The sequence below is a fragment of the Cebus imitator genome, unplaced genomic scaffold (genome assembly GCF_001604975.1).
Source record: "Cebus imitator isolate Cc_AM_T3 unplaced genomic scaffold, Cebus_imitator-1.0 Scaffold326, whole genome shotgun sequence".
In the NCBI taxonomy this organism is placed as follows: domain Eukaryota; kingdom Metazoa; phylum Chordata; class Mammalia; order Primates; family Cebidae; genus Cebus; species Cebus imitator.
This window is the reverse complement of record NW_016107641.1, coordinates 1,804,191-1,867,984: the sequence shown is the minus strand read 5'-3', so window position 1 is coordinate 1,867,984 and position 63,794 is coordinate 1,804,191. Positions and strand designations below refer to the sequence as shown.

General features: G+C 49.6%; 1 protein-coding gene across 5 annotated transcripts; it reads right to left on the bottom strand.

Moving 5' to 3' along the window:
* Positions 1–3,385: 3,385 nt before the first annotated feature.
* On the bottom strand, positions 3,386–32,992 carry CUNH10orf71 (chromosome unknown C10orf71 homolog). 5 transcript variants are annotated; one of them, XM_017504682.2, is made up of 4 exons: positions 32,642–32,991; positions 32,418–32,519; positions 17,104–17,206; positions 3,386–11,145 (listed from the first exon to the last, which is right to left on the bottom strand). In XM_017504682.2, the coding sequence occupies exon 4, from the start codon at positions 11,000–11,002 to the stop codon at positions 6,701–6,703; it is 4,302 nt and encodes a 1,433-aa protein (XP_017360171.1). In that variant the 5' UTR covers positions 11,003–11,145; positions 17,104–17,206; positions 32,418–32,519; positions 32,642–32,991; the 3' UTR covers positions 3,386–6,700. The 5 variants fall into 5 exon arrangements, 4 of the variants coding, with proteins under 4 accessions (XP_017360171.1, XP_017360173.1, XP_037585911.1 ...); XM_017504684.2 differs by lacking the exon at positions 32,418–32,519 and having other exon boundaries at positions 32,642–32,992; XM_037729983.1 differs by lacking the exons at positions 32,418–32,519; positions 32,642–32,991 and adding an exon at positions 32,586–32,637.
* Between the last annotated feature and the right edge of the window lie 30,802 nt (positions 32,993–63,794).

Genomic DNA, 63,794 nt, shown 5'->3' with positions numbered 1-63,794 from the left:
ACAGAAGCGGGGGACCCACTGAGATCAACTTGCCCTGTGCGTGGAGATGTAATAACTATGTGTGGGTCAGAACAGAAGCGGGGGACCCACTGAGAACACTTTGCCCTATGCGTGGAGATATAGTAACTGTGTGTGAGTCAGGACAGCTGGAGAGTGGGGACACTGAGATCACCTTGCCCTTTGCAGGGACCACTCCTCACAAGTACATGAGGACTTGGTGCAAGAAAGCAGCAATGAGGCCTCCAATTCTGTCAGCGCCGACTGGCAGTCTCTGCTAGAAGCCAACCATTCGATTAACTCTTGACTTGGCCTGCTGACTCTTTCAGCCTTCCTCAGTGAGGAGGAATGGGCTGGGGAAAGCACGAGAATGCTGAAGGAGACCAACCACACATATGGCGTTTGTAAATGGGAAAGAAGACCACACGAGCCCAAGGCTTCCGAATTCACAGGAACATAGAGAGATGATCACAAAGGACAAGACGGGAGGTGCTGACAAAGCTCTCATGAAGGGGCCTAAGGGAGGGCTCTAAAGCTCAGAAAGGATGGACATGAGGGCTGGGACCCCAGAGCAGGACGGACACTAGGCAAGGACCTGGGGAAACAGCATCCATGTGACAGTGCCCAGAGCAAGCTGAGGCTGGAGAAAAATTCTGAGACAGTGCAAAGACTTAAAAACGAACCACAGTTTGGCCAATGATGAACACAAGAACATTAACTCCCTGCTTAGGGATAGTGGCCAGTGGAGCGCCTTCATCCTCGGACATCTACTTGCATTGCTCAGACCCCAGCCTTCACCCAGTTGAAGGTGTTACCCTAAAGAGTGGCACCTTGACATGCTGAATACTTTGAACTAAAGAAGCAGTCCCAGAACCAAGGTCCCTCTGACCTTCTCTCGACCCTGTCCCTCTCCTCTTTGCTTCTCCCGAAGGACAAGGAGGGGCTTTCTTGACTAAGGGAAGTTCCTCCAGAAGGAATGCAGTTGTCTTGGACCCCCTCCCTATCTCATCAAACAGAGATGAGCTTACAGAAAAGAAAGCTCGGAAAGAAGTCGGGAGTGGATGCGACACCCAGGACCCAGGGAACTTTGCTATAGGCCACTGTCTGTTCTTTAGGCCCATTTATCTTCCCTAAAAAAGTCATTTACTCTTCCTCGGAATCGCAACCCCCAACTCCCTCTCCCCTCTGAAGAGGGTATTTAAGCTTCAACCATCTGGTCCTTCTTAGAATTTCATACTTCATGTGACTCCCCTGGGCTTGCATGTTAATAAATTTGTAGGCCTTTTCTCTGTTTAATCTATCTATTGTCAGTTTGTCTCAGCAGATGCAATTATGAAACCTTCAGAGGAAAAGTTTGAACTTCCCTTCAAAGGGAAGTCTTTATTTCTAACAATGCCCCTCCTCCTCCTCCCTTCTGTGGAAGAGTAGCCTCTTGATAGAGCTTTGGAGCACACCTGGAGGAGGAGGGGAAGGTGTGGTAGCAGGAAGCAGACAGGCCGGGTGGCTCTGGGCAGGGCTGGCACTGCCCTGGGTGGCCCTCCAGAGCTGCCATGCCTTTCCCCATTCATAGCTTCCAGGTGGAGAAAACAGTGCCTCTGAGTTCTTCTTGCCCTCCACATAACCTTCCACAGGAGGGTGTCCGTGGACAGAACTCTGGGTCCGGCAGCGCCTGGCCAGATGTGGGGCTCAGGTGTGAAACTCTGCTCTGGAGTGGCGTTTGAGAGTCTGGGTGAACCGGAACTTCCTGAGAACTTGAGCCTCTGCAGTGACCTTTTCCCACACTTGGAGAATCTGATGAGGTGAATTGGAAATAGGGCCTGCATGACTAATAAGTGTTAACAAGTGCGCAAACGATTCTGAGGCCCAGGCAGCCTGCAGCATTCTGCTGGGAGCCGGTAGCTACGGGAGGGGCCCACACAGCCACCAGGTGGAAGGGAAGAGCCCTCCGTTCAGGTGGCTCTGCGTGGTGACACTGAGGAAGCCTAAACAAGGCTCTGGTGGTGACAAGCTCGGGGACGTGGCTCTGAGTTTGCTCCAGTCACCTTGGACTGCATATCTGAATGATTTGGAAGACCTGTATAAACAGATGTGTCCAACTTCATGGTGTATCCGGGACAAAATGTTTTCCACATGCACAGAATTCAGGTTTTGCCACAGAGCTCCCCTTTTGTATGCAAATGTTTTCCATCATGTGCCTATGACCACCCCCTGTTGAGACCTCGCATCTTTGCCACTGGCATACTGGGGCCCCCAAAGTAGCCTGGGGTTCCAAAAGATGGTTAGGTCCCTTCTGATATCTGAGTCCATCTTTGTTTTAGAAAAGGGGTCATCAGCTTCCATTGTACGTCTCCAGTGGCGGGGAGCTCAGCTATCCCCAGCAGTTGACACAATGTCAAGATGATGCTAGTGGCCGGGTGTGGTGGCTCACTCCTGTAATCCCAGCACTTTGGAAGGCCAAGCTGGGAGGATCACTTGAGGTCAGGAGTTCAAGATCAGCCGGGCCAACATGGTGAAACCCCGTCACTACCAAAAATACAAAAATTAGCCAGGTGCAATAGTGCACACCTGTAATCTCAGCTACTCAGGAGGCTGAGGCAGGAGAATTGCTTGCCCCTGGAGGCGGAGGTTGCAGTGAGCTGAGATCGTACCACTGCACTCCAGCCTGGGCAACAGAGCAAGACTCTGTCTCAAAAAAAAAAAAAAAAAAAAAAGGTGATGCTCGTCCTCAGAGATGTCTTTCTCACGCTGAGTGTCAATCAGCTTTCCCACAACTCCCCCACCTAGATATACTGCTCTCTTTTCCTTTGCACAAAACAATGCTGTAGAGACATGAAGACATCCAATGCATGGCCCCAAAATTTATCCAGGCTGAGCAGAGGCTGACAGCACTTAGAATTCAATGCACAAATGGATCCACCACCTGTGGAAGCTTGTGAAGATGGAGATTGGGATTCTGGACTTTTCACAAGCCCCTGGTCATGTGGAGGCTGCTGCTCCAGGGACCGCGCTTACAAAGCACTGGCTGAGGGTTAAAGAGTCCACCTAGAAGTAAGAGGGGCCCAAGTCCCTGGAGTGGCCCCTCACTTAGTGGCTCTATGACTGTGGGCAGTTACATCCCATCCTGACACCTTTGTTTCCATTACAGTAAAATGAGGCTAATGAGGGCATCTCTGATGGGTTTACTGGAGAACCCAGTCCAGGCTCAAGCTCCGCACTCATGGGCCAGCACATGGTACAATCTTGATCATGTGAGCCCTTGGTCATGTTTAGCTAAACAGCCTGGGACCTTCAACTGTTCCCCGGAGGTGCTCCACCTCCATGCCCTCTCCCCAGGAGACATTGAGAGGGGTTGTACTCACAGAAAAGGGCCAGGGCATTACACAGAAGATGCAGACAACATCTGTAATTTCCACAAACAACGTGTTCTCATAAATCTTACCACTGTCCTACTAAACACAATAGTAGAAATAGTGGTTTTTCTGGGCAACCCCTGTGAGTGAAATATCAATTCAGAAGCTGAAGGACCTATCAATAAAGGTCTATCCTGTGAGGCTACACTGGTTCAGCTTTTGTGCTGGTTAGAAATGCTGATGAACAATTAGCTGAATTAATACCCTTTGATATGGCAAGACAACTCTATTAGTATTTAATCAATGTCATCTTTGATAGATTATAGCTGGGGAAATTCTGATTTTTTTCATAAATTAATGGATAGCTTTGTGTTTTCTGACTTGGTTCAGGCGCCAACTCCTTAGGCCAGACCAAGTTAGGTGCTCCTTAGAGCAACCTATTAAATTACTTAATATGTGGGATTGTGATTGTCTCCTCTCTCTGTTAAATTTTAACTCCTTGAGTAGAGAGACAAGATCTTATTGTCATGGTATCATCAGCGCCAATCAAAGTGCCTGGCACAGAGCAAACGTTTGTATGAAAGAGGGAGGAAAGAAGGAAGAAAGAGAGAGAAGGAGGGAGGGAGATAAGGAAGGAAGAAAGAGAAGGAGAGAGTGAGGAAGAAGAACAGAGGCATCCATGACCTCCCTCAGGAGCAAAGGGAAAGAGGAAAGCATCACTGGCCAGTGAGTTGGGCTTCACTGGGTGGAGACTCTCTGCTTGTGTCCCCTGGCATTATCTGCTTCACGAACACAGGCCTATTGCTGTAAGGGAGCGAGGTATCCTTCTAGCTGACTTGCTGGGAGCAAGTCTTTATGTGTCCAGCTCTGCCCACAGCCCTGTCAATACGGTTCTAAGGAAGAAGATTGCTTCCCCAAAATAAGTTCCCCAAAGTAATATTTTCCCCTGAGGGGACATATTTACTATAACTGTGGTTCTTGTTGAACGGAGGCACTCTTCCTTTGTTAGGCAATTCTTTTCCTCGGACCCTGAGAACTGTAAAATAAGATATTCCTTCTCATGTTTTAGTGAGATGAAAACAAAGTGGAGAGGATGCTTGAGGTGACTTGGAGCCAGGGCCAAAATGCAACTTCGTTCTTGTTGCTTGCACCCAGTGAGTGACTCATGGGAACCAGATTTTGGGACAGTGGTTTGCCTGTACTCCTGGCTGGTGACAGGTGTGGCCAAACTGAATGGCATTGATGGGGGTGGGGGTGGGGGTTTGTGTGGTATTGTCATATCCTGAGGTGTGGCTGCGCTTGTTGGGAAAACAAATGGGTATGAAATCTTGAATCCAAATGATGACCTGAAGTGTGGGCAAAACCCCTGTGTTTGTGTGAGTCTGGGACTTGGTTTACTGAATGCCTCCCTATCCTCCCAGTATGGAAACAGCACCTTTGCAACAACAGGACAAGGACGATGCATCTTGCATGGTCCCCTGGACCCTGGGCAGCACAGTCCTGGCAGCTGCTGAGGTTTCTAAACAAGGAGGGAGGCACGTTTTGGCCCTGTGTTTCCAGTTGAACAAGAATTAAGAGGCTTCTGTAGAAGCCGTGGCATGGAATCTACCAGGACCCTGGGTGCTCGTTTCCTTCCTAATTGGCTACCTGCAAGTGGGCACCTGCTCTTGAGATGGGGCAGGGACCCCTCCCCAACTGTGGAAATACAGGAAAATCTTGGCCTCCTTCAAGGGAAATTACAAGCACCCAGCTAGCCCTGAGAAGCAAATGAGCAACTTGATAAGCAGGAAGGTAATAGTAACCTAAAACAACAGCCAAGTAAGCTAGAACCGTGGGGTGTTTGGTTCCCTCTGGAAACTAAAGAGAACATCTGAACAGGTGTCTCTGAGTGGTTTTTCAGAAACCCAGACTCCACCATACGGATCCACTGGCACAGAGACCTCAGATAAGAGGGAACTGAGGACTGAACTTGGAGCATGGCTCTTTGTTCTAAATTTCCTCCTGAGGGGCTTGGGGAAAGTCCTCCCAACAAGCCAGAGCTAACATTCCTTTCTGCTAACCCACATTTTTAAACAAAGCTTCTCTTCCTTAACCAATTGCAATTCCAAAAATTTTGGACTCCACCTATGACCCATAAGCCCCTGCTTCAAGATATCCTGCCTTTTTAGGCCAAACCAATATGTACCCTCCATGTATTGATTTACAATTTCACCTGTGACTTCTGCTTTCCTGAAAATTTCCCTTGCCGTTAAAAATCCATGCTGGCAAGCCACTGGGGAGCAGGTTTGAAGTGTGAGCTGCCTGATTCTTCTTGCTCGGTGCCTGCAAATAAACACCCTCCTTTCTCCCACTACAGACTTCAGTGTGGATTTTGGCTTTACTGTGCTGGGCCAGTGGCCCCCAGTTTCATTAGGTAAAACGCTCAGACTCTTGAGTTAATCCGATACTTCTCTCCAAATCCCCAAGGTCAGGAACTGGCAGGGGGTGAGGGGGTGAGAACACAATTTCCTTTTGAGTGCAGGGCACAGGTACTGGTCACTGAATTGGGGCAGGACCTAGTGGAGGGCCTGGCCCTGCAAAGGCATGAACAGGTGTTGAAGGGACAAGGTGAGATGCCAGGCTGTGGAAGACAGGGAGGTGGCTCTGTCAGCCCTGGACCCCACTGCCCACAGAAGGAAGACAGGAGTCCAGGGACAGAACCTTATCTGCAAACTTGTTTCACTTTTTAAAAAGTGGCCTTTTCTTGATCAGAAAATAGCTTTCATAGGCAAGTTTCTTCCTGTGAAGGAAACTCATTCTATGTAAATAATCATTTCTGCAAGATTGCCCTGGGCTGGTCCTCAGCCAGTCTGAGGTGACCTGAAACTGCTGTTGTGTCTGAGCTGGGGGCCCCAAGGGTTTGCTCACCAAGGAGCCTACAAGTGAGCGGGTGGGTGCGGGTGCACAGGGACCCTCAGGACCAGGTGGTGCCCTTGCCACACCCACCTGGTTGGCAGGGCCAGGGAAGAGCAGGGCAGGCCAGGACAGGGGGGAAGGAAGTGAAGGAGAAGGGCTGGAGTAGAGTGCACCTGGGAACTGACATGGAAGGGACCAGGCCAAGCAAGCAGCGCCCCTCCATCAGAGGAGAGCCCGGGAGCCCTTCGGGTGAGGTTGTCTCGGGATCCCTGCTGCCTTCTGGACTTAGGGATCCAAAAAGGCTAAGTATATTGATGAGCGTGCGTGCGTGTGAACATGCGCGCGTGTGTGCCTGTGTTTTGTGTGTGTGTGTGTGTGTGTGTCTGTTGCTTGTTCTCGGGGAGGGGGAAGTCAGCTCCTCTGGGTTCATCTGGGGGTGGAGATCAGTCTGCAGTAACTCAAGAAATGCCTTCTGTGGCAAAGTCCTCTAGGTCTCCGGTGGAGATGATGCCCAGGCCTGGAGCTTCTGCGCCCTCCTCTCCTGGGCTCTGGGGAGGCCTATGGGGGCGCTGGCCGGCAGAGTGTGGGGTGCAGTCACCATGAGGCCCTGGGGTCAGCTGTAGTCCAGCCTCGTGGACACTCTGGGGCCTGGTGTGGGCCACAGAAGTGCGAGGGCCCTGCCTGAGGAAGGTGGGAGTGGAGAGCTGAGACGAGCAGCGCAGTGGCATCAAGGCCGTCACAGGCACCGGTTGGAAGCCAGGGTACAGCACATAGGGAGCAGCAAGGGCATCCGGTGGGGGCGGCTCTGGTGAGGTCCCCTCGGAGGACGGGATGGAGACCTTGACATACTTGCCCGTCTCTGGGTCATAGAAGGTCTTGATTTTCACCTGGAGTGGCAAGTCGAAGACAAAGTACTCCCCGGACTGTGGATCCTGAAGGACCTTCTGGGTGGCGGGGTAAGTGGGCAGGGGTGTGAGGGACTGGGGGCCCCCAGGCCGTCTCCCGGCAGACTCGGAGAAGCTGGACACGGAGTGGCGGTGCATGGGAGGGGGCAGGGAACGGACCATGGGGAAACTGTGTCGAGGCCTCTCTCTGGGGCACAGTGGCCTTTGCTCTGCCTGCTCCAAGTCCTCCGGGCAGAACTTTCCTTCCTGTGGCTCGCCATGCTTCTCCTGTGTCTGGTCAGTCTTCCTCCTTTTGCTTGCCAGCTTCTTCGCCCTCCGCAGGGCTTTCTCTGTTTTGGGTGGGACTGCAGGTGGTTTGCTTGCTGCCCTCTCCAGCTGTGCAGGAAGCTCAAGTCTCCCAGGAGGGCCTGCTGGGCTGGTGGCCACATCCAGCAATGGACCTCTTGGAGAGAGCGTCCGGAGGTCTTCGGCCAGCAGCTCAAGCTGGGGATCAGAGCCGCCCTCCCATACCAGGGCATGGGTCAGGTCTTCCCTCCGGGTGACCCTGGCAGGACTGGGGCTGGCCCAGGGGTTGGCTTGAGGAGGCTCCTTGGGCAGCAGCTCCTGTTCTTCGGGGGCCTGGGAAGCCTCATCCCAAATGCTGCTGGCGGCAGGGGAGCAGGCGCTGCTCTCCCCCAGGGAGCTGGAATTGGGAGAATTCACCGTCTCACCAGGGACCGGTCTTCTGCCAGCAGGGCCTGCTCTGGGTGTGGACAAAAAGTGACTCTTGAAACCTGGTGTCTGCTGTTCCCAACAGGGTTCAGGCTGCCCCGGGGGTGGCTGGTCTTCTTCGTCACCCTCAGGTAAAGCGATGGTGGGGATGTGCTGTGGGACTGCCAGCTTCCCTGGGTCTTTGGAACTGCTCTTGCCATTGCTTGCCACGATGCTGTATGCTGCATCTGGGGGTGGCTTCACCCTGTCCCAGTCTCCTACCGGAGGCATAGATGTGTCCTTTGGTGCTGGCTGAGAGGCCTCCATCCTGGCTGTGCTGGACTCCTGCTGGGGTTCCCCCGTGACCTCACTGGCCATGCAATTCACGCGTGTGCCCTGCGTGTTAGTGGTTGTCGATGTACCAAGAATGTCCTGGTTTTCGGGGGCACAGAAACCAGGATCCTCACCCCATTCTGGCCTTGACAGTTCCTCCTCTTTGTGGCCACTGCCGAGGGAGTCCTCCAAGGACATGGTCCTCAGGAGAGGCAGCATGATAGGTTTAATTACGGGGGTGGCTCTGAGGGTGTTGTCTTTAATCGTAAAGAGCATGTGCTTGTTTGAAGCAGCAGATGGGGAGGGGGTAAGGTCTTTAGCCTGTGAAAAGGTTGTACCCTTATTTCTTCCAATCTGAGAGCCTCTGAAATTAGCTTCCTCTGCTGATGCCTTCCTGATTCTTCCTCCAGACACACTTTCCCCTTCTCTTTGCAATGCTTCCCCCTGGCTGCGCTCTTCCAAGCACGCATGCCCATTGTTTAAGGCACAGTACTGCAGCTCATCCTTCCCCATCACATTCTCCTTCTCATCCTTCTGACTGTCACCTGCATTCACGTCCTTCCTCCTGTCTTCCCGCTGGTTCTCAGTAAACCACGTCTTCTGTTGATCATCAAACGAGGCAAAGGATTGATCTGAAGAGCTAGTGCTGAATTTGGCCTTACCTTTGAGGCTTGGCATGAAATCAGATTGGCTGTCACTATAAAACACATCTTCCTCCTCAGGAGAGAGGGGACCTGGGGAGAATTTCTGGTTCAAGTGTGTGTTCTGAAGTCCTGCTTCCCTCTCAGGTTCTGTCTCTTGGGACACAGATCTGGAGAGCCCATTCTCTAGCTGGCGGGTCTTCATTTTCTCCGTAGCCCCACCAGGCTCAGGATCCCTATTGCAAAGCCTTAGGGAGAGGTGCTTCCTGGAGCGGCGTTCCCTGGAGTCTGGACACCAGCCGGACCCAGCAGGACCCATCTCCAACTCTCGCTCCGCTTCCTCGTTCTCATAACTGCTTCTCTCAGAAGCCTCCCCATTGACATAGAAGGGGGCTTTGATGATAGTCGGAGCTGTGCTGAGGGTTAGATAGCTGTCTGCAGAGGGCTCACTGGGGTCGGCTGTAGGGTCCTGCTGGGCATTGATGTGCGATGCAGTGGGGTCATTGGCAGGTCTCTCCTTAGAAATCTGGTTTGGAGGGCTTTCCTCAAGCCCGTTGGGGAGGATGACACCGTTGCTCACGGGTTCTTGCTTTCTGTCAGCCTTACCTCTGGTTTTCTCATCAAGCCCTTTCAAGAGAGGTGAGGAACTGTATGTGCTCTTAACACGCTTCCGCACATCCTTGAGGTTGAACAGCAGGCTAGGGGCTTTGGACTTGTAGCTGTCTCGAGATTGACATTCACTGGGCTCCTTCTCTTGGTATCCATTTAGCTGTCCTGGGGGTGATGGGGTTCTCTCTGCTGGCTGGCTCTCTGCTGAATCCAGGGCATGCTTGCTGGGTATGATGGGGGTCAGGAGCTTACTGATGTTAAACGGGGGATCATAATGTTCATTGGGTTCCACAGGCAGGTCAAGAGCATCATTTTCTGGAAACTGTCCCTGGGGTTTGTGTTTTGTATACAAAGGTGGGCCTTTCCTGTTGGTCTGTGTCTTTTCTTCTGAAGCATCTTGTAGACTTTCTTTCCCTTTCTTGCCAGTCTTTGGTTTCCTCCATGGGGGCTGGGCTGGCTTCTCTTGAGAATCAGGCTGTGAACTGGGAGCTTTTCCTTCCACATCAAATACCTGGGATCCTGGATCCCTGTACCCCCAAGGTACAGATGTGGACAGAGCTCCTGCTGCCACTCTGTTCTCTTCCTGACTGCAGCGGGCCTGGACCTGGCAGGGAGAGACTGTGCACTCAGGAGGACAGGGTTCTCTTAGCAAGGTCGAATCCCCATAGTGCTTGGGAGCTTTGCTTTCTGGGACTGTTCCAGCCGCGTCCTTTCTCTCCAGCAGCTTTGGTTGGTGGGCATTCCACGACTCAAAAGCACTATTTTCACTGTGTAGAAAGGTGCCTTTTCCTCTCCCAGGCTCACCAGTGGCTGGCTTGTGGTGTGGAGAGGGGAACGTTGACTCAGATGAGCTGGTCACGTCATCGGCTGCCGGGAGGAAGCTGCTGGAGCCATGACAGGCCATTTCTGGATTCTTGGGGGACTCCTGTTCTCTGTGTTTTCTGCTGGGCAGGTGGCTGTTCTGATGGGTGTTGGAAACTTCAGCGGGCACCCTCCTGACTGTCAGAAAGGCAGAATCAAAGCAGAAGTTGACACTGCTTTCTGGAAGAGGGGCAAATTTGGGGGGATTTTTCAGAGCTGGAGGCTTGCTGGTAGTGGTTCTGTTCTCACAATGTTGGGTCTCAGTCCTGTTGAAAGATTTAATTAGTGTTGATACTTTGGAGACAGGCTTGTTGCTGCTCCGGAGACCGGAAACTGGCACCTCCAGTCTCCTCTGGACTGGTGTTGGTGGGGGGCTGGTTTTGGGGTACTTTTCCTCTCCCTGAACGTACTTAGGCAGCTGTTGGAAGGTGGCCGCCCAGCCTGAATGTTCTGTGCCCTGCGATGGCAACTGGCTCCAAATGCCACTTTTCCTCTGGGTGTGGCTCACTGTTCTCTGCTGGAGAGTCCCAAACACCTGTCGGCTGATATCTGGGGACACGGCCAGGTAAGAGTCATGGAAGGATGTGTCCTCTGAGATGCACAGGCTCCGGAACGCCCGGTCTGTGAGGCTGCTCACCTCCCTGTCTGCATCATCCAACACACTGCCGATGCTGGAGGAGTCGCTGAACCCGTCTGTGCACTTCTTATTTCCCTGCATCATCTGTTGTCTCCAGGAAAGCTGTCCTAGTCAGCCGGCAGGCGCCTCTGGTGATGATTCTGGCAAGGTTAGGTGTTTCCCTCTTCCCACAAAACTAGAGCTTCTCATTGACCAGATGTAATTGTAAAGTGGGGATTTTTTTTTCTCTGCGAAAGAAAAAAGTGCAGGGTGTGAACAGGGTATCCAGCTCTATGCAAGAATATGTGCTCGTCCAGTTGGAAAATAGTGCCTGTGATGGTTAATTTTATGTATCAACATGGCCAGCCTGCTATATGTCTAGATTCTAGATCAGTCTAGCTACGGCTGTGAAGGTATTTTTTAGATGTGATTTCCCTAAAATCAGCAGACTTTAGGGAAAGCAGTTTATCTTCTGTAAGGCAGGTGGCTCTCATTTAATTAGCTGAAGGCCCTAAGAGTAAAAAGACTGAGGTCACAGGCAACAAAAGCAAAAATAGGCAACTGGGATTACATCAGTTCAAAAGCTTCTGCACAGCAAGGGAAACAATCACAAAAATGAAAAGGTGTTCCACGGAATGGAAGAAAATGTTTTCAAACTGCATATCTGATAAAGGGTTAATATCCAAAATGCATGAGAAACGCCTACAACTGAATAACAAACAAAACAAAACAATACCCAAAACCTTCTGATTTAAAAATGGGTAGAGGAACTGAACAGATATTTCTTCAAGAAGACATAGTAATGGCAAACAGGTATATAAAAAGGTGCTCACCTACACTAACCATCAGGGAATTGCAAATAAAAGCTACAAGGAGATATCACAATCTGCCTGCTAGGACCGCTGTTCTCAAAGAAAGAAAAGATGACAAGTGTTGGTAAGGGTGTGGAGAAAAGGGAACCTCTGTACACTATTGGTGGAAATGTAAATTGATGTAGTCACTGTGGGAAACAGTATAAAGATTCCTCAAAAAATTAAAACTAGAACTACTATCTGATCCAGCGTTCCCATATCTGGGTACAGGCCTAAAGGAAGTGAAATTAGGGTCTTAAGGAGGTATCTACACCCACATGTTCATTACTCACAATGGCCAAGATACAGAAGCAAACTAAATTTCCATCGATGGATGAATGGATAAAGAAAATGTGGTGTATGCATACAATAGAATTATTCCACCTTAAAAAGGCAGGAAATCTTGAAATTTGTGACAACGTGGGTGACCCTGGAGCACATTATGTTAAGAGAAACAACCCAGTCACAGAAAGACAAATACGCGTGATGTCAGCTACGTGAGGAATCTGACATAGTGAAACTCACAGAAGCAGAGAGTAGAATGGGGGTTGTCAGAGGCTGGAGAGCAGGGAAGTGGGGAGTTGTTTGTTAAAGGATGAGATGTTTCAGTTATGCAAGATGAATTAGTTCTGGAGATTGATGTACAGCAGGTGCCTGTAGTTAACAATACTGTGTTGTGTGCTTGCAATTTGCTGAGGATAGATCTTATGTTAAATGCTCTTATCACACATACAGACAAAAACAATGAATAAAAGGGGTGGGAGGAAATGTTTGGAGGTGATGGATGGGTTTATGCATGGATTGTGGTGATGGTTTCAAGGGGTGCATACTTATCTCCAAACATCAATTCTTCCTGGGTCTCTAGCTATGCCCATTTTGGACTTGCCAGCCTCCACAGTCATTCAAGCCAATTCCTTAAAATAGATTGCTATCTCTCTGTACCAACATATACTATTGGTTCTGGTCTTCCGCAGAATTGGACCCATACAGTGCCTGAAGTTCAGCGGTGTTTTTGCAGAGCCCTTCCCTGATATTCCATGGAGTATTTCCTCCTTGCTCATCTTTCTCTCTGTGCGTGGTTTATTTTCTTCATGTTACAGAGCATGATCTAAGGTTCAGTTTACATCTTTGTGGTTTACCCATGATTAGAATGTCAGTGGAAGGCATGTGGGGACTGCTAGGTTGTCTGTTCACTGATTGCCCCTCATCCCAGAGCCACCCCAAGAGGATACGGTCCCCAGAGTCTGCATTGCCTGGGCCCCTTACCTCTGGGACCAGCCCGTGGGGGTGGGCAGTGGACGTGCTTGCAGGAGCCTGGAGGGAGGGGAAGTCAGCATCCCTGGCATGTCTCCAGCCCTCCTGTCTTGCTGTGACATGGGGACCCCAGTCACATGATGTCCTCAAGGTTTATCTGTGTTATAGCATGTGCCAGAATTTCATTTTCAAGGCTGAATAGTATTCCACTATGTATATGTGTGTATGTGTGTGATATATACATATATACACACATATATGTATATATATTGTGTGCATATGTATGTATATATATATTGCGTGTATATGCATGTGTGTATATATATAGTGTGTATATGTATGCGTGTATATTTTGTGTGTATATGTATATAGTGTGTATATGTATGTATATATACATATATTGTGTGTATATGTATGTGTGTATATAGTGTGTATATGTATGTATATATATATAGTGTGTATGTGTATATATATATTGTGTGTATATGTATGTGTGTATATATATATAGTGTGTATATGCATGTATATATATAGTGTGTATATGTATGTATATATATTGTGTGTGTATATGTATGTGTATATATATATTGTGTGTATATATGTATACATATAGCATGTATATGTATGTGTATATATATAGTGTGTATATGTATGTATATATACATAGTGTGTATATGTGTGTGTGTATATATATATATATATATATATATATAGTGTGTGTGTATATGTATGTGTATATATCACATTTTGCTTCCCCATTCCTCCATTGATGAACACTTGGGTTGCTTCCAACTTTTGGCTATTGTGACTGATGTTGCTACAAATGTGGGTGTGCAAATCTCTCTCCAAGGTCCTGCTTTCAATTCTTTTGGGTATATCCCTAGAAGTGGAATTGCTGGATTATATGGCTGTTCTATTTTTAATTGTTTTTAGGAGCTTCTTTTCTGTTTTCCGTAGTAGCTGCATCAATTTTCATTTCAACCAAGAGTGTGCAAGGGTTCCAGTTTCTTCACGTCCTCGCCAACACTTGTTATTTTCTGCTTTGTTTTTTTCTTTTTTGATAGTACCCATCCTGATGGGTGCATGGTGCTGCATGGCGTTCTCTTGTGAATCCTGTCTGCAGATGCTGCTGCCTTCTGGAATACTTACTGCTCCACCTGGGACACATACCTCCCATTGCCTAGAACATTGCCCGGCCTGGGGCGGGGGATAAGAGAATGGGTACGCTAAAAGTTACATAAAATAGCATGTATGGATCCCGGAGTGCATGCAAGTGAGGGGTGTCTAAGACAGCGGACATCTAGCAGGGTGCTGCTAAGCGTTCATATGGCAGATCAAACACTGCCAGACAACTCCCATTCACAGCAGCAGAATTGAGCAGGCGACGCTCTTCCGTCTTTGCTTGGCTGGCCTTAGTCACTGCTATTGCTCCAGGAGATGGACAGTGAAGGTGCTCCCATCAGGGAGGCCGAGCTGCATGTCAGAAGCCCCAGGCTCCATGTCCCCTTGCCGAGGGACCACAGGCTGGCTGCCCGCCACTTCAGTGCATCTCTCTCATCTGCATGTGTGCTGTGAGATTGCAACCATTCTGTTTCTTTAGAGTGGGGATCATGTTGCTTCGCTGCAAGGCTCCAGGAGTTTAGGGTAGCATCCTGGCATAGCTCAGAGCTGCCAGGCTGTCAGTGATGTTTGTCTTTCACCCTGGAGGCCAGGCATCACTGGGGTTTGTTGTTTCCATCTCTTGACCACAGCACTCTGGTGACTTTCCAATGTTGATTCATCAGCAGACAGACTTGTTTCTGTGAACGACAGAACTGAGCTGGAGAAAGGATGGGACCTGAGTTCTAGTGGACTGAATGAGCTGATGAGGAGATACTGGCCTGCTCTGGGAAGGCTTCTCTGCACCGGCTCCTCAGCCCTACCTTGAAAGGCAGGCTGCTGGCTCCATGGAAAGCACACACTCAGAACAGCATATGCTTTTTAGAAGGCTGCATACAAGGAAAGAGCATCAGCTTGCATGGGGAGCAGGGGAGACCCTAAGGCTGGCTGGGCTCACATCTTCCCCAGTAGAAGACACATGCTCCAATCTTCAGATTCCCAAGCAGCTAGCATGGTCAGGGGATATGCCTGTGGTCACAGCAATGGAAGCAGCCAACAGTCCGTGAAAGTTCCTGCCTTTCTGGTCAAAGGAATAATTCCTGCTGTCTCTGCTCTGTCAGTACCATTCTTCCTACCTTGAATGCAGACAAGAAGCCAGAAACTACTTGATTTCTTTGCTGGGGCTGCCATGACAAACAATGGCTTAAACATTGAAAATGTATTGCCCCACAGTTCTGGAGGCTGGAAGTCCAAAATCGAGGTGTTGCAGGGTCAGTTCCTTTTGAGGGCTGTAAGGGAGAATCTGTCCTAGCCTCTCTCCTTAGCTTGAGGATGGTCATCTTCTCCCTGTGTCTTCCCATCATCTTTCCTCTATGCTTGTTTGTGTCCTCATTTTTCTTTTTTAAAATTTTTAAAAAGTTTTTAATTATTAATTTTTTTTCATTTTGTTACTCAGGCTGGAGTGCAGCAGCGTAATCATGGCTTACTGCAGCCTCGACCTCCTGGGCTCAAGTGATCTTCCTGCCTTGGCTTACCAAGTAGCCGGGACTACAGGTGCACTATACCATACCTGGTTAATTTTTGTATTTTTTGTATAAATGGGGTTTCACCATGTTTCTCAGGCTAGTCTTGAATTCCCAGGCTCAAGTAATCTGCCGGCCTTGGCCTCCCAAAGTGCTGGGATGACAGTCATAAGTCACTGTGCCCTACACAAATATCCCCTTTTCATAAGGATACCAGTCATACTGGATTAGAGCCTACCTTAATAACCTCATCTTAACTATGTATAATACCTCTGTAGCACTCTTATTTCCAATAAGTCACATTCTGAAGTTATGAGAGTCTTTTGGGGGGGGTGCATGACTCAACCATAACACTGAATTCACTTTGCAGCTCTGAGACAAGCAATGGCCATTGAAGGCCAACCTGCAGAGGGTGGCAGTGTGGACGGGTGAGGAGCCCAGGTCCCGGCCAGCACTGCTAAGCTGTGAGCCTGTGGCTGCACCATCCCACTCGAGTCTGTGTTATCGAGGCTGGCGTGGGATTTGATGGAATCTGAGTGGCTTTGACCACTGTGAGTCAGGTTTTCTGTACCCTGAGATCCTATAAAAATGGTCAGGAGTCTCCTGGTGTCCTCAGTGCTGGGATTCTGATCTTGACAATGGCTGAATTCAGTAATATTGGGGGTTTCTACACTTTGAATGAGAATAAGATCGTTTTCATTTAGATAAAAACAGGTTAGTTGTAGACCTAAATTTACAAGCTTAAAGTCAAGCAAGCAGCCTTTACCCAATTAAACATATCCTCAGATTAGTAGGTATTTGCTATTTGTTTTCTGAATATTCAGCTTGCATCCTCTGAGAAAAAGCACTTGATTCCTTTTGGGAAATTTCCTCTCCCTTTGGTTTTCAGTCTTAGTGGGGCTGAAAGTCAAGGTGCCTGCAGAGGCTCCCCAGGGCCAAGAGCAGGTGTGAGACCTAGGGCAGGCCTATGGACTGTGGCAATTCTCCTGGACCCACACAAGGACAGACGTGTGTTCAGGCTTCCTTGCTGGTTGTAGGGCTTTCACTATGCCTGGCCCCTGACACTTCCTAGCTGGAACTTTAGCCATCACCTTGAGTCTCCAAGGCCTCCATTTTTCTTTTAATACATATGCATTTTTGTCTCATTTGTTCAGTTTCTGCTTCTATTGCTTATGGCTGAAGAACCCTACCTAATCCAGGGTTTACATCCTCATTCCAAACAGTGGTGAAGGATATTCACTGATCTTCAGAGCATTCAGAAAATAACCACAATGCTTCTGCCTCAGGAAAAAGAGACCCTCTCTCCCCACTCTCCTACCTTTATTCAGATAATTTCTTCAATTCTGATTTGATATACCTGAGGTCAGATGAGACAGTCATAAACTTGACCTCATTCTCCCCCCAGCCCCCATTGTACCATTCAGTATAGTGGCCAAAAACAGAGGTGTTTCTATATGCTGCTGTTGAGTTAGTTCCATACCTGTTACAGCACTGGAAGCTGCAGGAGCCTGCCGTGTTGGGTTTTAGGATCTGTAGTTTTAAAACGTCTTTTTATGCTTATATTTGGTGTCATCACTGCCCATCTAGAAAGAAGAAAAATAATTTCAGTGGAACCCACATGACCAAAGGTCCAAGCACAAGTTCAGTGAAGAAGTTCAGTATCTTTTATTTTATTTTATTTTATTTTTTGAGACAGGGTCTCGCTCTGTCACCCATGCTGGAGTGTAATGGTGTGATCTTGGCTCAGTGCAACCTCTGCCTCCCAGGTTCAAGCAATTCTTGTGCCTCAGCCACCCAAGTAGCTGGGATTTTACAGGTGTGCACCACCATGCCCAGCTAAGTTTCGTATTTTTAGTAGTGACAGGGTTTCACCATATTGGCAAGGCTGGTCTTCAACTCCTGACCTCAAGTGATCTGTCTGCCTCAGCCTCCCAAAGTGCTGGGATTATGGGGTTGAACCGCCATGCCCGACCCAAAGTACCTTTAAATGTCAGTTATACAGCAGTGTAGTTGGCCTTCAAAAATGAAAAGGAATCCATACTTGAGCTCAACAAAATTCTAAAAAACAGACATTTTTGACTGTTTATACCTCTTCTAATATTCATTAATTTGTCGATGGTCCAAGGCATTTTTAGAAACCTGTTTTAAGCCTTTGAGTTTTCTAATTTGACTGAACCAGCTGTGAATTACTTTTTGCTAGTAAAATCTGACCCAAGGCCCTTTTCCCAGTGAACTGATAAGTTGGGTTTTGCAGCAAAGAGAACTGGAGAAGTGAAAGTTGAGTCCACTCAGCAATGGCAGCACAGTATTGGATTCATTGTTGGCAGGAGGCTTGAGTCTTCTGACAGCTAAAAGAACCAAAAAGCTGCCCAGGAGGATTTTCACAATGCTCAGAATGAAGAGTGAACTAATTAAAATAAATCCACTCTGCACATTTTAAATGCAGACCTTTGGGGTTTCCATAAGACCTTTCCCAGCTTGTAGCTCCTGGATATTAATCTAGTTGAAGGTAGTTTATTAATAATATTAATAATCATAGTAGCTTGAAATTGTGGAGCCTATGTCTTTGGAGAATCACAGAGGTGCTTTGTGTCTACCACCATACGGTGAGGACCCATCCCTGACTCCCCAGGCTGGCTTAGATGGGCCTCCTTCGTGTTCCCAAAGCATGCTGGGTTTACCTTTTCCATAGCTCAGCCGTGTTGTCACTTCATACATCGTGACCCATATGTTTCAAGAACTGATAATCGCTGCTTTCTCTCCTTAACTAGAAAGGAAGCCCCTTGAACCCAGGAAGGGAGTCTTGTATACCTTTGTATACTGAACTCAATAAATAGAAGCTCAATAACCATTTGTGGTAATGCTCTGAATTGGGTTATCTTTATTCTGATTTTTTTTCCTGGAGGGCAAAAAAAAATTTTTTTTTGAGACACAGAAAAAAAAGGGAAAAGATAATAGGAATTTTGTTGAGAAAGACTCCTGGCCTTGGGTCTTACAGCCTTCCGAAAAATTCAGATCGATCCATTTGGAGCTCTAAATAATAAGGCCACACCCCTGTCTGCAGCTCCACTGAGATCTGACTTAGGGATGAAAATGAAACCCACCTGGTGCCACACATGGATGAGACTGAGATGCAGAACGACATGGCGGCATTTATTTTGTGAATGGTTAGGGGACCCCTCACCCTGTGCTTGGGCTTTTGCCCTAGGCAGTTGCCTCATGGACTCACTGACATTGCTGCTGGAATGAATTTTCCAGAGGCCAGCAAATATCTGTCTTGCTCACCACTTTGAAGCATTTGAAGGAAGCCACTCTGAACTGGTGAAAAGTCTTGCTCATAGAGCACTTTGCCGGTGAAAGGGCGTGCTCCCTTCAGGCAGCATGATGGAGGATACAGTGCACCTGGCAGGGCCATGCTCTAAACAAGGTCTTGGAACCTGGTCTAATGAATGCATAGAAATAAACATCAATATTTAATCATGACCTGGTCAATTCCTATTTATGTCTATGGCCTTCAAAGACTATTCTCTTAAATGCTTCCTATCTCCTCCCTACCTCCATTATTTCCTTACCCGTTTCACTCAGCCTTTAGTGTCTGGCCCTCACTCCTCCCTGATGGATCTTCTGATGGGTCATTTTTGCTCCTCATCTGACTTAACTTTTAGGCTGCAACCTAGACGCATGGCCACTGTCTACTTGAGATGCTGTTTCACTTGGACTCTTTTCTTCTCTCCTCCCTGTCTGGATGTTTAGCTCTTCCTCTCCTTGACTGCTGGATTTCCTCTGCTCTCAGCCATGGAACCTCTTCTCCTATCACTCCACAGTCTCCATTCAGGTGATTGTCCCCACACCGTGGTCCCTGCAAGCATCCACACACTGAGGCTGTGACCAGGCCAGGCCATTTGCCTGGCGGCAGTCCATGCCTCCTCCCATCCACCAGGCAGCTTGGTACCCATCTCACAGCCCTTCCAACTCACATGTTTAAAGCAGAATCCATGAGCCTTCTGCAAGCTGGCTTTCTCCCTGGGGACCCCAGAAACCTGACATCACCTTTGACTTCCTCCTTCTCCTCCCTATGCCTTCCCCTTTGACATCCATTTCCTACTCCAGTGAGTTTCATCTCCAAAGTTCTCCTCCTTCTACCCTGGTCTCCATCTCCATGGTCCCTGTGTGTCCCAAACTGCTGTCTCAGATCCTTGAACCACTGCAGGAGCCCATTCCTGCCCTGTGCCAAGAGACAGCTTTCAACACTCGAACTTGTTCATATTGACCTCTTGCTTAGAATTCCTCAAAGGCTTTCCAGTTTTAAGGAATGAAGATCAATCTCCTTAAACAGATCCTCTCTTTCCGTCCACACCTGGTGCGATCTTTCCCCTCATGCTTGGCTTTCCAGCTGCCCTGGTCTTTTTCCAGCTTCTTCAACACACCACCCTACTTCCTGCCTCAGGGCCTCTGCACATGATGTTCCCTCTGCCTGGACTTTTTTACTTCCATCCTTTCATCCTTACCGGGTTAATTCCAACACGTGCTTTGGAGCCCAGTTCACGTGTCCCTTCAATAACGCAGCTTCCTCAGGCTATTCCAAGTCCGCCCGTTAAATCCCTTTTTCATAGGCTATACCTATCATCTTGCAGCCCTTACCATAATTATAATTGAGCATTTAACTGGATGATTTGTTGTTTAATGTTTGTCCCTCCTGCTAACCTGAGGGCTTATTGGTGGCGGGGATCCATGCCTGTCTGTTTCTTTTTCATGTAGCATAGTGCACAGTGCAAGCAATCTCTGTTAAATAAATGAGCAAACCCCTCCACCTGTCATGATATTACTCACACTGTTGACAGGCTTAGCAGGACTTATTTTATTGACGGTCAATTATAATTCAATGAACACAGAATTATCACAAATTTCAAATTAGTGAATTTGAATCCAAGTGGATTTTATTTGCTTTCTGATTCCAAACCCCCAAATATGAAAAATTCCCCCTGGTAAGAGATGGAAGCAGGTGGATGGGATTGTTCTTAGAGACTGTTGACTGGCTGGCTCTGGGGAAGGCGTCCGTCGGCAGCATGGCATGTACTGTGTATGTTCAGAGTGCGTTTTTACCAGGGAGAGATGAGAGGTGACTTCATCTTGACTTTGCCATTTCCCAGTTGGCCCCTCTTGTGGCTCTCACTCTCAGTGCTCTAAGTTGGGGAGTGGCTTTGATGCCTTCTGGAGGGCCAGCATCCAGCAAACATTTGTTGAGTGCATTACTTGGGGCTCTGCTTACAGCCACAGTGTGAATGGTGATGCGTTTTCTAAATTACTGGGTCAGTGGATGAAATGCTGGCGTTGCTCTGTACCTCTAGCAACTCTGCAGGGCTCAACGGCATCCTGTTCTGCAAACCTCCAGCACTTCCTCTGCTGACCCGGGCCAAACTCGCATCAGGTGGAGAAGGTTCTGCAAAACACCAGAGCACACCAGGTGAAACAGGATCTTCGGGCAAGAATTTAAAAATGGACTTTCCAGTTGAGCCCCTGCAGAACAGCGAAGGGTCTGCCATGCCCAATGTGAATATGTGCATAGGTGAATTGGGAGTGCCCTGTATCCTTGGAACCTGGAGAATTACACTCAAGAATGTGTAATTGTCTTCTCCTAATTGTAGGGTCATCTTTTGAATCAGAATACATCAAACAAACTCAATCTGAGCATGGATCCCCATGAATCAGCTTTTCCTTGAGATGAGCACCGAAATAACCTTTGCACAGTCATTGCTAAATTCTAACTCTTCCGAAATGTTTTCTCACATGATGCTTTTTTTCCATGCCACGCCTCATGTTGCTGTTATTATTGACTGGATGTGCTGCTTTTTGCGGATGCAATTCTCTCTCCCTCCTAATTCCTTACAAATGCCTATGCATGACCCTCAAGGCCCTCTTGGCAGGGGAGATCTGCCTGCTCCCACAGGACCCAAGTGTCCTGGACTGGATCCCTCAAGTAGCAGTCCCTCTGCCTGGAATGTCTCTCTCTGTCCTCAGCCACAGCCGCTGACAACTTCCTCCTCTGTTCCGTTCCTTGTAGAATTTTTTCTTCCCTTTTTATCACTTACACTGCTTTATTCTTCTTTCACAGCGGTGAATCTCTGTGTCCTACTACACTTTGAGATCCTTGGTGTGAGGTCCCTGTCTTGGTTCATCTTTTGCCTGCAGGGTGCTTGGTGCACTCTGGTCACTGGGAAATGTTTTCAGTGCTGGTTGCTGAGTGCAATTCTTGGACCCTCAGGATGTGATGACCGAGGTTTATTGTGGTGTGCAGAGGGACAGAGGTCCATGTTCTCCTTGTCTTTCTCTGGGCCCCCAGCTGGCAGCCAGCCCAGGCCTGAGAAGGTCATGCAGTCCAGCTTTTGCTGATCTGCCCCAGACCCTCATGTGTCCAGGCTGTAAGGATAGGAAGTGCAGAGGAGACTCATCATCCCTACATGCCAGGCCCTATTGCAGGTGCCTGTCCCACATAGCTGAGGAGTGCGTCAGGTCCACAGGACCAGAGCCCTACTTGGTGACCCTAGAGGGCCCAGCTCAGGGACCACAATCACCCATAAGGTGAGACAAAGCACCCTCAGAGGGAGGACCTGGATATTCCACGTCTCACAGCTGGTGAGTGACAAAGAAGGCTTGGGGCTGGGTCTCGGTGGTCCTGGGGACACTGTACAGAGGGAACAGTTGGTGGTCTGGCATGGCCAGGCTGCTATACTGAGCAAATTAAAAATGCAGAACACACAGTGAAATGTGAATTTCAAATAAATAATAAATGCTTTTTTAGTGTAAGTGTATCCCATGCAATACGTGGGATACACTCATACCAAAAAAATTATTCCTTATCTGAAATTCAAATTCCACTGGACGACTTCTTCTTTTTCTTCTTTTAAATCTGGCAACCCAAGGGTGGCACCAACTTTTAGCACTCAAAGTGGATCACAATCAGAGGAAGCCAATGCGGTGAGTCAATACTGGGATGACACAGTGACAGTCACGGCTCATGTGTCTGCATCACCCTGTAGTTCATAACAAACGTCAGCATCTATGCTCTTGTTTGGTTCTCATGACTCCTCTGAGGCAAGCTGAGTGGGCCTTGTCACTGTCTTCTGGGTTGAGAAACGAAGGCACAGAGAGGTGCAGGATGTTGCTCAGTGCCACATAGCATGTAGACAGGGAAGAAGTGGGGGTGAGAGTCAGCCTGGGCTCACCACCTTACCACCTTGTGCTTTCTCCAGGATGAAACCCCTAACCTGTGGCCTGTGGACTGAGGCTCCCATGGGCATGTCCTGGGAGGTGTTGCCAGCCCTGCTTATGGCTCATGGGCTGGAGTTCATGGGAGAATTGGTGGCTCTGGGGAAGAAAAGGAGGGTTTCATTTAACTTTCATGTCATGTCCTAAGGATCTTCTCAGCTCAGTTCTCCCGGACATCCACAGAAGTGAAACTTTTGATTCAGCCCGTAAACATGGAGTCCTTCCTGTTTGGGGAGGGCTCTGGTGCTGCTGGAGGCTCAGGCAGCTAGGCTCTGCAGAGCTGGGGGCTCCCCTGCAGGCCCAGGGTGTGCTCCTGACCTGCTGAAGATACGTTCCATTTTCCTCCTCTTCCCTGCCCATCTTTCCACAGGAAGCCATTGGGGTTTGCTTTGTTGCTGGGTTTGACCACTTGCCGGTAGTGTGGTTTTGAGCCCAAGATCTTCGGGTGAATTTAATTACCTTAATTGAATGGTGCTTTCAATTCTTAGAGAAGGGGAAACAGGAAGACAGTGGAGATGGCACGGGTTGGCTTTATCACACCCAGAAGGCTCTAACAAATTGGAATTGATTCCTCTTGTTCTTCTTTCTGGGCTGGTTTTCTGAATCACTGACTCAGGCATGTCTGAGGAGCAGTTCAGTGGAATGAAGTGTGACAACTCCTCCCTGTCTATGCACAGCCTGGAGTCCTGCTCACAGAGGGTCCTCCACCCGCAGATGCACAGCACACACAGCCTGCACCACCCCATGCCACAAGGCGCCTTGCTCTGGACCTGTGCTTTGCTGGTCAGTTTTGGGCCGAGGCAATTGACCTCTCTGTGCAATTCTAACAGCCCTCTTGCTTTAGAGGGGAATGTCCTTATCTACGTTCTCTGCTTTATGAGGAGAATGTCTTAGCTTGAACTGAAATATCGTAGGCTGGGAGGCTTAAAATCAACATTTACTCCTCACAGTTATGGAGGCTGGGAAGTCCAAGATCAAGGAACTGGTAGATCCAATGTCTGGTGAGGGCCCTCTTCCTGGCTTGTCAGTGGACAGTTTCTTATTGTATCCTCAAGTGGCAGAGAAAGAGAGCGAGATTGCACATGTATAAGCAAGCCCTCTCGTGTCTCTTCTTATAAGGGCACTAATCCCATCATAGGGGACCCCACCCTCATGACTGAATTGCTTCCCATAGGCCCTACCTCCTAATATCATTCCATTGGGGTAATCCCAATGAATTTTGGAGCATACACCTTCAGCCCATAGCAGCCAACAATGAATTGGCAAATTGACTTCCTCAGTTGAGGTCCTTCAGGTGAGGACAGCCGACATGTGTTGAGTGTCTGTGAAGCAGCAGGTTGACCCCTGCACTTGCCTGTGCTCACATATTCCCCAGTAACACTCGGCATGATAGGCTCCCCTCACCATCTTACATCTGACGAAACTGAGCTGTAACTGGCTGGGTCAACTGCTGGTCCCTTGCTTAAGGCCTGGGAGTGCTGGGCGGGGCCTCACCCAGTCCTCCGCTTCAGTGCCCTGCTCTCTGGTGCCAGAATGATGCCTCCTCAGCTCCTCCCATGTGGGGCTTGCTGTGTCTTTGCAACCTCTTTGGACTTTTGGAAATCAGAAATTATCAGTTCATAAGAAGAAAGCGTTGGATCTCATAAGCGTGACTTGCCGCCTGTTTTGGTGCTGGAGATACAGCCATGTGCAGGGCTGACCCAGGCCATTTCCTCCAGAACTGGATGGATCCTGGGAGGGTGTTGCTTTGTAAAAGTGCATTTACCTCTGATGGCCTTAGATTGGCTTCCACTGGGCGGTGCTTCTTTTGTGTGTAAAGCAGAGCTTTGATTTGCATAAAGGTCGCTGTACACCTGGTCTGGCCATTTGGGCTCCACTAGCCTGATATTTGGCACATGGGAAAGGGGTGTCAGCCTGCAGACTGGCCTGGCTTGACTGGATCCAAACTCAGGTTCTAGACTGGGAAAGCCAAAGGCTCCCAAACTGATCCTGAGACCCTGTGCCCTGGGAGAGAACAAGGTTGGCTTTGTCCAGCCCTAGGAACAGGATGTGGTTGGGTGCCATGATGGCAGTGTCAGCCTGGTGGGAGTCTGAATCTTCCACAAACCACATTACATGTGTAGGGGCCTCTAAATCCTGTAGCAGGTAGAAGTCCAGTATGCCCCAGGGGTAGTGGTTGAAGAAACCACTCAGCAACCATGGCTGAAGAGTACAGAGCAGCACTAAGAGATACATGGCACGTGAGAGCCTGGACTTTCTCATCTGCAAGTGGACCCCACACCATGACCTGGCACAGGTGCTCCCAACAGACTTTCTCAGCCCTCACATCATTGGCACTGCCCAAGGCTCAGGGCAAAATCACCCCTGGCTGAGAACCACTGTTAGAGAATCAGGGAGCGAGCACTGGCCCAGCACCGGGCTGTCCTTCCTGCCTTCACTCGTTCATGTACTCACTTGCTCTTCCCCTCCACATTTCCCAGGAACATCTTGCCCTGGATTCTGGAAATGGCAGGACCTGATATGACAGAGTCATCATATAAGCAGTGCTGGCAGTGGAAAGAGCTGAGACCCAGTTCTAAAGTTTGTCATAATGGGTGTCACTTAACTGCTACACCTGGAAAATAGGGATAACAAAACCAGCCTGACTGTGCTTGCCTCCGGCACTGCTGCCCCTCAGGTTGCTCCCCATGCTGGACACAGGAATTTTCATGGAATCAGTCCCCACGGCAGGCACTGCCTGAGAGTCTCTCGATGTTGGAGCCAGCCAACCCACCAGGTCCTGGGTCCCCACCACAGCAGGGAGGATGCCTGAACCGGAAGAAGGTTCAGAAAGCCCTGGCCACTGCAGCCCTGCACCTCACCTGTCAGGTTGCTGGGGAGCGAGTGAATGACATGCACACCCTGTGTCTCTGCAAAGCAGAGATTTTTCCTCTACATGTGGTAAGAAATGCATTCACATCATGGCACAGAACATGCTTGGAGACATATGTATCAAGGGAAACTTGACAAAGCAAAGCTTACCCTTCTTATATGTATGCACCAACCTAATCTATTTTATTATTTCATTTAAAAAACCTCTTCACAACTTACTAAGTGACTTCAGGACTTAATAATGACTTATGATCTACAGTGATTAAAAAAAAAAAACACAACTCTCTGAGACCAGAAATTTCAGGCATACCTAATTAGGTCCAACTTATGGCTGCCTTGTTTATGGTAATGCCAGATTTTCATCTGGATGGAGAATTGGAGACCCGAGGCCCAAACACAGTGACTGATCAGGTTCACCTGGGGAGGGGAGGAGACCTTGCCTTTCTGCTCCAGCTATGTAGATCCAATGTCTGGTGAGGGCCCTCTTCCTGGCTTGTCAGTGGACAGTCCACTCCAGCTATGTCTCCAGTTCCCACACAGTGCCTGTGCCTCGCATGGGGCCATTTATTTGCTAAGCAAGTGAATGAATGAGTGGATGAGAGAAATTTCTCTTATCCACTGAGTGGGGACTGAGCACCTGGTATAAAGGTACTTTATAACCTAGTATTATTAATTAATATTTATTATTTAATCAATATTCACAATAGCCTCATGACACAGGAGTTACTCTTGTTCTTTACAGAGGAGAAATGTGTAGTGCAGAATTTAACACCTGGTGGTGTGGGGCAGGAACCTGGGGCTCCTAGAGAAGTGGTGGTCCCATTCACCTGTCTTTAGAGAGCGTCCTCTAGCAGCTTCTGGAATGCCAGCTACAGGTTAAGAGTCTCTGCTCAGCACCATGCTGTGCCTTTGGGGACCAACCTGCCCCTGGCTACTGTGCAGTTTTCCATACTCCTGGTTCTCACCCTCAGGCCTCCTTTGAGGTCATCTTGAGACCTGTGGTCATAGGATGTCCTTCTATTCCCCATACCCCATCACACCTGGGATTCCATAGCATGGGGTGCAAGGACCTTGAAACCTAGTGGGGCACACAGCTGTCCAGTTAAGAGCTTCAGAATCAGACAGATTTTGGACTTGCCACTCAACTTGTGTGAGCTTCAGTCTTGCTTTGGTGACTTTGGGGCGAATGGAAAGGCAGACCCAGCAGCCTGAGGCTTATGGATCAGGACGTGGTGGTGAAGAGAGAACTGTAACTTATGACCAGATTCCTCCTTGGAGAGAGCCTTGTCTAGACAGAAGCCCAGCTCCTGGAGGAAGAGGCATTTGTTGGGATGGGGATATCTCCTCAGGAACCATCCTCTCTCCAGCCCCTGGGAAAAGAGCCAGGCTCTACGGGGAGGGGAGCCCCCTGAAAGCAGCCCTGGAGGGTGCCGGGCTTGGCAGAGACAGGAGACTCAGGCAGGACTCCTGAGAACCATGGGAGGGCAGGGATTCTACAGAGTCCATGGCAACATCTATATACCAGGTTCCTCATATGTAAACTGGTGCCATGAGGCTGCGTGACACAGGCAGAGAAACAGAGCTGGAGAAGCTGTCACCAAGTGTTAGCACCCCGGCAGTCTCAGACACCCATCCTGTTGATGGAGCTCCTGCCACCTGTCTCACCCTCTATATCCATGGCCTCACCCAATGGACGTAACAACTGGCAAATTCAGTAGGGCTGACACCAAAGGAATTTTAGGTAATTGAGGGTCAGAGAGGTTGAGGAACTTGCTTAAGGTCACACAGTCAGAGAGCAGCAGAGCCAGGATTCAGGGCCAGGTCTCTGCAGAATGCAGCGAGGGCAGAGAGACAAAAGATAAGATGGTCTATCTGCCACCAGCTTCATGCAGGGTGAGGAGGGGGCAGCAACCTTTCTCCTAGCACCTTCTCACCTATCTCCCTCTGCGTCTTGTCCCACCAGGGAGCACTGGCTTTAGTAAAGCTAGAGGAGGCATGTGTAGGACCTGGCTCTCCTGCAGAGGTTATCTTCCCTGCCCTGGAAGCCATGAAGCGGTGTGCATCTGGGATAAGGAGAAGGGGACCTCACATAGAGCACCCCTGGCAATTCCTAAGCCTCCCTCATAGGTCTGAAGCTGTGCCTGGCCTTCCCCTCATGTCCCTGCGGGAGGCTGGGAAGTAGCTGGTAGATGACCACTGTCCTTTCTCCAACCAGCACAGCAGTGATGAGGTGGCTCAGCCAGGGGAAGGAAAGGCGAGAACGAGCTCCTGCAGTGCAGTGTGAGGAGCTGACCAACACCCAACTGCTTCACGGAATTCCTCCTGGCAAGGAAAGGCATTCCGGTGTGGCCAGCCCAGTTCCCCCTTCCAAATTTAAAGCTGAAAGATGCTCCTCTAACAACCATGTTTATTTCAACCTATAGCTGTGTTGATGGGAAAAACTTGGTTTCTTGGAGCACCTCCTGTTGTGTCTGAGAACAGTGCCGGCCCCTTGCCCCCTTTCCCTTCCTAAGGCGGCAACCTCGTGCATTTCAGAATGCCCTGAGGGCTGGCTAAGCAGACAGTGCTTGGTCCCGCCCAGGACTCAGGGAGTCTGCTGGCCCTGAGACCACACCTGGAGAAAGCTGATCGGGGAGTGATGGGAGGTTGCCCCTACTTCAGGGAGGTTGTAGTGACAAGTCATAGTCTCTTGGGCCACTTGGGTCTGATGCCTGTCAATGGCTGTGATTTGTGCTGTGTCTGCCCTTGTCCTGAGCCTGGCTCCAAGGCAGGAACATCATGTCCACACTCGTGCTTCGCCTTCCACCCAATCCACATGCTGAAGGTGCTCAGATCCACGACCTCTTCTGTGCAAGAGGGGCGGTGATCACCATGCGTGGTCACCATGGGGCTGGGGTCCATCCTGCATGGTGCCAGCTGCTCTCCCACTCAGTTGTGAGCATGAACCAGCTGAACCCTGAGGCATCAGACTTTCTCCTTGACGACCTCTGGAAGGTACAGGCCCAAGCTGGAGTTTAAGTGAGAGGAAAAAAATCTCCAAGTAGGAGAGCGGAGTGAGGAGAGCAGTCCTTGTATTTCTACCACATGCCTGGAACTTTTCATACGTTTGCTCAGTTAATGCTTGCAGGACTGTTTGATGTGGGAGCTATTATTGCTATTCTACAGAGGAGAAAGCTGAGGTCCAGGGGGCTTGCTGAGAAGTGGCAGGGCTGACCTATGAACCCAGATTTTCCTGTCCTGTGTCCCCTGCAGAGCCACAGGCTTTCCAGTGCAGTGTGGAATCCCTGCAGCACCCTGGGCAACTTCCTGAAGTCCTGAGGAGCTGGGGTGAAGCCTGTGTGCCTCCCTAGGCATGCTCAGCTTTCTTATGGAAGGTTTCTTTTTCCTAAGAAACATTTTGACTCTTTGGTGATGGGATGGCCTCCTTTCTAGAGAATCTGTTGGGTGGTGAAGAGAGCCGTAGGTATCAGTAGGCAGTTAGGACAAGACATGGGTGTTGCATTCAGATCTCAAGCCCCTCATTCACTGTGCATCCTTGGGAAAATTACTCAATGTCTCCAAGCTGCCAAGCCTGCCTCCATGAGGGGGTTCACAAGACCCACCATGCTGGATGGTTGAGAATGAGACCAGATACTCCAAAGCTTTGCCATGGGAGGTCCGCAGCCAATGATTTCCACAGGGGAAATGGTGGGCAAACTGAGGGCAAGAAATGGCTCTCATCTGGTGGGTGTAGCCCAGGCGGCTTGAGCTTGGACTATTTGACCTCTGCAGTCTTCGGGCTGATCTGCCTCTGAGGGTGGCAGACAGGGCCAGGTGAGAGGATGAGCTGGTGGAGCTACTGTGGCCTGGCAGCCTGGGACAGGGCAAGCCAAGGGGCAGCTCTAATGTGACCTGGCATGACCTGGCCCTTGCAGGCAGGCTCAGTGGTGCCAGGTCTAGAACCAGCCTCTAAACACAGTGGGCAGTAGGGAGAGAGCCTTCAGAGGCTTCCCAAGCAAACCGAAGACCCTCCCTTTACCCCGCCTTCCTCAAGCTTCAGGTGAAGGCTTTGAAATGGGAGAGATACCAGATGAAATCCTTCCCTCCAGCCAGCCTTGCAGCCCCTCAGCAGCTCATGTCCACTTGGAAAGGGGGCTTTTAGTGAAAGAAGGGATCAACTGAGGCAAGGAAAGACAGCCCAGAGTGGGGTGGCCCAAAAGAGCCCCTGGGATTGGCCAAGCAGAGAATGGAGGATGTGAGGATGGCCTGCCCATCTGCCATGTGTCATGGCCCATCCCTTTCCCTTCGTCTAAGACAGGGAGCTCTCTAGGTCTAGGGAGGAAGCTATTCATGGCTGATTGGTTGTTGGAATTTTCTTGCTGTCAGACTTCCCCAGGCCATCTGATGTGGGCTTGGAAGGTAACACACTTTTCACTGAGCTGGCTTCAGTCTTTCCCCTGAGAACTCAGGTCAGCTGAGAATCTGCTCTGCCTCCCCTTGACATTAGGAGGCTATGGATTAACCACACTGTATTCTTCCCATAGGCAGCCCCTTCCAGGAAATATTCCAGAGTGATACTGATGACTTACATTGGGGGTGACACATCTGAGCATCAGCATGTGCTCTGCATGCTCCAAGTTTGGGTCCTGATAGACCTCCATGGCTCCCTTGTCCTTCCTGCTCTGTCCCATCCACCAGCTCATGCCATGCAACCCTTGGAAACCAAGTAGAAATGAGGGAGTGTCTGCAGTTTTTCCAATTAACTAAATGAAGCATAAGATTGAGTTAAGGACTATGGACTGGATGGATTTTTTGAAATGAGGTTTAAACCCTCAAGTGGAAACAAAACCAAAACCCACTCCAGCCTCGATGGGCCTGGGCCCTGTTGGGGAGCAGCAGCCCATGTGCCCCTGCAGTGTGGCCTTCTCTCGAAGCCCTTTGCTTCTCTCCAGTAACCCAGAGGCATATGGAATGAAATCCCAAGAGGTAATGAGGAAGACGGACCAGCCCTGTTGCCACCAGCAGGCTTGGGTTACTGAGATTTCTGGCAGAGACTGGAGGAATAGGGCTATTTCAAGACATGGGGCTTCCCCTCTTCAGAAAGGGTCTCCAGGGCTTCCTTAGGTCAGGAATGACACCATTTCTGTCCTGGCAAAAAGGCATCAAGGTGGGAGGATGCAGGCCTGCCTCTGGCCTTCCTGTCTACTCTCCACACCTCTCACTCCCCAGGTTCCAGGAGACCTAAACCCCTCTGCTCCAGTACACAGCATTCCACCAGCCCCCTTCCTCCTCACTGCACACAGTTGCTCCCTTCCCAATGAGCTTCTGCTCATCCAAGAGCAGACAAACTCGTTCCCATCCCAGAGACCCAGGGGCAGATGTGCGCTGGACTTGAGTCACCCGGAGAAGGCTATTTATAAACCACCCCGATAAGCACAATCTGCCCTGCTCAGCCCAGGCCACATGGGCATGCTGTGTGTCTGGTGATTCCACTGCTAAGCTAACCCTCCCAGCACCATGACAGCAAACTGGACATTTCCTGTACCAGCCAGGCCTGAAAAGTAGGCCTGGGAAGGTGCAGGAGGCTCAGGAGCCAGTCAGCCATTGGAAGAGTCTGACTTACAAGCTATTCTGACAGCAAGAACTTTCACTGTTTTTTTTTTTTTTTTTTTTTTTTTTTTTTGTATTAAATTGACCCATCTCAAGAAGTGTTCTTGCAACACAGTGGTCAGCAAACTTTTTCTGCAAGCGGCCACATTATAAGTGTTTTCAGTTTTGCCATATGTTCTCTGCTGATATAGTATAGAAGCAGCCTTAGACAATATGCAAATGAATGAGCATGGCTGTGTGCCAATAAAACTTTATTTACAAAACCAGGTGCTCAGACCACACACCATAGTTACTAACCACTACTGTAAAGGGAACTCAAATGCTGGAAAACAGGACCTCACTTACTACGCATGTCTGTTTAATCTCTGCAGGTTCCTATACTTATGGAGCTACCTGAAAGGCCTACACAATGATTCTTCTTAAGGCCCTCTAGCTTTCCACACACATTGACTGCTGCCTTACTCAATGATCAATTTCTTCTCCACCAGAAAACTAAAGAGGTAGTTTTAGACTCAGCCAAGCCTATCCCGAGAGAGTCTGGTGGGGCCCTCCCCGGGTATGGAATAACAGGCAGCCTGTGGAGGGCTTTGTTTTGGGGACACACATGCTCGCAGAGTCCACGGGCCAGAACACCAGTTTTCCTCTTTGTTACAGCTGGTGTGACCCTGCCTGACCCAGCGCTGGGGGAGCCAAGACAGCCAGCCTCCCTCAGCTCTGATTGCTGAAAACCTGGGACCACGGGGACCCCCATTCGACAACGCTGTGGCCTGGGCACATCTGTGCACTCACTTAGCCATGTGGGAGCAGAGAGCCCTAACAGATGACACCTAAGGACAAAGCCACGCATGTACACAGCTCCCGGTACACAGTCCCCGAGGCCCATCCAGCACACCAAGAACCTCAGCCCCAGCACCCGTGGGCTCCCGGCACACACACACCACCCTGCACAGCACCCTGGCACCAAACTACATCCCCAGCACAGCAGCGGCCCACTGGGAATGTCCCTTCTGCCATGTGCTTGAGCCTCCCTGCCCACGCTAAGGAGTCAGACAAGTGTCTGGGCTGTACCTTCCGCTCTCTGCGTGTCCAGCTGCTCAGGCCTCCTCGGGAATGGGAGAGAACCCCGGCTCTGCCCCTCAGCCAAGACTTCTTCTTTCCTCTTTAGCCAGGCTGCCCAAAGGTGATAGGAGAGTGAACTCAGGACCCAAGCCTTCTCCAGCTCACAAACCTACCCACCTGAGGAAGATCAGTGACCAGAAGCTGGCCAGACACGGGAAGTCCCTGAAGCTTACCTAAATAGAGACCCAGCCGGGGGAAACCAAATGGTGTTCTTGGTGGGGAAGAGGCAAACAGTCCGCACTGCAACACCCGCGTGGTGTCAAGTAACAGTCAGATTAAACAAACAGCCTCAGCTGCTATTTTTACATCCAGATCAGCCACGAGTAACAGATCACTTGGGGAGTGAGAAATTGCTTGCTGCTTAGCCGGACCCTAACCACGATTCCAACTTCAATCCAGAACGATTGCTAAAGCTGTTCCAGCACCTAGAGTCAAATAAAAATATCCCGAGGTGGGAAGGAAAACATTTGTTTAGGGAAACATTAAAAACAGGAGAGTGTGTGCCTTGGAGCCAGCGCCCGGAGCCCTGCTGATGTCCCGGGGCAGAAATAGCCCGTTTCATCATCGGCTCTGGACGACCGCCGCCCGCATTCCTGGAGTAAGGAGCTGTCCTCTGCTGTGCTTTTGGAGCAGAATAACATGCAGCTGGGGGAAGGCCAGGCTGGGTCTCAGGGTGAGAGTTGCAGATGGATATGAAATAATCGGGGAAGAGGCAAGGTAAGTGTCCACTTGGTGAGCTTGCAAGCCCAGTTGTTTGCAAGGTCCAAGCACCAGTGGACAAGTCCCATTCTGCCAGGCAAGGGCTCCCCTCTCCACCTCTGGAGGGGCTGGACCCCCTGCAATCCTGAGGTGGGCTCATGCCTGCCTTCCCAATGGCTGCTTTCTGTCTTGGGCTGGGGTCACCTGCTCCCCAAACTGCCCTCAGACCCCCAGACTTTTTCCACCAGTTTTTCCTTGGCTTGCACTGTGCCAGCTCCCAGGGTGCCTTCCTTATTCTCCCAGGCTGGCCCTAGGACAGTCTGCTCACTCCCAGGATTTAATGCAAGAGCGATTATTTTTTTCCCCCTTTCTCTCCAAGATCCTTTTTTATGCTTCCCTGCCTGTGGCCTGAGAAAGCAGAGATGACTGTCCCTGCTGGGTGTCCTGCTCTGTGCTGTGCTCAAGGCCTCTGCTAGTCAGTAGTGCGCTGTATCTTTAGGTCTATTTGCAGACTGTCCCTTCTGCCCCTGTGGGCTCTTCAAGGGCAGCAGCCTGTGTCCTGGCCCCAAGTTAGGGCCTGGCACCATCTCCAGCCTTGAACCTGCTGGCAGCCAGGGTCACAAGGACCCAGGTCTATGCACTTTTGTCTAAACCAAGTCAGAAAGAACACCTCCTCCATGCCCTGCAGACTGAGGTGCCCAAACAGCAGGAGCATTCAGACCCACCTCCTCCTGGGAGCCCCCAGACTTGCCTTTTGCCCTGAGAGCTTCAGAATCTTGCTGTGGGGATGACCGCTTGCTGCTCTGCACTCAGAGATGCTTTGAAGGAGGCCCAAAGTGAACCCCTCAATTTTACCTGCTCACCTCCCTACCTCTCCACCTCCCCTGTTTGTAAAACAAACACTCCAACAGGGCAGAGAAAAACCATCAAGTTGAGATGTGAGCAACATTTTTAAAGAGTACACAGGATTTGGAGCCCTGGCTCCATTATTTCCTAGCCAGTTGACATGTCACATACTTACCCTTCCTGAGCCTCAGTTTACCCATCTCTAAAGTGGAGAGAATGCCTGTGCTCTGTGGGATTCAGGGTCAGGGGAGCTCATGTACATGAATATGCTCATCTATTGCAAAGCTTCCCAAATGTTAGTCATTTATTTGCTATTTTTTCCCCATGATTTTTGTGACATTCTCAACTATCTGTATCAACATTTACTTACTATTTTCCTTTAAAGAAAATTTAAATGGCCTTGCTTTGTGTCTTGAACAGAAGAATTTTATGGAAAACGACAATACCTAACAGATCATGGACTTGATATATTTGTTAATTTCCTTCCCCCCCCATTGAAACAAATTTATAGTCAGTTCATAGTTAATCTGTTTGACCCAAATCATTTTGTTCCAGATGTTAGGAAATGTTGCATTACTAAATCTCATTTTATGGAAGTGTTCACTTTGGGACGTGGGTAACATGAGCTGAAAGCTTTGACAGGGCCCCTGGTCTTCCTAATTTGCTTTTCTCCCCTCCTCAGCACCTTCCTTCCCCAGCTTATGTTTCATTCTTCACAGGTGGGGAGCATGACCTCATGTCTTGTTTAGGATCCTAGGAATGGCAGGCTTTGCTCTGCGGCAGGAGTGAACGGTGTTTGCTTCAAGTGGCTGATTGAGGAAAGAGCACTGTGGGATGGCTGGGGAATGTTCTGGGGACCAGACAGTGGCGGGTAGCTTTGTCAGTGATGTCAGCAGGAAGGGTCTGGAGAGAATAATAAAACCCAGTTGACCCAGCAAGAGCCTGTTCTGGCAGCAGGTAGCCCTCAGAACTTGGCTGGAGGTTCCAGCAAGCCTGAGCATGGCTGACCCCTGCAGAATCTGATTTCTCCTGGAAGTGCCCCTACCTGACCCTTGTAATAGACCCCATTTCTGTGCCAGTTACAGTGGGCACCCTGGTGTAGACCAGCCCCAGCCAGAAGCACAGCCACAGAACTCAGCCCAAACTCCAGACCAAGAACACTCAGGGTCTGCATGGCCCAGAGCTGGCATCTGTCCGGGGTACTGGCCCAGGCAAAGTGACCACTCTCGTCCAGTCCAGGAGCTGTGAGCTGCATGGAAAGAATGTGAATGAAGACACAACTCTAAATGTGGAACCATGGACGCTATGTGAGCCAGTGTGCTCCCTAGCTGTCCAGAAAAACAAGGCCCACTTGTACATTCTAAAAGCGCATAAATAAAGCTGTCCTCAGGCGGCGTGCTCTGGTGGCCCATTCTTGCAGTGGCTTCACTGGCTGCAACCCTCAGCAAGGCCTCTGGAACACTGTGAGGGAAGCACGCCCACCCAACAGAGTGGGTAGGAGAAGGTCTAGCTATGGCCTTGCCGCATCTGGTGATTGCGAGCTTAATTTTGCAGCAAATTTAATCTACTCCGCATTGGTATTAATTAGAAATGTTCAAAAGCTGGCAATAAGGGTAGTGCAGAATGGGTCCTTCAGGCCAATTTCTGGTTCTAGATATTTAACCTAAACCCTGCATTTGAAGTTCACATCCCTGCAAATAACAGGAAGCCACTCACCTGATTCTTCTAGCTTTGTATCCTGGTTATATGTGACTTCCTGTTGGGAGACATTTCTTCACTATCACCCAGCTTTCCTTAGGAGTCATTTCCATAAAGTTTTTCAGGAGGGTGTTGCATTTCCCTGTTTGATAATAAAAGCAAAATGAAAATGCAAGCCAGTGCATATAGGATACTTACTTTGTGCCCTACATGGTTCTAAGTCCTCACATCAATTAACCTATACCCTGCATACTCCTGATCATAGGTCCCTGCATGATTCTGTCCCATCCCCATGAATCGCTGTCCATCAGGGAGCTAGGGAAGGATGAGATATGGGGAAGTGATATTTCCTGAGCACTCATTATATGCCAGGAAAACACTTTCTGTGCTTTGTTCCACAAAATCCTCAGTCTTTCTGTATGAAGGCAGCTAATGTTTCCTTTTTGTTTTGTTTTGTTTTGTTTTATTTTGTGTTTTTTTTTGAGACGGAGTCTTGCTCTGTCGTCAGGCTGGAGGGTAGCAGTGCGATCTCAGCTCACTGCAACCTCTGCCTCCCAGGTTTAAGCGACCCTCCTGCCTCAGCCTCCCGAGTAGCTGGGATTATAGGCATGCGTCACCATGCCCAGCTAATTTTTTGTATTTTTAGTAGAGATGGAATTTCACCATGTTGGCCAGCATGGTCTTGATCACTTGAGCTCGTGATCTGCCTGCCTCAGCCTCCCAAAGTGCTGGGATTACAGGCATAAGCCACCATGCCTGGCCTAGTGTTTCCTTTTTACAGATGAGGAAACTGAGGCTTACAGAGGTCCCAGGATGCCACAGCTAATAGCAGCACAGAGGGTGCAGACAAGGGCTCACCTGACCATCTATCTATCTAGTACTCTCCCAGCCCAAGTGCAGGACACAGCCTTCTCTGACCCATCTGTTCATCTTGCCTCTCCCTGCAGTGAAGGCAATGCCTGCAGGGCACCTCCTTAACTAGTGATTTGTTATGGGGAGTATGTGCCCACTGTGAGCACAGCATGAGTGTGTTTCCAGGGCTGATGGTGAGATGGTGTCTCATTGGAGGAGGGTGCTTTGGGGGCTCAGGCCCTGCTGGGCTGGCCGCCTGGCGAGGGGCCTGAGCAGGAGGATCCCTCTTGCAGGAGCCCTGGGTTGGTGGGGTTTTTGCCTGCTAATGTCTAACTCGGAGGGGCTGGAGTTACGGGGGCAGGGCCCTGGTTGTAGCTCACAGCTTGAAAAAGCCCAGGTTGCTGAGGCCCCTTCTACAGGGCTACTCTTCTCCCCATCTGACCAGCCTGGTGCTGGGATGGCAGCTGTCGCAGTCAACTGACGGTCACGCTGGCCAGGGCCTCTCCTCAAGGGCGCTTCCTTCAGGATTCTTTGCTTAGGACTTGACAGTGGAAGGCTTAGACATAAACAGAATCTGTGCTGTGAAATGAAGGAAATTCAGTTCATTAAAGTACTAACAAGTCTCACAACAAAGCCGTGGCAACCAGATGGGAGGTCGGCTTCCTGGTGGATCTGGGTGCAGTGGCTCATCTCTCCACACTCAGAGGGATCTGGAAACCCAGTGTGAAGAGGAGTTGCTCCCTAGAGCACAGGTTGACAAACTTTTTCTGCAAAAGGCAAGATGGTAAATATTTTCAGCTTTGCAGGCCAGCGGGGTCTTTGTCAAAAATGCTCAGCTAGGCCATGGTAGCACGAAAGCACTTAGAGACACTCTAAACAAATGGGAATAGCCAACACAGTAAATAAAACTTCAGTTTCAGAGTTTAAAAGAAGAAAGTTGAATTTCATATAGTTTCAATGTATTACAAATATTCTTATTTTGACATTTTTCCCTCAATTATTGAAGTGTGTACAAACCCTTCTTAGCTCACTGGGCTGTTCCAGAACAGACAGCACAGGGATTTGGCTCGTGGGCAGTTTGCGACCTCTACCCTAGAGCCACTTTGTCCACTTGAGTGACCACCAACCCTATGTGGTTAATGAGTGCTTGAAACTGCTCGTCAGGTCTGAAATCAAGGTGCCCTGTGAGTGTAAAATGCACACTGGATTTCCTTAGGACAAAGAAAGCCTTGATGTTGACATGAAAATACTTTGGATATTCTGGGTTTCATAGAATATATTGTTGAAATTTACTTCCACACATTACTTTTGGAACGTGACTCTGGAATATTTGAAATGACATAGTGGTGTGGGCTGTATTTCCACTGGACAGTGCTGGGCTTTGTTCCTGATCACGGACCCTCACGCTCATTGCCTGCTATGTCCATCCGGCCAGACCCGACTTGAGATCAGGGCCGAGCTGCTCGTGGTAAAAGAGTTTCAATTTCTCCATCGCCATTGCTCTGAGTTCAGACTTCAAGCAGAAACTTTTGCAAGTGTATTCCTACATCACTGGTATTGTTTCTATTGCTTTCACCATTGCCTCTAAAATATTGGGCCTTAAAATTAGACTTTCTGAGCATGAAGAAAAATATGGTGAGTATTGCCATTTTCCAAGCCCTTCCAGAAGCTGCGTGCTATTAGTGATCTCATACACAGTGTGGATTGGATCTTCACAACCATTCTAGGAGGGAGGCATTCTTACCTCCATTTCCACATGCAGAATGAGGTCAAAGAGGTGAAGTCCCTCACCCCAAATTATGTACTTGGGCAGCAGAGCTGGCATCAAAGTCAGGGTTCCCATTCTCCTCAGACCACTCACTTCCGTGGTGCCATGTCACTAACATGCTGGTGTAAGCAGGGCCTTCCTGGAAGATACGCTTCCTCTCCATTGCAGAGGCAGAGGAGGGATTCTGTAGAGCAGCCTGGCTGAAGGGAGAGAGACTCTGGAGGCAGGACTGGAATGCAAAGCCCAAGCATGCTGTCGCTACTCTGCACCCCAGGTGCCAGCTATTCTCTTTCCCATAAAGAGAACAGGGAACAGGGAGAGGAAGGCCACTGTCTACCTGCCTGGCACCCATTGTGGCTGCTGCAGGATTGTTTTAGCCTCAGAGGTGGACCAGCTCCAGCCTCATGAGCTCCTTGCCCCTCTCTGCATGCAGCTCCACCCTGCCCCATGGCCTTTGCACCTGTCTATCCGATCCTCTGCTTGGAGCACTCTGCCCCGACCCTGACATGGCTGCTTCCTTCTCACCATTCAAGCCCCAACTCAAGTGTCACCTCCTCAGAGAGACTTTTCCATGGCGATCCCATCTGGAGATCTTCACCTTGGCCCCAGCTGACCTCTGTCACACTCTCATTCTATTCCTCATGGTCGTGATAATGAACAGAAGCCATCCTGCTTTCTGGACTGTGCTCTGTCTATATACACTCCCTTCTCCCAAAAAGCAATTCCAAGAGAACACCTGCTTTGTCTGCCTCATGTTCTTCCACTCACCTCATGGTGAATGAGTGTGGGGCACTGCCCCACGGGGGACTCCTTGCTGCCTTGCCTCTCTCCCTGCCATTACAGCCTCAGAGTGTTGGGTTCATCTCAGAGCAGTGGTTCTCAAGTCCCCCAGAGGAGGAAGCACCAATGGCTGGGGCCCTCCCTGAGAGTTCCTGCTTCAGTGGGTCCTCTGTGGGGCCTGGGCATGAGCATTTCTACTAAGTCCTCAGGCAATGCTGATGCTGCAGGTTCAGGGGCTATCCTTGGAGAAGAAAGAGCACCTGTTCCTGGACAGGGTGCACCCACTCTGTCTTCCACACTTGCTGTGGATGATTTCCTGGGAGCTGCTGTTCAAGAGTGGCTTCCTACTTAACTTGACTCAACAATTATTTTCTGAGCACTTCCTGTGGACCAGGCACTTCTAGATGCTCTCTCATTTGTAACCTCCTTTTCTCCTTACTACATCTCTGAGGTGGTTTATAGGCAAGAGAGCTGAGGCTTAAGAGGTTAAATACGTGGTCTAAGTTCACAGGACTAGGCATAGGTGAGGCTTGGGCTGGTTGCAGGGAGTTCTGGCACCCAGCTCAGGTGGGTTCCCATCCTGCCATGTTGCTCTCTGAGGTCTGGCCTCCTAGGAGCCTTTGGGTATGGCTCACACATGCCAGGTATGTCCAGCTGTCTATTTTCACTTCTCTGTGCAGCTGGGCGGAGCCACACAAAACTCCAGGTGGTACAGCCAGGAGAGTCTGTAGCTGAGCTGCTCTGTTTGTGAATTTTGGCTGCAGAGCCTTAAGCATTGCACTCTCAGATCTACCCCACACCAGCTGTGTGACCTTGGACATATGGCTTGATTTCTCCAAACCTCCATTTGGTACCTACATCATATGACTATTGCAAATATTAAATGGGATGATGCAAGTGCTTAGCATGGGTAGGTGCAGCAGGCTAGTGAAGTTATTTGGTCATAATTGTGATTGCCTTGGCTCTCTCGTGGTCGGGTTGGAAGGCAACAGCAGGTCTGCAATGACTGAGAACTTGGGAGTATGGGGCTGAGGCAGCGAGTGTAGTACCAAGAAGCCAGGTATCCCCCTGCCTTGCCGCTGTAGAAAGGAATGAAGACCATGTCTCCCTCTTCGCAGGAAGTAATTCCCAGGACAAGGGGGAGAAGCACGGGTACAGTGTGTTAACCATTCACTGAGGAAGGAGAGGCTATTTATATGGATTTGCTGACATTAAGAGAAAACCGTAGAATAAATTAATGCCTATTTATATGGATTTGCTGATATTAAAAGAAACCCATAGAATAAAGTAGAAAATGATTGTGGGGAAGACAGAAAACAGTTGGTGGGATAAGCAAAAGGTAGATTCAGCCCTTTTTTGAGTAGATTTGACTTGTACCCATGATGTATCTTCCAGTATTTTAAAACTGAATTAAATCAAAAATTAAAAGAAAAAGCACCTAAAAACTGAGAGCAAAATGAAACAAATGAACTTAATGCATAGGTGGCATGGTTTCACAAAAGGAAATTACATCAAATGCTTTTCAAATAAGTAATTTGATTTAATCCATAATGGGAATATATCTGAACACAAAATTATTAACTGTTAAATAAAATCTTAAAGTGTTCTTAGAAATATTGATAGATAACAGATAGAGCAAATAGATAAGTATGGCCTTTTTTTTTTTTTCTTAGAAATATTTAATAGGGACTTACAGACAGAAGGTATGTCTGAGTCTCAAGTGGTGACAAGACAAGATGGTGGGTCCCTGTGCCAATACTCCCCGGACCCAGGGCTCATATTCCAGAGGGGAGGGGTGGCTCAGGAGGGGTGTGTAAGCCAATTGAAGTGTGATAACATCAAGGTTATTTGACCTAAGGTCAGGATTTATAGTCAGCTCCTGCTCTAACTCAAGGAATAACAGATAAATGGGAAATCTTAAAAACCTTCCTGTAACACGGGCTCATCAGAAGCCAATGTGGTGAATTAGCTTAAATTGATAAGTACGTTCATGTCATTCAAAGCAAGATTTTTAGTGTTAGAAAAAGGAGATGCAAATATAAAACCAAAATATTAAGTAAAACGTTATGCATGTTATTTGAATATCAATAGGAACTACTGATTACTTTCTTCTAAAAAATACTTAACTGATAAGATCTGAAGCCATAACCAGCATAATAGCAATGAGCATTGTTTGTACCTAGATTTTTGTCTCTAAATACCATTTCTCGTTAAAAAGAACAGAAAATGTGTAAGAAGAGTCTGGGACTTTGGCCGCACCAGAAAAGTAAGCAGGCTGCGAAAAACTCCTGGAATCATGTGATGAGAGCCAAGCAGGTGACTTTGGGAGGCTCCCACTAGGAAAGATGACGGAACGGCAGGGACGAAAACTGCAAGGAATAGAAAACACATTGAATGTGTTCAACTCATGAGTTCGTAACACTGCTGAGAAAAATAACAGCTCAGACAACATTCCACAGTCCCTTAGCAAGACTCAGGGAGCAGCTTCATTCTCCGGAGAAGTGGGCCAGGGTTGGGAACTTAGCCTGACTCTGCTGTGTAAACCGTACCAATTTGTCCAAGCCACCTAGTGATGGATGAAGGAGGGTCTCTCTAATAAGTAAAGACAAAGATGGAAGGTAAACTAGAATATGATAATTTTTCAAGGCCCTGATGAAATCACAGCTTAATACAATAATTGCTACTAGGTTACCTGTGAAAACACACAGGAAGTGTTCTTGCCAAAACACCAAATCTCAGATAGAACAAGCCTCTAAACCTTGATCTAACTCTCAGATGACAGGTAGAACAGGAACAGAGGAAACAGAAACATGATCATAAGGGAGTAATTGGCAGGTTCCAGGGAAATTGGAAAGATCTGTGGAAAATTCTGCATGACAAGAGCCAATTTCTATACAAACATGTTGTTGAATATAAGGCAGGTGAGATCTATTGATTAAAAGACGCCAGAGAAACGTTGACCAAATGTCATATATAGACTCTGTCTGCGTCCTAATTCCAGCAAACATTTATAAGACAACCGGGGACATGTAAATGCTTCCTAGGTATTCGATGATATTAAGGAATTACTGCTAATTGTTTAGAAGTGATAATGGCAATATGTTGATAAAAGAGGCTTTTCTGTATAGGGAGACCTACACTAATACTTATGAATTAAAGGCAACAGCTGGGACCTCCTTCAAATTAATGTAGCGTATGGAGAAGTGGTTTGAGGTACAGTTGAAGCAATATTTCTGAAGTTGGGCATTTGTTGTATCATCTTCTATATTTTAATATACATCTGAAATGTTCCATAATTTTTAAAATGGAAAATTCCCTGGGGCAGGGAGGACAGACAGGGTCAGAGGAAGCTGATGAGGAGGTGGGAGCTCCCGGGAAGGAGATGCAGCCAGGGAATCAGAGAATGTGGGTAGGGCCCTGTGGGAGCCAGGGTGAGATTCGAGACTGTCCCTCAGGCCACGTGGCATAGGAGGCGGCCTGTCCCGCAGACTCCAGTCTGTCTGGTCACCTCACTTAGGGTTATTTGATATAAAGTGGCTTCAGGGAGGCCAACAACCCTACAAATATTGGCAAGTACACAAAACATGAGAAACAATTAAACGTCCAGCTTTAGAGGTTGGTTGCCTGAGGTTACCCTTATAAATTAAAAACCTAAAATAGGAGAAAGTATTTATAGTAGATTGTTAAGTAACCAAGTAAAAAATGGAGGTCATATATTAATGTAAATTATGTATATTCATGCAAGAATGTATTTATATATTAAGGTAGTCTCAAATACTGTATCACCAGGCATTGGAGAAAAATGCCTAAAACAACAAATAACGAAGAAAAATATGTGTGTGTGTTGATTTCTCCTTCAAAAAATTCATTTTTCATCGAGGTGACTTGTAGCAGGGTGAACACCTGGTCTTACTTTGGATGAGGGGCACTTTCCATTTCCCCACCCCATAAGAGTCCCTTGAGGGTCTTCCTGCTGGACTCACATGAAGGTGAGTGGCTAATTTCACCTGTGATATAAACGCCCCTAGAATGGATGTCTGGGATGGTGGGGATAAAAATACGCCAGTGCAGGTGGAGTTTCTCTAGAAAGTCCAAAGCTATCTACTTTCTCCCAAGGGCAGGTCACTAGTCTCTTCCCATGGGCCAGTGCTGTGGCCTGGTGACCTGTGTCTGGGGCAGGGAGTTGCTTCTTGGAGCCTTGCCAGTCCCAAGTTTCCTTTAGGGCATTGTCTTTGCTTCAAAGGGTTACCTCAGCTAGGCAGGGAGGTGGAGGTGCTTGTGTCCACAGATGGGCTGCCCAGCTCCTTTCTCCCTCTGCAGCTCTTCTACTTCACTAGAGCTGCGGGCTTCCTGCTGGGAAATGGAGTATGGCAATACCCCCACCTTCACACACTAGAGGAGGTTCCTTTGCATTCTTCAGGCAGGTTTTAGAGCACAGAGTAGGAAACAGATACTCACAGTGGGATGGGCCTGGCTCCCACGCTGCGCAAGGTCAGGGCGGAGCCGGACTGTGCACCCTCCGATGAGCAAGTTTGCAGGCCACAGTCTCCTCTCTGGGATCACTAGCTGACATTCCGGCCTCAACTCCTCCAGACTAGCTCTGCTTCTTGAAGCTTTGAGAGGCTTCCAGAGGCCAGAATTCAGGGAGCTCTGAGGCTTCCATGTAAGTTTCTGGGAGTCCACTCGTTGCTGTTCCTTGGTGTGGTGCTGTCGGGTCTGCAGAAGGCTTCCTGTCACTGTCTCTTTTGCACTGGTTCCTGGCACAGCCCCAGCAGCCTCATCACCCTCCATTTTCCAGCCTTGGGGACACGGGCTTGGAGACTTATGGGAAGTCACACGGTGAGCCCAGTGAATAACAGCCAGTGCCAGAGCCCAGAGCTGGTGCCCAATCCCTCGACCAGGGGCCTTTCCCTCTCCTGGCCTTTGAGGAAGGCCCTGCATGTGCCTTTGGTGCACACCCCTGGCTCTGAGCTGCAGACATGCCTAGTGTAGCCCAGGACCAGAGGAGGCCCCAAATGCCACAGTTGTGTTTTATCCTAAAATAATTTGGATTGATAAGCAGCATTTAAAAATCAAGAGCTTTTTGTGTGGATTGCTTCATTTCTGACTCCTTTTCCTGGGAGATCAGGCACCAGGGGGTGGCACTCTCACATTAGGGGCAGGGGCTGAGCAGAGAAGGGCTGCCCTTCAGATAGGACCTGTGCCTTCCTGCAAACCACCTGCTACCTTCACTCATTTACAGAACCTGCAGGGCCAGAAGACTTCTGTGTTTGCCGCCCTATTCTGGGGCTTTGGCTGTGTTGGAGACAATCACTGGATCACAACAAAGCTAACCTGCCTCTGGGTCTCACCTCGAGCCAACCGCAGTGCCAGAGGCCCTGACACCTAGCCCCCTCTTCTTCCCGACGCTGCCTGTGGCTGTCCCTGAAAACTGGGAGCACTGGATGCCACCCCAACTTGAATTAAGTTCCAACAGGACATAGACCAGGATACCAGGAACGCTTCTGCTCACATTAATACTACATAAGGCTTATCTTCAGAAACATTTACCTGCTGTGAGCAGATATGTCTTCATGAAATATGAAATCCACCCAAATTTATTAAGACTGCCTGTGTGGTAAGTAGCGGGAACTCAAACTGAGCAGCCCTCTGTGAGGGTCTCATTATTATTATGGCATTATTTATTTATATCTCACCCTAAGACAGACATGATGTAATCCAGTAATTAAGATTGTTATGATTGAATATTTATTAAGCACCTACAATAAGCCAGCCACTGATCCACATAAAATGAGTCTTTACCCTCAAGAGCTCTTGTCTTGATGCCATGGGGAGCTCAGCGCCTGGTGGAGGGGAGCAGGGGGATGTTTAATGGATTTGTCTTCCCCGAGCAAGCCTGAGAAATGAGCTGATCAGAAATTGGTTGGAGTTTAGTCTCACTATTCAATTTGAATGAAATGAAAACAATCTATCGCTGGCTTAGGAGAGGCCTGGGTGTGTGGAGGGGCTCTCCCCAAAATGCCCCAGCCAAAAGTGGAGGCCTCCAAGGCGCAGGTGGGCGGCAGCTGGGTCAAGGTCTGAGCTTTAAATTTATCCTCAGGCTGAGACTGGGCTGCTGTTTTGTACCTCTTATAAACTTAGCCGTGTTCTGACATGTCGCAAGCTAACACTTGCTGGGTCCCTACTGTGTGCCAGAGGCTGGGGCTACAGAGGAGAGCCAGGCACAGCCCAGGGCCTCCTGAAACCAGCTCCCCACCAGAGGCTCTGCAGGTTCCTTTCAGGCCTTCAGTGCTCCCCATAGCCCATGGCGGCTTCCCTGGCCTCTCCTCTCCCTGGTCTCTCTCTCTATCCTCTTGCTTCTTCCTCTGCACTGAGCCACTTCTCCTTAAAGGGACCTGCTGGCTACAGCCTGCACCCTGCTCAGTCTGTCTCTCCTTTGCTTGGCAATGCTTTGTAGAGTGAAGAGTAAACGAATGAAGCATGAAGGAGTCAACGAACAGGCACAATCATAAACGTGTACCCAGCATTAATCCATGAACTTGCGTGACCAACGTTCTTCACTGACGATTGTTCCCTAGATTATTTCTGTGTTTGGGAAGAGGGTGGAATGTCCCTTCTGTTCATGGGTGCCTTTGGAAGGAGATGTTTTGAAAACTGACGCAGACATGCCATGCTTCCCTTACCACCAGCCCTGACTCCAGCATTTGGTTCAGATAAAATCTAGTTGTATTTTTTTTTTTAGAGGCAGGATTTCACTCTGTTGTCCAGACTGAAGTGCAGTAGCATGACCATAGCTCAGTGCAGCCTCAAACTCCTGGACTCAAGGGATCCTCCCACCTCAGCCTCCTGGACAGTTGGGATTACAGGTGTACATCATCATGCCTGTCTCATTATTTTTATTTTTTGTAGGGGGGGGGGGTCTCCCTTTGTTGCCCAGGACGGTCTTAAACTCCTGGCTTCAAGTGATCCTTTCTCTTGGGCCTCCCTAAATGTTGGGATTACAGGTGTGAGCCATTGTACCATGCCTGATAAAATCTACTTTATCCTGAAAGGTGCCTTAGTCGTTTCCACAAAATACCCGTTTTGTAAACATTTTATGATTTTCTTTTTTAATTGTAGTAAAATACATGCAACATAAAATCTACCATCTTAACCATTTTTATTTATTTTATTTTTATTTTTTGAGACAGAGTCTTGCTTTGTCACCCAGGCTGGAGTGAAGTGGTGTGATCTCAGCTCACTGCAACCTCTGCCTCCCGGGTTCAAGCGATTCTCCTGCCTCAGCCTCCTGAGTAGCTGGGACTACAGGCATTCGTCACCATGCCTGGCTAAATTTTGTATTTTAAGTAGAGACAGGGTTTTGTCCTGTTGGCCAGGCTGGTCTCGAACTCCTGAGCTCAGGTGATCCACCCGCCTAGGCCTCCCAAAGTACTAGAATTACAGACGTGAGCCATGGCGACCTGCCCTTCATCATTTTTAAGTATACATTTCTGTAGTGTTAGATACATTCCCATAGCTGCGCAGAACTCTTTTCACCTTGCAAAACTGAAACTCTGTAGCCATGAAAAACTCCCCATCCCCATCTCCCTTCCCCCAGGTCCTGCAACCACATTTTACTTTCTGTCTACGATTTTGATGACTCTATGCTCCTCACATTGGTGGAATTATACAGTATCTGTCTCCTTGTGGTTGGCTTCTTACACTTTGCATAAAGTTCACCCATGTTGTAGCATGTGTCAGAACTTCCTTCCTTTTACAGGCTGAGTAGTATTCCATTGCATGGGCAGACCACACTTTGTTTCTCCATTTATCCGTTGATGGACACTGCGGTTGCTTCCTCCTTTTGGCTATTGCGAATAATGCTGCTATAAGTGCTGGTGTACAAATATCTGTTCAAGTCCCCAATTTTGTTTCTTTGGTGAAATACCCAGAAGTGGTATTGCTGGATCAGTTGGTAATTCTGTGTTTAATTGTTTTAGGAACTGCCATACTACTTTCCACGGTGACTGCCCCATTTTACATCCTTACCAGCAGTACACAAGGCTTCCAATTTCTCCACATCTCACCAACCCTTGTTATTTTCTGTTCTTTTGATAATGGCCATCCTAACAGGTGGGAGGTGGTATCTCATGGTGGTTTTGATTTGTATTTCCCTGATGATTAGTAATGTGGAGCATCTTTTAAAAAATAGTTTAAACAAGCATCTAAACATGACTTAAAAGAGAATCCTCATGTTGGACACGCTGTGTGGTCAGGGACTGTCCTTGTCTCGCTCTGTGTTGTAGATAAGATGGGTACAGATGACCAAGGGCGAGAGCCTGGGTGCCCCACTGTGTAGCCTCTTCCCTTTTACACAGCACCAAGCTTTCCAGCTTCAGGCTGTGCTCTGTCACCCATGGAGCACCTGACACTGAAGAGGCTGTGCTCACCCCTGACGTTTCTGCCTAAATGGGGCTGGAGTGGTGCTCAGCCATATGGGGAGAAGGTTCCAAACTCTCCCAGGGGAGTCTAAGATGCAGCCAGGCAGGGATCAGTGCATCCAGGCATGCCATGTTTTCCACCACGCAGGATCCTTGGGGTCAGAGAGGAGACACAGGCCCACATGGAGAGGCAGGTGAATGCCGCGCTGTAGGCAGGTTTCTCCTGGTGCTGGCGATGAGGCCACTCTGTGTAGTCCACTTCAGATCCTGCTTCCTGATGCCGCCAGAAACCCTCCACAGAGGCCCTGCTTCCAGGCCTCACAAGGTTTCTATTGCCAGGTGGCAGGGTGCCTCTTCCCCATGGAAACTGAGCTGTCACTGTTATCCATGTCTCCATTTGGAGGGGTCGGGACATTGGCTTTCCCATACTATTTTTTCGATTGGAACCAGTTGTGAAGCTGCAGCATCTCACAAATGCCTCTGAAGATAGGACTCACCTGGAGGGTTGGTACAAAACACATGACCAGGTCTCTCCCAGGAACATCTAGTTTGGGAATTTTGGGTTGGGGCCCAACAGCATGTTGACTTGTTTTTAGACAAGCACTCGCTTATCTGGAGTCAGGAAAGACTACCCTGAAGTGTGCAGAATGGCAGTGTGGGCTTGGCTTCCCTTAGGTGGTGACCCACTGCCCTGCGTCCCCGTAACAAGTGCCTGTCACTGCATGGGACTTCACTGTTCCCCAGAAGTTCTCTAAGTTCTACGTTCTAAGAAGTTCCAAGAGTTTCTCTCAGTGTGGGCCCCAGGCTGACAGCATCAGCATCTTGCAGCTTGTTAGAAATGCAGATTCCTGGGCTCCACTGCATCAGTGACTCTGGGGGAGAGCCTGGAAAGCTCTGCTTTTACCAACCAGAAGGTTCTCCACAACCTTCGGTCTTCACAGAACATTTCCACACGTTGCCTCCTGCCACCCTCACACTCCATAGGTGGGGAGACTGGGTCCAGGGCACCACATGGCTTGTCCAGAGTCAGACAGCCAATGGGAGCTGGAACCCAGGCCTGAGTCCAGACCCCAGATCAGATGCCCCATGAGCCCCTTCCCTGGAGATCACAAGGGTCTGTAAAAATAAGGGCCTGGAGCCAGGGGGTCTAGGAGGGTCTGATCCCTGGTTCTAGCTTCACCACAGGGGATGTGAGGAGACAAGAATGGAAGTAATGACACATATGCCATACAGGTATACCTTTCACATAAATGAAATTTGGCCAATAAACATATCAACAACCCCCAACCTAGAACATCCCTCCCCCTCAAACAAAACGCCCATTAACTAGGGTGTAAGAGCCTCAATTACACCAAAGAGGGAGAACTCTTAAAGGATGGCCTCACTAGGCAGGCCAGACATAAACGTGATGTCATCATCACCAAGGGTATCAGGGAGAACGACAGCTACCAGAAAACGAGACTGCCATTGACCATCGTTCTAATTTAGAGCAAGATAAAGCCACTAAACCCAGGCCACACCCTTGAGGAACTATTTTAATAGCCATTGCTGTTGAAATGCTGGACCTGCCTGGAGTAGAGAGGAAACCTCAAGAGTGCTGGGCTTGAAAGAGGGCAAGACTTAAAGCAGAGCTGTGACCTCAGGGAATGTTTTCCACCTCCTCCAAGGAATGCTGGCCACCCCTGTGCTCCCTCCCCACCCTCCCGGATGGCGGGACGGAGAGGCAGTCAGAGAAGAGCACTGGCATCTGGCTTCGCATTCCAGTTGGGTCTCTTACTAGCTGTGTGGGTGTGGGCAAGTTATTTATCCACCCTGCACCTCAGTTGTCTTGTCTAGGAAGTAGGCATCACATGGTCCTGGCATTTTCGTGTTATATTAAGCATAGACAATGTGTAGGGAACCTTTAGCTCCATACTTGATTTGAGGTTGGCAGCTCAGTTAGGAGAGTGATTTGTTGTTTGTGCTTCTTGAAAGAGGCTTTTTTTTTTTTTTTTGCACATATCCTGCCTCTCTTCGTGTCCAGGCAGAAGGTTAAGCAATGCACAGCAGTGGCAGGAGGCTTCTTTGCCTCCAGTGAGCCCACTGGACCCAAAGTCGTCACTACCGCCTCTCAGTGTGTCTTCCACAGAAAGGTGAAGATGGCTGTTTTTGATCTAGTTTAAGTCACAACACAAAGCTTGTTGTCCCATTTTCTGAGGGTCATTTCTTCCTAATTCAGACCCAACCATAGTCTTTTCCTTTTAAAATTCTGTTGGGTCATCCCATTCTTAAAAATGTTCCATGTACCCTTACAATTCAGTCATTGAGCAGCAGTGGTGATAAGGGAAATGCTCACAGGTGTGTGTGAGTGTGTGCATGTGTGAATGTGTGAGTGTGCATGTGTGTCTGAGAGAGTGTGTATGTGCACATGCATGGTATGGGCAGTTTCGTGGGTTACGCTTTTCATTATCATCTTACCAAAAAGACATGAAGCTGATTTCTTCTTTTGAGGCTTAATTTTCTAAGGCCTTTACCCTGAATTCTCTGTAGATGTCATTATGCATGCCATAAAAAAATATATCCACTAAAATGTCCCGTATTTTGAAAATGCTTCAGTACTGAGAGTTTATCATATATGCAAGGGACTCGGATGGAGTCATAGGCAGGTTCGTGGATGCCTCTGGGAGGTCATCACACCTTGTCACTCCACACCCGGGGAGACCGAGGCCCTGAGGGGAAGGAGTACCATCCAAGGAGACCTGGAAGTGGAGGGCAAGCCTTGTGTCTTTTCTCTGCAGCACAATTGGGTGGGACTGGCCCTCAGAATGACCTACAAGAGACCAAAGCTGGTGGATGTCGGCCACTCTTCCTCTGGGGTGTTCCAATGCTTACGAACTCCACCATCACTGCCCAGAAAAATCCATTCCCCAGTTTAAAGCTCCTAAGAATGCTGAACATAGCCTGCGAACCCAGCCACTCATCCTGACAGTGTTCCTGCACCCCCTGGATTCTGGGTACTGGGCACCCTGAGAGGCACAGGCACAGGCGGCCCCCGCCAGGCTCAGCACACTGCCCCCTGCTGGCCACTGGCCGACTCTGCAGGTTGTGTTGTTCCCATTACCAGGGACCCTGCCGGCCTGGGCACTAAGCCGTCTTCTGTGGCTGTGGCTGCAGGTGGGAGGGGCTCTGCAACTAAGGGAGAGCTTGTCTAAGGTACAGGGAGCCAGAGAGGGAGCCAGGAGGTTTCCCTAGGAGGTGGGCTGGAATTTGGCCGTTTCAGGAGGTTTGGGGTGTTGGGAAAGCATTGCCATGGCCTGCCCTCACTGGGGGAATGTACTTGGGTCGCACACTTAAAATGGTGAGGAATTCCAACAGCTGGTGAAATAAAAATGTGTACTGGCAAGTTAAAAGGGCCAGGAACCTGTCTATGTCTTACTCTGAGTTGAAAGAGTCCTCTTCTTGCATTTCCTTTCTCCCTTCCGCTCTTCCTTCTTTCCTGATAAATTGTACTTTTCTCATCATAGGCAATTTTGGGGGAAAACAGGAAAGTGGGGGAAAAAACCATATCCAGGGATGTTGCTAAGGGGGAAGGCTATGCTTGTGTGTGGGGCAGGGGTGTGATGGGGATATCGCTGAACCCTCTGCTCAATTTTGCTGTGAACCTAAAACTACTCTAAAAATAAAGTTTATTGATAAAAAACAAACAAAAACTCCACACAGAGTCCTGTAGGCCATTCAAATGCAATTCATTTATTATTTTTTTTACTCCTTTTTTCTTATAGTTATGATGTGGATAAATTCATAACCTTTTTAATGAAACTTTGTAATAAAAGTATGATCATGTTACTATGAATTCTTCTAAAACACTATTTTTAAATGGCTTAATATTCATATGATGGGATTTTGACGTTATGTGACTCTTTACAAGATGTCATGATGAAGATGTTTGTAGGTAAAACTTATTTAGCCTTATTACCTTCAGATATATTTGCAGATATGTAATTAGTAAGTCAAAGTGATGCACATTATTAAGCTCTGTATGCATACATATTGCAAAATCGCTTTCCACTACTGCCACCAGCAATGAGTAAGCCTTCCTGTCTAAGCACACCTTTGGCAGCATTAGGTGTTTTCATTTTACCACTCCTTGCTAGTACAGAGCCTCATGTCCACAGAGACACCCCTGGTGATGTCAGAGGCCAGATGTAGATAGCCGAGTAGGGTGCCTGGTGAGCACCTAGCATGTGGATTGGGGGCAGTGGTCTTTTTAGTCCCTATCGGGGCACGGCACCCTTCCTGGGTTCTTGATTGCTGACAGGGAGACTGAAGGGAAGAAGGCTGGGTAGACACAGACCCTCAGCTTCTCTTAGAAGGCAGCACAGGGTGCTCTGTGGCTGCGATGTGTAATGCGGGGTACTGCTTGGGTCATAGTCCTAGGTTTGAATCGATTCTCTGCTGCACTCCTGACCATATAGTTATGGGCAAGAGGTTATCTTCTGAGTCTCTGTTTCTTTGATATACTGTGAGGCTGAAAAGCTCCCAAGCAGAGCTGTTTGGGGAAATGAAAGGGCGACATCCCCACAGGAGCACTGTAAGTCAGGCTAGCTCTTTTCGTTCCTTTGCTTTGTTTCCAAGTTCCACAGCAGCCAGGTCACAGCCTACACCCAGATGCTCGAGCTAAAAAGCACTGGGTGGCCCGACCTCCCCTGCATGTGCCGCGTCCTGAGGTCTCTGTGTGTTGGGAGCTCTGCAGCAAGCAGTTGTCATCATGGTGGGGGGTGGGGGACAGCTGTGTCTTCCTTCCCAGCTCGGACGGGGCCCCAAATCTGGGAGAGCGTCAGGCGGTGAGCCTACTATCATTCTTCCTTCTTGTCTTTGGGATGAGATCATGAGATGCAGTCTGGTAATCGCTCAGGAAAATAAAGCCTCCTTTTTAATCAGGTGCTAAAAGTGCTTTCAGCAGCCTCATGCGGGGCTGCTGACAGGAGCGGTCTCCGGCCAATTTCGTAACACTTCAAACAGCAGAGGTAAGATTGCTTCTGGAAAATTAGGGCCCTCCACCTTGATCTTCTTGAATCACTTAGCACAAGTCAACCCCAGAGATGGGAAACACTGATGTGTCTGTAACAAATATTGCTGCAGTCCTGGCTAAGAACTTAGGCAAACTCCTTCTTGGAGTGTTGCTTTTAGTTTCTTCTGTAGAATGGGGATAAATTGACAAAAACAAATAACCCATAGGATTAGGAGGATGGAGGGAAGGGTAGGAAAAAGTCATGGTGTTTATTGTGCTGCATGCTTCTGTTCTATTTCATTTAATTTCTCCAAAAATCCTAAGAGGCGGGAGACATCATTATCTAGGATTTGGGTCCATCCTGCTGAACAGCCCAAGTTCCCTTGCCAAAAAAGAACTCTGTAAATGCCAATGCACACAGACTCCCTGGTAGTGCTGTAATTACTGAGGGATGCTGAAGGAAAACCGGCTTTGCCACCCACAGCCAGTGTGTTTCTTAATCCCCTTGTGCTCAAATTCCTCCCGCTGCAAGCAAAGCTGATTGATTTTAGCTTCTGCCTCCTAACAAGGTTGCTATGCTGCCTATTTCAGGTCAAAAACACGAAGCAAATTACAAACCTCTCCCCTAACATTGGCAGCAAGAATGTGTTCAGAAAATGGAAACGTGCCCGGAGCAGCCAACGGAGTCTGCACAGCTGGGGCGACAGGGGGGTGAGGGCGGCGGCTCTCTGCCACCCCCTCCTGCTCCCTAGTGCTGTGGTTCTGCTGCTGATAGATAGCATCTTAGGTCAGGCAAGTGGCTAAATATAGTCAGGCTCCCAGCTCGGCTGTCATCGGGGCTGTCAGCAACACTGTCCCAGGTTTTTGGACTTAGTTTCAGGCTTCAGCTTGACAGCCAACCTCAGTTATGGGATGGGGCTTTTGTTTTCAAGAGGAATCCCACCTCCTCTCCACTCCAGTTTTAGGCTCAGGGACAGACCCCACAGAGCACCTGGAAGGCAGATGGGGAGTGGAGTGGGGATGAAGAGTGCTGGTCCCTGAGACAGGCACGTGGCTGAGTCCTGAAGATTAAAGTCTCTGACTCCCTTGCCTCACAAGCCTCAGGGCCACCCTGCCGCCCACTGGGAGCTGTCGGGCCCATCAGCAGGGCTGGCATTGTCTTTGTCTTACCACCAGCAGCATGGGATCTTGGGCAGCCACTGAAACTCTCTGGGCCACCAGCGACCTCATCTGCAGGAAGGAGTAGCGGTAGCTTCACACTGGCCATTATGGTGCATAAAGGGAAGTGAGGCCATGCCCACTCTGGGTGAACTAAAGAGCCCTTCGCTGGTGGAATTTGTGTGTGTTGAGTCTGACACAAGGCATGCGCTTTATGATCAGCCCTGCCATGCGGAGATCCAGTTCAGTGCAGCCAAAATGTGCTGAGATCACTATGTGCTCTGTGCTCAAGGCTCAGAAAAATGGTGAGCTCAGGGTGCACAGCCAATGTAGATGGGACTGAAAGCATGTTTGATGGCATCACAACCTCCCTCTTTCCATCTATGTCCTCTCTAAGTGATGATTGCTTGTGGTGTTCCCTGGTTTATTGGTTGAGAATTCTCAGGGAAGAAATCAGTCAAGGCAGAGATGCACAGCTGAGTCTGGGCAGGGCTGAGGAAGGGGGCTTAGGGGGGGCGTTCCCGGATAGAGCAGGTCGGGGGAACCAGGACTACTGTACTTTACTGCTCCACCTAAAACTCCAGGAGTGTTCTGGGCCAATGGCACCCCCTGGATTTGTGTAGCCCATAGTCTGTGCAGCTGATGCAGTAGAACCTCTCGGGCCACCCTGGGCCTTGGAGATACAGCCTGGCTATATGTAAACTTCTTCTTCACTCTTCTGGGCACACTGGCTCCCAGGTTAGGGGGAGGGACTAAAAGGAACTGAGTCGAAGTGATTGATTTTTATTGGCATTCACTCCCTCTATCCAGTGGTGGAGTGCAGTACAGTTAGTTCACATGGATTTGAATCATCCATTTATTCTAGCAGCATTTGTTCTGTAATCACCATGAGCCAGGCAATGGGAGATACAGCAGTGCACAAGACAGACAGGGTCCTTGCTTTCTTGCATTTACACTGGGGGCTGGAGCAGGGGATTCCAGAGGAGAGTAGAGAGCAGACAGGGCCAGGCCACATGAAGCCTCAAAGGCAAGGGCATGGGATGTGCATTTCATTCAGTTACAGGACACTAATGGTGGCTCCAATCAGGGGCCGATATGACCTACTACACATTTTGCAGAGACTTTCCTGGATGAAAAGCAGGCTGTTGTAGGATGAGACTGGGCAGGACAGTCAGTCAGAAAGTAAGCCACTGCAGGGGCCTGATGAGAGGAAAGGTGGCCCCAAGGCTCAGGGAGGCAGAGAAGGGGTCATTTGGGCTAGAATTTGTTGTTATAACTATTTTTTCAGTTATTCTCACTGAGCATGTATTATTGCTGAAGGCTTGCCTGGGAGACGTAAGGAAAAGGAGCTTGAGTGAGGGGCCTAGTGCTGAACCCTGACTTTCTCTGTGAATGTGGGGGTGTCACTTATGGTCTGGTGAAATTTTGGGAAGCTAGTACATTCCACAGCTAACATGCAGTGACTGGGCTCGTGTGCCAGGTGCAGCCCTGAGTGATTGTCACATTCTGACCCTTTTTATTCATCACGGTAATCCTATGAGCAAGGTCCTATTATTGTCTAATAATTTGCTTGAGGTCACCTGGCCAGTAGCCCAGGCATCCTGGCTCCTTTGGAAAATCAGTCTCACCAGTGGCCATTGTCCTCACCTCAGGTCACCAGCTTCAGGGTCTTTGCTCACTTCCATTACTAAGGGATCAGGTCCATAATTGAGAATTTGACATGTGCTTTCCCCCTTAAAACATAGGTTTGTAATTCCCCTATGAATTGCTAGAAGCTAAATTAACTACCCTAAATCCTGTCCCTTAAACAGGAGGTGAGGTTTGCCCTGGAGAAGGCATGGGGTGGGTGGACAGCATTGCACGGAGCCCTCTTCTGAGGAGACCCACAGCAGAGCTGGAGTCCCTGACCCTGGCGACCCCAGGGGCATCTTTGAGCCCATGTGGAAGTGTCTGCAGGACAGGAGGGCTGCCACTCAGTTGCAGGGTGAGCCATACACCCAGCTCCCAGGACGGTGCCTCTTGCCGTTTGCCCCCTTTCGCTCCCACACAGCTGCCCATTGCGTTAATTGAGTGCTTCAACAGCCTTTGAAGACCGGGTTTTGTGCTTGAATATATTGCCACATTAATAACTTCAGAACATTTCAGGCTGCTTCGAAATAGTAAATTAGGACAGGACGGGCCATATATTCAGTGCAGAGAGCTGAAGTACCATTTTATTACATGTGCCATGGAATTAAAGGCTTAATTTTCTTTTAAAAGATGGCGATGCATCATTTCCCACAGCCAGGTAAAAACAGTTAGCAGAAATGATTTATCCTTCTTTCCACTTAAACACAGGAAATCAGAATCTCTGGATCTTGCTCTCCATAATTTATCTCTGCCTAGAGGGCACTTGAGACTTTTACCTGCTGCCTGACTTGATGGACACAGCCAGGCCCTGGGCGTGGTCGGGAAAGAGAGAGGCCGGTGGTGGCAGCCAGTGTCTGACTTGGGCAGCAGCCCCTGTCTTTGGGATGAGGGACGTGGCTTTCCTCACGTGGGCTGCATTTGCCCCCCCAGGCTGGGCCACAGGCTGGCTCTGTGTTTGGACAAGTTCCTCACAAAACCTGGCCTTCTCACCTACAGAATGGAGTAACGGCAGGGCCTCCTTGTGGGGCTGTTACAAGGTTGTCATGAGATTGCAGTTGGAAAGAAGGTGGGCTTGCAGTGACTCTTGCATGGTTATGCAATATTTGCAGGAAGAAATCATTTTAGAACAGCTCCTTTTTTTCCCAAAATAAAAGTGACATATTCACTGAGAAGAATTTGGGAAAAAGTAACAAAAAAGAAAGTAAAGAACACAGTATCATATTGCCCAGTGGTGGTCGGTGTTGTTTTTCCTTTTTCAGCATACTTTTAAAAAACAAAATTCAATTCTGAGACGTTTGCAATTTTATATTCTGATATTCTGTTTTCCCACATGATACTAGAATGTGCACATTTGCCTGGTCACTGACTACCGTCTACAGACTTCTTCCTTGTATGGCTGGATGCCATTCTTTTGTGTCAACGTGCAGGTGATCTATACTTATCTCTGGTGATCGGATCTTTAGGGTTTTTCTTTTATTGACACTTTAAAAATTCTCCCACAACAGTAAGAGGTACGTATTCCTAGCCCACTTTGCAGGCTGTTGTATGAGTTTCCTGTGGCTTCTGTAACAAAGTACCGCAAATCTGGTGGCTCAGAACAACAGAAGTTTACTCTTTGTGATTCTGGGGCCAGAAGTCTGAACTCAAGGTGTTGGCAAGACCATGCTCCCTCTAAGGCTCCAGGGGAGGGTCCTTTCCTGCCTCTTCCAGTTTCTAGTGGCTTCCTCAGCTGCCGCCGCATTGCTGCAATCTCTGTCCCCATCTTCACCTGGCTTCTTCTCTCCAGGCCTCCCTCTCTTTTTTGCATGCCTGTTCTTATAAGGGCATGTTGCCTCTAGATTTAGGGCCCTCCTGGATAATTATGATCTCCTCATCTCAAGATTCTTAGTGTAATGACATCTGCAAACACCCTTTTCCCAGGTAAGTTCAAGTGCACAGGTGCCAGGTACTTGGGGGTCGTAGTTCAACCCATCACTGCCAGGAGAGTGGCGCTCTTAGTGCAACATCCCAAGGATTTAAACACATTTAATTTGTCTGAGCATCTGACACGCATGGGAGTCATGTTTAACGTTTTTGTTTAAGGCACTCCTTCTTAGATAGCACTGGCAGTGTCCCACCTCTACTTCCCAGTCCCGGTCACCCTTGGAGGCAGGGCCTACAGACCTCAGACTCAGAGCCATCCCTGCCAGCAGAGCTGGGGCTGCCTGGCCACCTGCCCAGTCAGCTGCCATCTCCCCATCTTCCTTGGGTGCCCTGGCTTTAGCCTCAATTCTAACAGGGTGTAGACACTCACGGTACAGCAGGCATGAGCTCCTCCAGGATTCCTGCCGTCCCAACCCAGCACTCACCCCAGCAGACGCTGAGGTATCAATGGCACAGCCTGGATCCAGACCACATCCTCCAGCCTCACCCTGCCTGCTTCTGAGCCTCTCTCCTTTCCCGAGGAGACGCCGGGCAGATCTTCCCCGCCTCCTCACGGAGGTTCATGGGTACAGCTTCCACAGCACCCGACCTGGGCACTTGGCCCCACTCTATGGCCAGAGGTGCTGAGAGGCTCCAGGAAAGACCAGGGGACAGCAATGCTGGTGTAGCCTGCCAGCTTCATTGTGCTGTGTCCACTGCTCTGCACATCTGAAGAACAGTTTGTGGGATTTCCCAGGGGTGGATACAAGAGGGTCTGGCTGGTTGATTTGCTCCAATTTCCTACCGTGGGTCTGAGTATTCATGCTGTAACCCCCAGGTTTTTCTCGGCTCACTTTGATGTTTGGCTGTGCACACCAGTACCCAGGTCTGGCCTCTACCCCTTCCAAGTGTCATAGTCAGGAATATGAATTCGACACGGAAGCCAGCTTGACTCCAGGAGCTCGACACCCCAGCAGCAACACCGTGGGGCCCTGGAGCCCACAGAAGGTGGGAAAGTTCAGGTATGAATATAAGCGCTGGGCCGAGGGCCTGGGCTGATGGTGTGGACAGGCTGCAGCTCTCAACCTTGCTCAGCGTCAGAGTCATGAGGGAAGGGGCTTGTTGAATCACCCGCTGCCGGCCACACCCCAGGGTGTGATGCATTAGGTTCTCAGACAGGGCCTGAAAATTTGCATCTCTAGCCAGGTGCTGGGTGATGCTGGTTCTCCTGGGAGAACTGCTGATGGGGACAAGGGACTGGCTCAGAGTGGGTGTTCTGGAAGTGCCAGGACACTCCTTTCCTGTCCAGTCTCATGCCTGTGTACATCCCAGGTCATCGGGGGCTGACAGTATTCTGGAAGCCACCATGGACCTCAGGGATGGTCTGGCACAGGTTCCTAGCTGGGTTGAGCAGCATTCAGGCCTATGGATTGGCTGGGGAGGATGGTAACACCTCAAGGCCAGTGCCAAGCTGCAGCGCCGTGCCCATGTCTCAGCCATCTGGTCTGACCCTGGCTGTGCACTCTGCCTGAGTTGGATGAGATGGAATGGACACACAGGCTGCTTAGCCCCTCCTGCAGGGTTTTCTTCTACTCTCTTTTCCCTGGCTTCCTGGCAGGGTCGTGCTTGTGGCGGGCCTGGGAAGAGCATGTCCCAAGAACACCTTGAAAAGTCAGGGGAGATTAGGCTGAAGGTGGTCGCTATCCACATGTGTGCATGGGAAGCTCTGTGGCCAGCCATTCATGAAGACGGAGGGTCTCCTTCCGGGCTGACACCTGGGGGACATGTGCCCTCCCTTCTATCTTTCATCTTTTCTACTGTGGAGCTGTGTCTGAGCATGTTAGAGTGTGAGTGTGTGCATATGTGTGTGAGTGTGTGTGTGTGAGTCCGTGAGGCCCCTGGTGCAGAAGGCAAGCACCTCTCAGCACAGAGCTGTGGGAGGGGCTGAGCGCACACTTGAGTAGGTAAGTATGTGTCTGTTGGGGGATTTTTTTCCTGGCCCAGTGTTGGTGATGGGTGTGTGGGATGCTGGCCTCTAGTTCCTAGAGGGAGTTGGTCCTGGGATAGGCACCCACCAGGCTGGCAGTAGAGGAATGCCTCATGTTTGAGCGTGAGGGCATGGTGTCTGTGTCTGCAGTCTCCAGGTTGTATGAGGGCCCTTCAACATTCCTTTCCTGCAGGCTGAGGATCAGTGTTCAAGTCTGCACAGGTGCCCTGGCCCTGGGGTCGGGAGCAGAAGTTCTCAGAGCTTCCCATCAAGGAGACTCACTGCCAAGTGGGAGGTAGGTCTAGGGGGACCATGGGCAGAGCTGGGGGACCCTGTTGTAAGAGCGTGGTGGGTGCAGAGAGGGCCTTCCCTGAAGTCAGAGACAGAGGCCTCAGAGGGAATCAAGTGGACATGGTGCAGGCAGAGGACGGCTGGCCTGCATGCCTGGGAGAACTGGGGAGGTGGGTGGGTTGTGTGTGTGTGTAAATGTGTGTGTGTGTGCCTGTGCATGTGTGTGCAGGTGGAGGCATGTTCAGAAGGAGAACCAAGTTCAGTTCTGCTCAGTGGGATGCAAAGTGCAGCCCTGGCAGAGGAGATGGCATCTGCCCTGGGCCCCAGGGAGACCAAGTTGGCATTTGACCCACTATGATGCCCTCCTTCCTCTCCCTCTGTGGGTGAAACCCTCAGGGGAGCCCCTGCTGAGATGCAAGTGCCCAGGAAGGAAGGTAAAGCCCCTCATGTTTCCTTGGAGCTCTGGGTCTCTGGTCCTCCCTAAGCTGGCTCCCCTGTCTGGAGCCTGAGCCACACTCCTATGCTCATGCCTAGTGGGGCTGGGGGTGAGAGGAGGGAGAAGCCGAAGGTTAACTAGGGACCTACTGCATGGTGGGCACCAGGCCAAGGGATTACAGATCAACCAGTAGTCACTCAAAACTTGGATATAATTATAGCCTTTTGAATGATGAAGAAACTGAGAGGAATAAATGAGTTGTCGAAGATCACGTGAGAAGCATGCAGCAGCACCAGCAGCTCCGTGAGGCTGGTTGGTCCTTTTCCCTCCATATCCCTACCAAGTGCAAGTTCTGTGCCTGCCTGGGCCAGAAGTTTAACCTTGAGGAGCTCATGACCTGACTTCTGCAGGGAAGATAAGGCTTGGCAAGTAGACAAAGGTTTGGTTTCCGGCTTGGAATTCCAGCCCCCTGACCATGACCAGCTGGGCCAGAGCCCAGAGTCAGGAGGGGCAGGTGGAGGGGCATCTGTGGGCTGCAGGTGCTCAGCTCTGTGAGCCCCACGTGGGCTGTGTGAATGTCCCCATGAGCCTCTCTGGCAGACAGGGCCCAGCGCTGCTGTGGAACACACGGTGCCGGGTCTGAGCAATCCTCGGGACCAGGCCCATGGCTAGGGTGAATTGGACTCCTGCAGCCATGGCAGACTTCTTCAAGGAGAAAGGTTAGAAAGGAAAGATGTCCAAAGACATTCTCCAATGGGGATGAGAGCTTCGGTCACCTTTATTGTCTCTAACCTTCCTAGCAGCTCAACTAAGTAGGCCTGTCATCCCCATTTTACAGATGAGAAACAAGACTGAGTGAGGTTGAGTGACTTGCCCAAGGAATCCCAGCTCCATGCCCTCCACGCAGCTAAGGAGGGCATGGAGCTGGGATTCCAGGCTTACTAAAGCTGTCCCTTCTAGGCCTAAGCAGGTAAAAGACTGCAACCATTCTTCTTCCTGCTGAAGCTACTCAGTCAGAGATGGACTCCTTCAGGTAGAGATGCTTGAAGGCCCATAAGACTCAGAGGCATGCATGTGATATTGTCACTGATGTGAAGGAGTCTAGGGCTCCTCATCGGTAGCTGGGCCAGAGGCCACTCCTGCACTGCAGAAAGCCTTCTGCCAGCTCCCAGGCCCCTGGTGCAGAGGACAGGTGCCTCCTGGCATCGAGCTGTGGGAGGGGCTGAATAAGCCAGCCTGTGTGCCAGGATTTCCTCTCACCCAGCTGTGCCCAGCACTGGGTGGGCTGAGGGTGGACCTGGTCCAACTCAGCCACTCATCACTAGGATCCCTGCACCCCTCGCATTGTGCGCAGCTTCCTGCCTGCACTCTGTGTGATGGCCTGAGGCTGAGACATCACCCACTAAGTCCCTCCAACCTGGCCTGGCCAAGAGAGCAGGAAACACAGGTGCACAGAGGCCCACTCACTGTGACAGCGTCCTCCCAAGACGGCAGGCTCAACTTCCCACGGACGGGCTGCGGGCTGTGTGCAGGGCGCCCACCCTGGACACTCACACTTCCTTTCTCGGAGCCACAGTGAGGCAGCAGGAAAGAATCTGCTCCCACCCACTGGGGCCTGCCCTTCGCCCGAGACACCTGATAGGACTTGGAAGCCAGCTGGACATTCCTATGCTAGGCCTTTCAGAAAAAGACCACAGCCCCGCTGCCCAGAGAGGCCCCGAGTGCTCTGGCACTGCCCCCACCTTCCTCTCAGGGCACTGCTCTTCTCTGTAAGGCTCCTGACCCCTGGGACTGGGCCTCTGACCTTGGTGAAGCCCTTGGCCGACCCCGTGCCTGCCCTCTGGCTCTGCTCGTTTATAAATAGGCCCATTTCTCATCTTGCTCCAGCCCCGAGCTCCACACCCAAGCAGCAGATGCAACCTCGGGATTCCCTTTCCAGCCAAGGGCAGAACAGGACCCGACCAGCTCGTGGGCCTGAGGGATGAGATCACAAATTCTCCTGCAAATAGCAACTCACGCTCCAGTCAGAAAAAGTCAGCCTGTATGTGAGTTACTTCCCTGTCACCAATTACCCACATGCTGCACAGCTGAAAACAACAGAACTTTATTCTTCCATGGTTCTGGAGGCCAGAAGTCCGAGATCGAGGTGGAAGCAGGTACCCTCCGAAGGCACTGGAGGTGCCATCCTTCCTAGCCTCTTCCAGCTCCTGCTGGCCCCACTTGTTCCTCACTTTGTGGCTGTATCACTCCAGTCATTGCCTCTGTGATCGCATTGCCTCCACCTGTTCTGTCTGTCTCGTACACCCTCTTTGTCTTAGACAAGGACACCTGTCATGGCACGTAGAGCTCACTGGTTGATCTCCTCATCTTAAGATCCTTCATGACACCTACAGGGACCGCTTTTCCCAGTAAAGCCACCTTCACAGATTTTTTGGGATTTCGATCTGGACATATCTTTTTTGTGGACTATCTTTCAGGACACTGAAAGAATAAAATTTGCTGAGATGGCCATGGACAGGTGGGTTAAACCAGGAAGCTTGAGGAAAGAGATCAGCCACAGAGGAAAGCAGACATTCGGGGTGCCTGCTGCTGTGCTGTCCAGGGCACCCCCAGGCGAGGCAAATCATGCTGAAGGCAACTCTTTAATGATGAACTAACACCCACTAATCCAAGGGCTTGGGAGCAGGCTGGGTGTCTCCTTGGGCTCGGCAGCATGAGCTTGTGTGTCAGCCGCCCAGCTATTGGCTGGATTAGCGAATCGTCAATAGATCCGGTTGAGCTGAGACAGCTGGAGCAAGCAGACCACACATAGATTCGTGGCAACGTGGCATGATTTGTAGCTTGGCTCTTGGCCACCACGCCACTCACAAAGCCTGGTCAGCTGTCCCCATGTCATGGTCTTTGCTGAGTGACAATGACCTGAGTGTAGTCTCCTAGGGCATGGTGCCCTGGAGTCACACAGACCCTTCGCCCCATCCTCCGCATTGTGCACTGCCCATGGGACCTTCCAGAAACTCAGGCAGTTTTCTCCTTAGTAAAATGAGAAGGAAAAACCCCACTTGCAGTGCTGTTCCCATTGCAAAGCCAGATGCTATGTCGGGCCTTGTCCTGGGCCTGCCACATAGTAGGCACTTAGGAAATGGTTGTTTTGATTTTAGGGGTTGGGGGGGCCACCATCACACACTCGTTCACACAAGCCGAGATATTTCCACTGCCTTCCTTCCCCTCCCGTCTCCCTAGATGCCACCCACTTCCGTCCTGCTCCCGCAGCCTCACCCAGGTCCTGAAGCAGTATCCTTACCACTCTCCCTGCCTTGGGCTCCCTGATGTCAGCCGGTGTCACACAGTAGCCCTGCCACGGATGCTCTGGCTTTGTCACATTCCCTGCCCAAGTGTGTTAATGATTTCTCACCCCTTCTGGATAGGAGCCCCTCAGAATCAGCCCTGCTCATGTGGCATCTCATGTCACTGCCACTGATCTTTCAAGTCATACATCCCTCCCCGCTCCTCTCTCTCTCCCCCCTCTTCTCTCCCTTCCCTTCCCTCCCTTCTGGTACCCCGCAGGACAGCCTCACCCCTTCCCTCTGCTGCTGTGCACCTTGTGCTTACTGCTCTGCTGAGCCTTTTGAGGAGCTGGGCACTGCACTAGTTTCTGGGATTTTGCAGTGAACACAGCATCCCAGCCAGCTTTCCTACCAGACACTGAAGGTCACAGGCCAGGGCACAGGCTCTGGAGCCAGAGTGTCTGGATTGAACAACCTGTGTGACTTTGGGCTAATTATTCCATCCCTCTGGACCTCATGAGCACTGAGAATGGTGCTATGGGTGTTTATCTGCGTGAGTGTGAGCTTTTTTCATCATGCAGCTCAC

Bases quoted from the DNA above. Each gene is read 5' to 3' on its own strand.
- CUNH10orf71 (XM_017504684.2), bottom strand. From the start codon at position 11,002: ATGATGCAGGGAAATAAGAAGTGCACAGACGGGTTCAGCGACTCCTCC.